The following is a 72,089-nucleotide window of genomic DNA, read 5'->3' on the forward strand; positions in this document are numbered from 1 at the left end:
TTTAATATACTCCAAAACGGGGCCCCAGATTTCGGACAGGGGCCCCAGACATGGCACAGGGGCCCCAGACATTGCACATTGCACAGGGGGCCCATACATCGCACAGGGGCCCCTGACATCACACAGGGGCCCCAGACATCACACATCGCACAGTGGCCCCAGACATTGCACAGGGGCCCCAGAAATTGCACAGGATTGAGTGATATACCCAAGAATGAGGCCCCAGACACGGCACAGGGGGTCCCAGACAGCATACGGGGCAGAGACAGCACACAGGGGTCCTGCGTGCTGTCTCTTCTCCTCCTTGCGTGCTGTCTCTTCCCCCTTTGCACGCTGTTTCTTCCCCCCTGTGCACTGTCTGGGGCCCCGTGCACTGTCTCTGCCCCGTGTGCTGCCTGGGGCCACTGTGCACTGCCAGGGGCCCCTGTATGCTGCCTGGGGCCCCTGTGCACTGCCTGGGGATTTGTGCACTGCTTGGGGCCCCTGTGGGCTGACTGGGGCCCTGCGCGCTGCCTGGGGCCCCGTGTGCTGCCTGGGGTCCCTTGTGCTGCTTGGGGCCCTGTGCGCTGCCTGGGACCCCCATGTGCTGCCTGGGGCCCCGTGTGCTGCCTGGGACCCCTTGTGCTGCCTGGGACCCCGTTCGCTGTCTCTGCCCCGTGTTCTGCCAGGGGCCCAGTTGCTGTCTCTGCCCCCCATGTGCTTCCTGGGGCCCCTGTGTGCTGCCTGGGTACCTGTGTATTGACTGGGGCACCGTGTGCTGCCTGGGGCCCTGTGTGCTGCCTGGGCCCCTGTTCACTGTCTCTGTCCCCCCCGTGTGCTGCCTGGGGCCCTGCTTGCTGCCTGGGGCTCCGTTATTGAGTATATCATTCAATGGTTCTCAAAAGACTGAAAAATCTGATCTACAGCAACTGGGGTATATTCTGACCCGTAGGGGTATAATCTGGCATAAGCCAAATTATACCCCGGGGTATAGTTTGGCCTAGGCCAGAATATACCCCAGGAATAATCTGGCCTAGGCCACTTTATCCATGGGTATATTCTGGGCGGGAGGTTAATCTGGCCTGTTACACTGGGGTTGGACACTGTGTGCCTCACTGCTGTTTTGGGGAAAACCACTCTTAAGATTGTCTACAAGTGTGTTTTGGTACTCCAGCATGTGCGCGTCCCTTTCCAGTGGTGGAAGCATCTAGCCAAATTTACTCTTGTACCTTAGATCTGAGTGGAAATCCAGTAGTCAGCACTATTCCTAAGAATATGGGCACCATGTTGAAGATAGTGCAGCAAGAAGGAGCTCATGTGTCGGGCGCTTCCATAAGGTCCAAGTCCACGGTGTGTGTTGGTGGCAGGAACGCTCAAGCTTGCTTCCTCCATCCCCTCCCGCCAACCACAGACAACAGAGAGAGGATCATTATCCTCTTAATTTCCTGACTATTGTACATCCATCACCCCTTCCTCTGAATTCTCCTCTATTTGTCCCTATGCTCCTGCACGTTCACTACCAGCTTGGCACCATGAGCCCCCTTGGATTGCTGTAAGCCACCTTCATTCCGTAAATTTGAAATATTGTTATCCATTCTACATCCTCCTCTGCTTCCAACTCTTCCCCTGAGACCACCACCTCCTCACGCAGTCTATTCAAAGTGTGCTCCAGCATGTAGAAGACCGGAATAGTAATGCTGATAACAGCATCATCAATGCTAATCATTAGAGATGAGCGAGCACTAAAATGCTTGGGTGCTCGTTGTTCGGGTCGAACAGATTGGAATACTCGGGTACTCGGCCAGAACAACGAGCCCAATGTAAGTCTATGGGAGACCTGAGCATTTTTGCCGCGATCCCCCCGGGGTCCTTTTAAGGTCTAAAAAAGTCTGAAAATGATGGAAACACTGCTCAAATGACACAGAAACATCATGGGGATCACCCTTGGAAACATTCCTGACTTCTAGTTCACAGTTTTAATCAATTTTTTCTGAGATTCATGCCATTTTTCCCACAGCATGGGTTTTGCTGTGAAATATGTCAAGGTACATCCTTTGCAGGTTAATGACTTGCCTGTAAGGCCAAATATTTAACCCCAGACCGAAAATTTCCTCCCCCACTTAGGCTTAGTTCAGACGCAGCGTTTTTGAAGCTTTTTTCAACTTTAACATTGCTTTCAACCACTACAAATGCATTCACTGGGAAATGTCATTGTAACATTTAACAACCCTAGCTGGCCATGTGGTGTGTGACACATAAGCAGACCCATCTTCTTTCATTTCGGAAGGAGGGACTCTTAAAGTCACAAAGTCTATTTTTAAAGTGGCATCAGGCGGCATTAATATTCTTAAAGGGCCATTATTAAACAGTGGGTCTCCACTTCCTGTTATTGCCTATGCAGTGAGTGGCTGGGCTGCCAAGAATTACGACGCACCCCAATACCCCTTTCACGAGAGGTACAGGAAGGCTTCCCGAAAAAATGTTGCATTGAATGCAAGGCTTGTCCTGCTATCAAGTCATATGCACCCCAATAAGCCTTTGAACCCAGGTACTGGATGGCCACAGGAAAATACACTTCACATTATTCAGTTGGTCCTGCCAAACCGTTTCCTTATGTATTAACAGCAAGGCCTGCCCTGCTACCAAGTCATATGCACCCCAATAGGCCTTTGAACCCAGGTACTCGATGGCCACAGGAAAATACACTTCACATTATACAGTTGGTCCTGCTATACTGTTTTCTTATGTATAAACAGCAAGGCCTGCCCTGCTACCAAGTCATATGCACCGCAATAGGCCTTTGAACCCAGGTACTGGATGGCCACAGAAAAATACACTTCACATTATTCATTTTGCACTCCCGTACTCCTTTGTTTTACACATTGGCAGCAAGGCCAGCGCTGCTGCATAGTCATATGCACCCCATTACGCCTTGTAACCCACATTTTTGACAGGCCCATGAAAATCCACTCATATTTTTTTAACCCCTTCATGACCTTGGGATTTTTCGTTTTTCCGTGTTCGTTTTTCACTCCCCTCCTTCCCAGAGCCATAACTTTTTTATTTTTCCGTCAATTTGGCCATGTGAGGGCTTATTTTTTGCGGGACGAGTTGTACTTTTGAAGGACTTCATTGGTTTTAGCATGTCGTGCACTAGAAAACGGGAAAAAATTCCAAGTGCGGTGAAATTGCAAAAAAAGTGCAGTCCCACACTTGTTTTTTGTTTGGCTTTTTTGCTAGGTTCACTAAATGCTAAAACTGACCTGCCATTATGATTCTCCAGGTCAGTACGAGTTCATAGACACCAAACATGACTAGGTTATTTTTTTACCTAAGTGGTGAAAAAAAATTCCAAACTTTGCTAAAAAAAAAAAAAGCGCCATATTCCGATACCCGTAGCGTCTCCATTTTTCATGATCTGGGGTCGGTTGAGGGCTTATTTTTTGCGTGCCGAGATGACGTTTTTAATGATAGCATTTCGGTGCAGATATGTTCTTTTGATCGCCCGTTATTGCATTTTAATGCAATGTCGTGGCGACCAAAAAACGTAATTCTGGCGTTTCAAATTTTTTTCCCGGTACGCTGTTTGGTGATCAGATTAATGCTTTTTTTTAGTTGATAGATCGGGCGATTCTGAGCGCGGCGATACCAAATATGCATAGATTTTATATTTTTTTTATTGATTTATTTTGATTGGGGCGAAAGGGGGGTGATTTAAACTTTTATATTTTTTTTATTTTTTTAACATTTTTTTCAACTTTTTTTTTTTTACTTTTGCCATGCTTCAATAACCTCCATGGGAGGCTAGAAGCAGGCACAACTCGATCGCCTCTGCTACATAGCAGTGATCTGTTGATCGCTGCTATGTAGCAGAAATGGAGGTGTGCTGTGAGCGCCGACCACAGGGTGGCGCTCACAGCCACCGGCGATCAGTAACCATAGAGGTCTCAAGGACCTCTATGGTTACAATGGAGACGCATCGCCGACCCCCGATCATGTGACAGGGGTCGGCGATGACGTCATTTCTGGCCGCCCGGCCGGAAGCGGTAGTTAAATGCCGCTGTCTGCGTTTGACAGCGGCATTTAACTAGTTAATAGGTGCGGGCAGATCGCGATTCTGCCCGCGCCTATTACGGGCACATGTCAGCTGTTCAAAACAGCTGACATGTCCCGGCTTTGATGCGGGCTCACCGCGGAGCCCTGCATCAAAGCAGGGGAGCTGACCTCGGACGGGATTCGGACGTACTATCCCGTCCGAGGTCAGAAAGAGGTTAATGGTATGATGGTTCCCTCTTTGCAGAATTATTTACAGGAGAATTTGGCAATTTTATTTGCCCTTTTTTTAACACTAAGGTTCAGATACGGCTTTAAATAAAGCTAATACTTGCCATCCAACGCAATTGTATTGCAAACTACAAAAGACAAGGATTAGTATGATTGAGTAGTGTGAGTACGTACACTTTTGTATATGTTAACATACACAGGTAATAAGTATAATAAATACATAATTAAATACATATAGTGATTACGTATCTATGAAGATTAACTGCATACAGTATACTTAGATCATCACCAAGAGGCTTTTAAACATCATCCGTCTGCAATATCAGAGAAGCAACACCAAGACAGAGAACCCCTGGGAGATTACCTACACTGCATGTAACTAATGGTGGAATGGCGTGCACTCTTACTCATTAGGGACAGGTGCAGGCTGAACTTGGATGTTATCCAATTGACCAGTAAATTCATAGAAAAACAGCCGCACACAAATACTTTGATTTTTTGATGCAAAAAAAGGAGAGTAGTTTATTGTATTCACCACAGAAGTATATAGGTGTGCTGAGGTAACACATCACCACAGGGACTCCTACAGCCCGGACCCGCAGCCCTGACTGGGACCGCTTCCCTTTCTCTTACCTCCTAGCGCTCCACGCATCACCAAGTGCTCTTTCTTTTTGGAGCCTTCTCAACATATTTACTTGTCCCGTCTCTGCGGGGTCCTTTGTTCATCACAATTTTCTCTACAATAAGTGAGGTTTGACAAAGGCCCAGTACGGGGCCGAAACGTTACCTCAGCACACCTATATACTTCTGTGGTGAATACAATAAACTACTCTCCTTTTTTTGCATCAAAAAATCAAAGTATTTGTGTGCGGCTGTTTTTCTATGAATTTACCTACACTGCATGGGCATCCCCAATTATGCAGGTATCAGCACATTGTACATGTACAGGTACCCCAGGTTTGGCATCTGTCTTAGTCACGTTTCTCTGGTCTTATTTAGTGATTTACACTATGTAGGAACTCTTTTCACCCAGACCTTCAAGTGGCCACTTTCCAAGGTTGGATGAAACTGAGATATCATGGAGTCATCAGACGAGGTGCCATAAACCCCTAGAAAATAAAAGCCACAAGGATTTAGATCAAACCACCACAAGCATAGTTTCAGTAAACCTTCATGTTTTACAATGACAAACAGCAAATATATAGAGGCTTAGAACTGTTTATGAAGTGAATAAACAAACATTTCTCAAGATTGTGTCACTATAAGCATTGTCTGTCACATCTGTAAATGTTTTACAAGAAATGTGATTGTCTGAATGCATTCGGTATACAGTATTTCAATATGGATTTCAAATCGCCATTGGTATATTCGCCATTTTGTACATTTGAAGCAGCCAAAGTTATGGCTCTCAAGGAGAGAAAGTAATATACTGGACAAAGAAATATTTTTAGTGAAATACTGAGCCAAACTAACAGCATTGCTTTATCAAATTTATATGAAGTGTATTGTGTCAAATATGAGCAATCAGACAACACAAAAAGGAGCTTTTTAAGTGATCTCTTTAAGGTACACAAATGTTATGAAGTCTTTGCCAACAAGGATGTGGTTTCCCCAATGGGGGGTACCTTTTTTAAAAATATACTATTGCCATTACAGCCACCCTTGCCCAAACTTCATCGGCCTATAACAGTACAAAGCACGTTCACCCTGGTTATCTAGTGGCAATTAAAGAAGAGACATTACAGGAGACAGAGTTAAGAAGTAGGCCCAATGTAGTGGTGTGAGTCTCTGAGACTTGTAATGCAGTGCACGAGCTGCCAAACAATTTCCCAATGGTGGTACCTTTTTTAAAAATAGAAAAAAAAGGTTTCACTCTATCGTGCCAAATCATGTCGAATATGAAATACATGAAATATGAGTAGCAAAATGGCTTTTTGAACATTAGGAAAAATTTGTGAGATGCTTTGCACAGAATTTGGTCAGTGTGAGCCCATCAACCATCTGAATGCTTGGGTGAATGTGGACACCTCTCTCAGCAAAGCCTACATATGGGTTGGCCGGAACCAAGTGTGATTAGATTAATTACATCTAATCACACTTGGTTCTGGCCAACCCATATGTAGGCTTTGCTGAAGAGGTGTCCACCTTCACCCAAGCATTCAGACTTTAGCCTTTGGTAAGTGTTCACATTTGGACAGGGAGGTCAGGGACCCATCAGATTAATGAGACCACCTTGACGATGGTTGATGGGCTCACACTATTTGGACAAATTCTGTGCAAAGCCTCTCACAAATTTTTCCTAATGTTCAATAAGCCATTTTGCTATTCATATTTCATGTATTTCATATTCGACATGCTTTGGAACGATAGAGTGCAACCTTTTTTTTATATTGTATATGGAGGTAGCTGCTCCTGGTATGCACCTATTCACACTAGTTTGGATGTTTGGATGTGCCAGTCGTTTTTCTGTCATTTCTATGTTAACTTACTGACTGAGCACTCCTCCCTTCACCATGTGGTTTTTAATTACATCTAATCACACTTGGTTCCGGCCAATCCATATGTAGGCTTTGGTGAGAGAGGTGTCCACATTCACCCAAGCATACAGACATTAGTCTTCGGTAAGTGTTCACATTTAGACAGGGAGGTCAGGGACCCATCAGATTAATGAGATCACCTTGACTATGGTTGATGGGCTCACACTATTTGGCCAAATTATGCGCAAAGCATCTCACAAATTTTTCCTAATGTTCAAAAAGCCATTTTGCTGCCCAATGTAGTGGGGTGGGTCTCTGAGACTTGTAATGCAGTGCACGAGCTGCCAAACAATTCCCCAAATGGAGGTACCTTTTTCAAAAATAGACTATTGCCATCGCAGCCCCCTTGCCCAAGCTTCACCGGCCTATAACAGTACATAGCACGTTCACCATGGTGATCTAGTGGCAATTAAAGAAGATACATTGCAGGACACAGAGTTAAGAAGTAGGCCCAATGTAATGTCATGCCCAATTACCCCAAAATGGGGTCCTTTTTTTTATTAAAAAAATAGTGCCATCACAGCCCCTGCGCCCCAAATTCACCATAAAGAGCACGTTCACCCTGGTCATCGAGTGTCAGTTAAAGGACACATTGCAGGAGACAGAGTTAAGAAGTAGGCCCAATGTAGGGGTGTGGGTCTCTAAGACTTGTATTGGAGTGGCTGGCCTGACAAGCATTTCCTCATAGGTGGTTAATTTTAAAAAAAAATTTCATGTGGATCCTAGACACCCTTTCCCAAAAATTGACTTTCTGTAGCAGCACGGAACACATGAACCCTGGTGATCTAGTAGTGGAAAATGAGGAGACATTGCAGAAGGCCTCATTAAAACCTAGGCCCAAAGTAAAGGATTGTGTCTCCTACACTTGTAATGCCCATACACTAAGTGCATGGGCTGACAAACATTTCCCCATGGGGGGGCAATTCTTTTTAAAAAATTGTTTACGGGCATCATAAACACCTTGCAAAACTGTAAAGTGGTTTCCTACACAGTTGCTGCTGGGAAGGTGCAGGTTTTTAGTAAGAATATGGTGGACAAATCGTTGGATGAAGTAATCAGGAAAAGGAGCATGTTGACAGGAATGGGAACATACATGATAAATAACAGCGGTGGCTATGGGAGGTATGAGATCCAGGATACAGCCTACAATGATTAGTCGTTTAGCCACCACCAAATACCAGAATGTGTTTCATGCCCGTCAGAAGATCGGTGTAACAGATGCGCGTGTTTGATTCGGCCTAAAAAATGCCTGTCAAAAATGTGTTGCCAAACCAAAGACACATGTTTCTGTCTAAAGGGCAAAGTGCAACATGTTCGTGAGATGCTGAATTATAGAAAGCAGATCAGTGTTGGAGGAAAACCAAGCAAACTGATGGATGCTTGTGAAAAACTAAGTTTAAATAAAGTGCACGAGGAGGGGGATAAGGTGGGTTATCTCCAGTCTAGAATAGTGGCGGCACAGAGAGACTCCACACATATAGTTGCTTTGAAGGGAAAGGATGGGTCGGAGCATACTGGTTGCGGGGCAATTTTGGAGGTGATGACGGAGTATTATTCGGATCTTTCTAAATCCCGGGTACAACCAACAATGGAGGAGGTGGATGGTTTTCTGGCAGAGGTTCAGCTTCCTAGACTTTCTACGGTTGATCAGGGACTTCTTGAAGAGCCGTTTAATTTGGAGGAGCTTGATGCCGCACTGGCCTATATGCCTAATGATAAAGCCCCAGGGGTGTATGGTATCCCAGGGGAGGTGTATATAAAATATAAAGAGGTATTGCTTCCTGCTTTGTTGGAGGTGTATGCTGCTGGTCTGGTGGAGGGGAGTTGCCACGGTCCATGCGTGAGGCAATAATTGTAGTGTTGCCAAAACAGGGTAAGGATCCGATGGATCCGGCTTCTTATCGCACAATCTCATTATTAACCATATATATCAAAATCTTGGCCAAAATGTTGGCTAATCGTCTTAACAAGGTGATAACGACACTAATACACTGGGACCAGTCCGGTTTTATGCCCAATACCTACAGCATGTAATCTTAGACGATTGTTTCTCAATATGCAGGTAAAGTAGGATAATATGGGTCAGAGGGATGTGGTGTCTTTAGATGCCGCTAGGCTTTTGATAGTGTGGAATGGCAGTATTTGTAGGCGGTTATGAAGGCTCTGGGTTTTGGCGAGAGATTTATTAGTTGGGTGCACTTGTTATATGCCTCTCCAAGAGCCAGGATACGGTTAAATGGGCTCTTGTCAGGGGATTTCCCTTTATATTGGGGAACACAGCAGGGGTGCCCCTTGTCTCCTCTCTTTTTTGCAATTGCTGTTGAGCCCTTGGCGACGGTGATGCAGAGGGATAGGGATATAAAGGGATTTAGATACGGAAACTATGAAGAAAAGATTGCCCTGTACGCGGACGACGTGTTACTGTTCTTGGAAGAGGCGAAGGAGTTTTTGGGGGCTGTTATGAACAGCAATAAAAAATATGGGGCTCTTTCTGGATTATCTATTAATTGGGATAAGTCTGTGTTGTTGCCCAGAGATGCGGCGGCTCCTCTGACACTAGACCCTGGGGTTTCCTTAAGGGTGCTACATGAGTTTAAATATCTGGGCATCGTGGTTTCAGGCAACATAGAGGACTATGTGTGGCTCAACCTGACTCCTTTGCTTGGGAAGTTCCAGCAGAAGATTGGGGCCTGGAAGAAGCTATTTCTGTCGGTTGCAGGAAGAGTAAATTTGATCAAAATGATACTTATGCCTCAGCTCCTCTACATTTTGCATAATACTCCAGTGTGGCTGCATCAGAGTAAATTTTATATGATCAATACTCTATTTAGGGACTTAATTTGGAAGGGTGGCAGGGGCGGACTGGGCCGGGTGGCAGGAATGCATCTGCCCCCCGGGCCAGTGCCTGAGCAGGTACACAGGGCCGCTGGAGGAGCAGCAGCGATTTTAATACATAGCGCACCGCATTCCTCCAGCCGGCCCTGTGTGCGCGAGTTGCCTGCTCTGACAAGTGCCGCGGCGGCCCGCACTAGTATGCGAGCACGGCCGCGGTCCTCGTTCCTGCGCGTGCTCCTCTGCTTCCCATGTCAGAGCGGGCAAGCAGGAGACCATGCGCGCACATGGTGATATTTGAAAAGTCGGCGCGCATAGCTGCCCTGACTGTGTCTGACGCTGGCCGGCCTGCACCAGCGTCAGAGAAGCCTGCTCACCAATGCCTGGGATCCTCTTCACCGCCGACGCTGGAAGGACCCGACCCACCTCAGTTCTTCATTCTCCCGACCTCCCCCCCAATCTCAGGGGCCTGGGTGAGTCCCAAGATGATTTTTTTATGTATATACAGCAGTATTGCCTATATAATGTGTATAGACTGCTATATATACATTATATAGGTGATACTACTGTATATAATCACTATACCACTATAATGCATGTATAGCAGTCTATATCTTATATAGGTGACACTGCTACTGATGCGTATATACCTTTTATAGGTGACACTGCGGTGTGTGTGTGTATGTATGTATATGTATGTATATATATATATATACACACATATATGTTCATGTATACACAGCAGTATCACCTATATAAGGTATATACACATCAGTAGCAGTGTCACCTATATAGGATATAGACTGCTATACATACATTATATAGGTGGTATAGTGATTATAGTGATTATATACAGCAGTATCACCTATATAATGTATATATAGCAGTCTATACACATTATATAGGCAATACTGCTACTGATGTGTATATAGGTGATACTTCTGTGTATATATGTCGTTATGTAGGTGATACTGGTGTGTGTGTGTGTGTGTGTGTGTGTGTGTGTGTGTGTATATATGTATATACACACACACGTACATATATACACAGCAGTAACACCTATACATAACGTATATACACATCAGTAGCAGTATTGCCTATATAATGAATATAGACTGCTGTATATATGATATATAGGTGATACTATCATTATATACAGCAGTAGCAGTATCACCTATATAACATGTATCCAACATTTGCAGTATCACCTGTATAATGTACAGACTAATGTATATATGTTATATAGGTGACACTGCTGTGTATAGTTGCACTATCTATCTGTGTCTAATCTATATATATAGTTGCCTAAGGGGTACTTCCGTCTTTCGGTCCTCAACTTCCGTAACAGAAATCCCGCGTCGCTGATTGGTCTCGCCAGCTGCCTGTCATGGCTGCCGCGACCAATCAGCGATGGGCACAGTCCGATTAGTCCCTCCCCTACTCCCCTGCAGTCACAGTGCCCGCCGCCCGCTCCATACTCCCCGCAGTCAGTGTGCCCGGCGCCCGCTCCATACTCCCCGCTCCATACTCCCCGCAGTCAGTGTGCCTGGCGCCCGCTCCATGCTCCCTGCGGTCAGTGTCCCTGGCGCCCGCTCCATACTCCCCGCAGTCAGTGTCCCCAGCGCTCCACTCCATACTCCCTGCAGTCAGTGTCCCCGGTGCCCGCTCCATACTCCCCGCAGTCAGTGTCCCCGGCGCCCGCTCCATACTCCCCGCAGTCAGTGTGCCTGGCGCCCGCTCCATACTCCCCGCAGTCAGTGTCCCCGGCGCTCGCTCCATACTCCCTGCTCCATGCTCCCCGCAGTCAGTGCCTGCTCCATAATCCCCTCCAGTCACCGTTCACATAGGGTTAATGCCAGCAGTAACGGACTGCGTTATGGCGCGGGTAACGCACTCCGTTACCGCCGTTAACCCTGTGTGACCAAGTTTTTACTATTGATTCTGCCTATACAGCATCAATAGTAAAAAGATATAATGTTAAAAATAATTAAAAAAAAAAACCTGCTATACTCACCTTCCGTCATTGGACGATGCACTCCAGCCGGCCGCCATCTTCCGTTCCCAGAGATGTATTGCGAACTTACCCAGAAGGCTTGGCGGTCTCACGAGACTGCTAAGTCATCTGGGTAATTTCGCAATGCATCCTGGGAACGGAAGATGGCGGCCGCATCACACAGCTTCGCTGGATCCCAGGGGTGATATATAACTATTTTTTATTTTAATTATTTTTTTTAACAGGGATATGGTGCACACACTGCTAAATACTGCGTGGGCAGTGTTATATACCTACGTGACTGGCCAATATACTACGTGACTGGCCAATATACTACGTGACTGGGCAATATACTACGTGGCTGGGCAATATAGTACGTGGCTGGGCAATATACTACGTTGCTGGGCAATATACTACGTGACTGGGCAATATACTACGTGACTGGGCAATATACTACTTGACTGGGCAATATACTACGTGGCTGGGCAATATACTACGTGGCTGGGCAATAAACTACGTTGCTGGGCAATATACTACGTTGCTGGGCAATATACTAAGTGACTGGCCCAATATACTACGTGACTGGGCAATATACTACGTGACTGGGCAATATACTACGTGGCTGGGCAATATACTACATGACTGGGCAATATACTACGTGGACATGCATATTCTAGAATACCCAATGCATTAGAATCGGGCCACCATCTAGTATATATATATATATATTATATATGTATATATATATATAATATATATATATGTATATATATTAATCTGTTTCATCTATATAATGTGTGTACAGCAGTCACAGTATCACATACACTATGTAGGTGATACTACAACTATACACATCAGTCGCAGTATCGACTATGTATTGTATATATGGAGTACTGTGTCCAGTTTTGGGCACCGGTGCTCAGGAAGGATATAATGGAACTAGAGAGAGTACAAAGGAGGGCAACAAAATTAATAAAGGGGATGGGAGAACTACAATACCCAGATAGATTAGCGAAATTAGGATTATTTAGTCTAGAAAAAAGACGACTGAGGGGCGATCTAATAACCATGTATAAGTATATAAGGGGACAATACAAATATCTCGCTGAGGATCTGTTTATACCAAGGAAGGTGACGGGCACAAGGGGGCATTCTTTGCGTCTGGAGGAGAGAAGGTTTTTCCACCAACATAGAAGAGGATTCTTTACTGTTAGGGCAGTGAGAATCTGGAATTGCTTGCCTGAGGAGGTGGTGATGGCGAACTTAGTCGAGGGGTTCAAGAGAGGCCTGGATGTCTTCCTGGAGCAGAACAATATTGTATCATACAATTATTAGGTTCTGTAGAAGGACGTAGATCTGGGTATTTATTATGATGGAATATAGGCTGAACTGGATGGACAAATGTCTTTTTTCGGCCTTACTAACTATGTTACTATGTTACTATATACAGTAGTTTCAATGTGATATATGTTCAGCAGTCGCAGTGTCTCCTATGTGATGTATGCATCATAATATAGTATAATGCTGTCTTAATTACCGTATATTGTAGAGATGTTTATATAGTGTAGAGATGTTTATATAGTATGGCGCTATGTATATATTGTGGAATTCACACTATATATACACTGCTGCCACATCTCTACACTATATAATATATGCACCGCTCTATATTCCTTAACATGGTATATAATATGCCGCTGTGTATACAATATATTGTAGTATACCATATATACTCGTGTATAAGCCGAGTTTTTCAGCATATTTTTTTGTGCTGAAAACACCCCCTTGGCTTATACACAAATCATTGTCCCAGAAAGACGGAGAAGGAGCAGCGGGTGACAGAGGCAGGAGCCGGCGGCTGTGGCTAAAGCCTGTGCCGCTGCTAATGAGAAATGAATATTCCCTGCACTGGCAGTGAATATTCATTTCTCTTATAGCGTTGACAGCCACAGCCGCCGGCTTCCAGCACACATCCTACTTACCTTCCCTGCGCACCCTCGCTGCATCTCGTTTCGGCGCTAGCAGCTCTTCAGGACGACCGATCACGTGTCTTCCGCTCATTAAGGTAATGAGTATTCACCCCTCTCCACTCCCATAGGTGTGGGTAAATATTCATTACCTTAATGAGCGGGGGACATGTGATCGCCCGGCCACAGGAGCTGCTGGCAGCGGAACGAGATGCTGCGAGGCCATGCAAGGCAGGTAAGTATTATGTGGTTTTTTATTTTTTTTTTAGGAACCATCCATACATGAACAGGGATAAGGAGCCATGCATACAAGGACGGGGATAAGGAGCCATGCAGACAAGGATGGGGATAAGGAGCCATGCACACAAAGACGGGGATGAGGAGCCATGCAGACAAGGATGGGGATAAGGAGCCATGCATACAGGGACAGGGGAGCCATGCATACAAGGACAGGATGTGGAGACAATGCATACCCGGCTTTTACTCGACTCAATACGTTTTCACAGTTTTTTTGTGGCAAAATTAGGTGCCTCGTCATATACTTGGGTCGACTTATACTCAAGTATATACGGTATATTGTGGAGCTGTGTATACTTCTAATGTCCTGCAGAAATGGTGTAATTCTCAGTATCTATTCTTATGTATGTGTGTATCTGTCTATCTATCACTCCGATTAATTGTGAGAAAAGTAGCGGACCCTTTATTGGCCCATGTGGCAACGTTTCGGATCCATAACTGAACATTTCTCTGATATGGAAGTGAAATGTTGCCACATTGACTAATAAAGAGTATAAAAAGTGGTACAATCTTCTTCTCACTTGCTGTCCGTGTGCAGTCGTGTTTTTTTTTTCTCAGCAGATGTTGCAGTCTGATACACGGCGAGTCAGACCATTGAGGAGATGGAGAAATTAATTTCTCCGTCTCCTCCACACCTGTGCTGCGAGAGCATTGGAGCACGGACACTCTGATCACGCTCACAGCAGAGCATGAGCCGAGTATCATTGGCATATCACATCCGATGCCATATGCTAGTGTGATTCCACCCTAATGAGCACCGGTATTAAGCCCACGTTCACATGGTCAGTATTTGTTCAGTATTTTCATCAGTATTTGTAAGCCAAAAGCGGGAGTGGAACAATCCAGAGGAAAAGTATAATAGAAACACGTCACCACTTCTGTATTTATCATCCACTCCTGGTTTTGGCTACAAATATTGAGGTCAAATACTGACCAAATACTGCTAGTGTGAATGTGGCCTTATTCTGTATCTATACACTGCACAGTACCACTCCTCATTATAGAGTGGGGCTGTGTGTGTGTGTGTGTCATGATACAGTGGGGCTGTGCCTGTCATTATACAGTGGGACTGTGTGTATCAATATATATATTGACATATATATATACTGTTACTATAGTCGAGGGGTTCAAGAGAGGCCTGGATGTCTTCCTGGAGCAGAACAATATTGTATCATACAATTATTAGGTTCTGTAGAAGGACGTAGATCTGGGTATTTATTATGATGGAATATAGGCTGAACTGGATGGACAAATGTCTTTTTTCGGCCTTACTAACTATGTTACTATGTTACTATATACAGTAGTTTCAATGTGATATATGTTCAGCAGTCGCAGTGTCTCCTATGTGATGTATGCATCATAATATAGTATAATGCTGTCTTAATTACCGTATATTGTAGAGATGTTTATATAGTGTAGAGATGTTTATATAGTATGGCGCTATGTATATATTGTGGAATTCACACTATATATACACTGCTGCCACATCTCTACACTATATAATATATGCACCGCTCTATATTCCTTAACATGGTATATAATATGCCGCTGTGTATACAATATATTGTAGTATACCATATATACTCGTGTATAAGCCGAGTTTTTCAGCATATTTTTTTGTGCTGAAAACACCCCCTTGGCTTATACACAAATCATTGTCCCAGAAAGACGGAGAAGGAGCAGCGGGTGACAGAGGCAGGAGCCGGCGGCTGTGGCTAAAGCCTGTGCCGCTGCTAATGAGAAATGAATATTCCCTGCACTGGCAGTGAATATTCATTTCTCTTATAGCGTTGACAGCCACAGCCGCCGGCTTCCAGCACACATCCTACTTACCTTCCCTGCGCACCCTCGCTGCATCTCGTTTCGGCGCTAGCAGCTCTTCAGGACGACCGATCACGTGTCTTCCGCTCATTAAGGTAATGAGTATTCACCCCTCTCCACTCCCATAGGTGTGGGTAAATATTCTGTAGAAGGACGTAGATCTGGGTATTTATTATGATGGAATATAGGCTGAACTGGATGGACAAATGTCTTTTTTCGGCCTTACTAACTATGTTACTATGTTACTATGTTATATATATATATATATATATATATATATTATCTCTATTGCATGCTTGCGGTGACCAGACCACCTGTTCCCGGCGCCAGAGAATCCTCATAGCGCACAGTGTGCACGATATGAGGATTCACACATAGTGACTGTAGACATGTAGCTTAAGATCCGACAACCCCTTTAAGGATGGGCCGCTACTCATGGGCCACTGCTTGTGCTTGCCCCCCAGGCTAAAATTTGCCAGTCAGCCCCTGAAGGGTGGCCTGGCACGCATCAAATTGGAACATCTGCAAAGGGCAAAGGATGAGGGTGGTCTGGTGGTTCCCAATCTATGGATTTACTATATAGCATTTCAATGCCAGCATATGGTAGGTTGGGGAGAACCAGAACAGAGCGCTTCAGCATGGATAATCATTGAACACGGGGTAGGGAAAGGCCCATTGTTAACCAGTCTGGAAGCAGGCAGATTCAGAATTAACCCCAAACAATTCCCAACAATAGCTATGATATGGAAAGTCTGGCAGAAAATTGGAGGGGAGTATTGGAATTTACGAGATATACGCCGATTTATTTTGATCCTAAGTTGGCAGAGGTCATGAGATTGCGGGGGTTCGGTCACTGGAGGAGCATTGGCATTTGGTTCATGTCTCAGTTGCTTGATGGGGATGTTATTAAAACATTCAAAACACTTAGGACTGAGTTTCCTTTGTCCCAAAGATGTTCTTTCAATATTTGCAGTTGAAACACGCCCTAAATTGTCAAAAGGAGGGGTCGTGTGTGATTCTGCAGTCAGATAGCTTGTTGAATCTTATTGGGCCTTGGAGGAGTACGAGGGGGTTCATTTTCTTGATGTACAGGGGTCTGATGGATACCTTTTTATTGAAACATCCGTTAAGGATAAAGGAAAAATAGATGGCGGACGTGGGTCCTTTGTCGGAGTCCCAGTGGGAGTCTATACTTCAATACATCCCCAGGGTGTCCTTGAGTGAGGCTAAGAGGGTGTCGGAGTTATACCTGGTGTATCGGGTGTAGAGGACCCCGGCATGGATGAGGAAGGCAGGACTGAGAGGTGACTCAAAATGCCCAAGGTGCGGTGAGGAGGATGCAGATTTGATACATATGATGTGGTCATGCACCATTTTGGGTGAAGGTGCTTAACTTGATTCAACTTGATTCAAGAGGAGACGGGTAAATGTGGTACGTAACCCGCTGACTTGACTTCTGGGTTGTATGGATAATATTGCTACGGTTGAATGTGGAAGGTTGATTATTGCAAGATTGTTGTATGCTGCGAGAAAGCTTATTGCGATGCACTGGTTGGATGAAAAACCGCCAGGGAAAAAGGAATTTATTAATAAAATCAATTGTATTGTCCTTATGGAAAGGAATATCTACATCAAGAGAGGTCAGATTACAAAATTTGAAAATATGTGGGGCGGATGGATGGATTACCCAGGCGTGGTGTTTGCTGAGTTATTACAGAGTAGAATGGGGGTTGTTTAGTTGCTTCTGGAGGGACTTTTACATGTACTGTTGGACAATTTTCAAGAGGTGATGTTGTCAGTTGGCTGTATTGGAATGGATAAGGGACAGGGGAGAGGGAGGGTTGGTTATGGGGTAAGGGTCCTGTTTTCGTAAAATGAAAATGTATTAATCGGTTTTGTATTAGTGGTACCTGTCTGGAAAATGTGTCAGACTGTGTTACTGCGTGTCATATGCTTTAATACAAAATTATTTGATTTAAAAAAAGAGGAGTGCACGTCCATAACTATAAACACTCCCGTGGCACAAGCTTCTTCATCTTCACGCATACATATTACCAATAATATCCAAATGTCACAGTCGAAAATTATTTGTTCTAGAGTAACGAACACTGCTAAAGGAATGCCACTAAACGTAGATAACCACGACCCTGGGAAACACCAGATTTCCTCTTTACAAGATATGGACGATGATAGTATTGATGACGACTTTGAAATTTACCACATCAACACCAAGAAGTTGAAGATCACAGCTGCAAAAAATTTGCAAAAAAGGTTTTGAATGTTTGGAAAATCATTTTCTCTTGTGCAAACTTTCCCTCTTACTAAAGTGGTACCGAATGATGCATACACAGCTCTCATGTCTATTTAGCGTGAGATGGTTGAAAGATAGTAACATAGTTACATAGTAACATAGTAACATAGTTAGTAAGGCCGAAAAAAGACATTTGTCCATCCAGTTCAGCCTATATTCCATCATAATAAATCCCCAGATCTACGTCCTTCTACAGAACCTAATAATTGTATGATACAACCAGGCCTCTCTTGAACCCCTCGACTGAGTTCGCCATCACCAGCTCCTCAGGCAAGCAATTCCAGATTCTCACTGCCCTAACAGTAAAGAATCCTCTTCTATGTTGGTGGAAAAGCCTTCTCTCCTCCAGACGCAAAGAATGCCCCCTTGTTCCCGTCACCTTCCTTGGTATAAACAGATCCTTAGCGAGATATTTGTATTGTCCCCTTATATACTTATACATGGTTATTAGATCGCCCCTCAGTCGTCTTTTTTCTAGACCAAATAATCCTAATTTCGCTAATCTATCTGGGTATTGTAGTTCTCCCATCCCCCTTATTAATTTTGTTGCCCTCCTTTGTACTCTCTCTAGTTCCATTATATCCTTCCTGAGCACTGGTGCCCAAAACTGGACACAGTACTCCATGTGCAGTCTAACTAGGGATTTGTACAGAGGCAGTGTAATGCTCTCATCATGTGTATCCAGACCTCTTTTAATGCACCCCATGATCCTGTTTGCCTTGGCAGCTGCTGCCTGGCACTGGCTGCTCCAGGTAAGTTTATCATTAACTAGGATCCCCAAGTTCTTCTCCCTGTCAGATTTACCCAGTGGTTTCCCGTTCAGTGTGTAATGGTGATATTGATTCCTTCTTCCCATGTGTATAACCTTACATTTATCATTGTTAAACCTCATCTGCCACCTTTCAGCCCAAGTTTCCAACTTATCCAGATCTATCTGTAGCAGAATACTATCTTCTCTTGTATTAACTGCTTTACATAGTTTTGTATCATCTGCAAATATCGATATTTTACTGTGTAAACCTTCTACCAGATCATTAATGAATATGTTGAAGAGAACAGGTCCCAATACCGACCCCTGCGGTACCCCACTGGTCACAGCAACCCAGTTAGAGACTGTACCATTTATAACCACCCTCTGCTTTCTATCATTAAGCCAGTTACTAACCCATTTACACACATTTTCCCCCAGACCAAGCATTCTCATTTTGTGTACCAACCTCTCGTGCGGCACGGTATCAAACGCTTTGGAAAAATCGAGATATACCACGTCCAATGACTCAGCGTGGTCTAGCCTATAGCTTACCTCTTCATAAAAACTGATTAGATTGGTTTGACAGGAGCGATTTCTCATAAACCCATGCTGATATGGAGTTAAACTGTTATTCTCATTGAGATAATCCAGAATAACATCCCTCAGAAACCCTTCAAATATTTTACCAACAATAGAGGTTAGACTTACTAGCCTATAATTTCCAGGTTCACTTTTAGAGCCCTTTTTGAATATTGGCACCACATTTGCTATGCGTCAATCCTGCGGAACAGACCCCGTCGCTATAGAGTCCCTAAAAATAAGAAATAATGGTTTATCTATTACATTACTTAGTTCTCTTAGTACTCGTGGGTATATGCCATCCGGACCCGGAGATTTATCTATTTTAATCTTATTTAGCCGGTTTCGCACCTCTTCTTGGGTTAGATTGGTGACCCTTAATATAGGGTTTTCATTGTTTCTTGGGATTTCACCTAGCATTTCATTTTCCACCGTGAATACCGTGGAGAAGAAGGTGTTTAATATGTTAGCTTTTTCCTTGTCATCTACAACCATTCTTGATGTATTCTGTTTCGTCTATGTCCACTTTTTGAAAGGAAGCACAAAAGAAGGATAAAATAGTGGCAAGACGTGTGATTTTGGTCAGTAAGGAGGTAATGTCAGGTACAGATAGGTAGATCTGCATGTCATCGGCGTACTGATGATATTGCAAACCGTGCCATTGCATCAGCTGTCCCAGGCCAAAGGTGTAGATGGAGAAGAGTAGGAATCCTAGAACTGAGCCTTGGGGAACACTGAAAGACCATGGTCGAGGTTAGGAGGTGGTTGTTTTTTAAATACTCTGCCGATAACCCCCAAAAGGCCATTTGCACCAACGGCCATGCCCACATACGCAGGGGTAGCAAAACTCCCATCCTAACCACCACAAGCATGATCAGGCACATGGCAGCAAAGCACCCGACTTTGTTGGTTGAACACAAGGCTCCATGAACAGTGTCTGCAGGTGTTACCACTGCTTCTGCTTGCATGAGGTGCATGCAAAGATGCCTCATGCCCTGCATCTGCAGTTGCACACAAACTCAGCTAGCACCATCAACAAGCACGTCCACGTCCTTGTTCCAGCGCAGCATTCAGTTGTCCATACCCCAGTATTTGGAACGCAAGAGGAAATAAGCAGCCAATGCCAGAGTACAAAATTCACACATTTCTTGTCTGCTTGCGCTCGAAATGTTGCATTTTAGGCCCGTGGGAGACAGAAGCTTTCCGCAACCTGATGGCTGTGACCATCACATGGTACTCGTTACCCAGCTGCTACAATTTATCCCAGTCTGCCGCCACGACATTATACAAGCAAGCACATATCCCACAACATTACACGGGCCCTCTATAATGCTGTTACTTGATCAAGTGCATGTGGGCAGGGATGTTACATCTCTCTGACGGCACACTGGGTTAGCATAGAGGAAGCCATGAACCAGTCGGACATTGGGAGACCATGTTGCAGTTGTATGGAGACAGGTTGTGGAAGGCTTTGTCTGTCATAGTTAGGGTTTTGAACAGTACAGGTCCTGGCAGAGAGGAGAGGCTGGGGAATAACAGAGGGACAGTTGGATTACTCGGGCATCAGACTTTAGGATGGATTGGAGTGGTGCAAGAGTGCTAGAGGGGAGGCCAGAGAGTAGAAGGTTGCAATAGTGGAGGCGGGAGATCATGAGGGCATGCACAAACATTTTTGCAGTTTCTTGGAATGTATGGATCCTGGAAATGTTTTTGAGTTGTAGTGGGCAGGAGGAAGCAAGGGCTTGGAAATGTATCTTGAAAGAGAGGGCAGAGTTGAGGATCACCCCGAGGCCCCAAACATCCGGGACTATTTGTACCGGTGTGCTGTCCCGGCATTACACAGGCACATGTCCCACAACATTACCTGTGCCCTCTACAATGCTGTTATTGGGAAAGTCCACCTAACCACAGACACGTGGACAAGTGCTTGTGGTCAGGGATGGTACATCTCATTAACGGCACACTGGGTTAACATAGTAGAAGCTGGGACACAGTCTGACCTTGGGATGGTGCATGTCCTTCCAACCCCAAATATCGCTGGCCCTATGTCAATCTGGGTTGCCACGACAGTCTACAGCTCCTGCACCTCCTCCTCCTTCGCATCCTCTTCGGCCTCCATCTCCGAAAGTAACACATCAGTCACAAGCTGCAAGCACTGCAGCACAGCCTCAGGCAAGCAGCAACAGGCTGTGCTGAAGCTAATATGGTTAGGTGACAAACCGCACAATGATGAAGAGTTGTGGACAGCTCTGAAAGAGCAGGCAGATCTGTGCCTGACACCACTGAACCTACAGCCAGGAATGGTCGTGTGTGACAATGGCTGGAACCTGGTGGCTGCTCTGTGTCGAGGCGAGCTCCCACACGTGCCATTCCTGACTCATGTGCTTAACCTCATTGTTCAACGTTTCCTGAAAAGCGACACGGAGGTGCCAGATCTACAAGGAATAGTACGCGGCTCGGCGTAACCATTTTAGAAAGTCAGCTATAGCTTCATCTGCCCTTGCCATGCTTCTGCAGCGCTAGCAGCTTTTGGCTCACCGACTGATGTGTGATGTCCTCCTCATGCATTGGAACTCTGCACTGCATATTTTGAAAAGAATTTGTGAGCAGAAGAGGGCAGTTGTTGACTACCAGCATCAACAAGGCCATTGGTATTCAGTTCTGACTTCACAGATAAGATCTCAGGAGTGGACATAGATGTCAGACATATGTACCATTCTCCAAAACTTAGAGGAATTCACCAAGATGATGAGCGGCAATGACGCCATAATTAACATCTCCATCCTGCTTCTCTGTGTTCTAATGTTAATATTTATAGTTATTTATATAGCGTCAACATATGTACAGTTTGAAACACAACAGTCCTAAGTAACAACGATAACAAAAATACAGTAATTAAACAGAAATAAAACAACCCTGCTCATGACAGCTTACAATCTACACTAAGTAACAACGAGAACAATAATTAAACCTCAAAAAAAATTCCTGCTCGTGACAACTTACAATCTGCAATGAGGTGGGGGAGATAAAAACTACAGGGGAATGTATTTACAAGGATGTATTTACAATGATATTACTGAGGTTTGTCAAAAGTTGTAGAGGCCTGAGGACAAGGAGGAGGAGGAGAGCATGGTCAGTTGTCCTCTTGGTGATGACGCTACAAGGAGAACTTTATTTCTGTTATTTCAGGGGCAGACAGGTATACTACAATGTTGGAGGACCATAGGGCCCTTCTTGCTGAATTATTTAAAAAATTCCCATCTGAAAACGCTGGCAGAAGAGGTCACAGTTCGTTGGCAAAGCAAGGAGTACAGGTGAGAGAGACACAACTCCAATCCAGCAGAGGTAGTGGAACACTGACAAAATTCAGGGAGAGTTTTCTCACAACCTCCTATCACACTGGCCCTGAGGCATGGGGGACTCTCACAAGGAGTGCTTTGTTTTGGAAAATGCTGAGGGAGTACCTTGCTGACCATACCAACGTCCTCTGTCATTCCTCTGTGCCCTTTAATCATTGTTTTGCAAAGCTGAACACGGAGCAGGAACTGTGTCTCTCTACTACGAACGTGCACTGTACTCACGGTGATGGAGAGCACGGTGCCTTGCTCTCTGGCGGTCACTCTGACCATGGCTCCTCGCTTTCTGGCAGTAACGCTTTTATTGGCGGGAGCACACACCTTCGTAATACAGAGACAGAGTACAACACCGCAAAAGCGTTCACACTCTGCTCCTCAGACTTTCTATGTGTGTAGTGACTGCCTCTAGGCAGAAGATCACGATGGTGGTAGCAGTAGTTGGAGCATTTAACACAGTCATGAAGCAGCCATAGCAACTTGAAAGAGAAGTATTTTCAACGAGATACCACACTGTTCAATATGTGACTGACCTGTATTTGTTAATTTTGTAAACTAAAATAGTGTACCGAAGTAGGGTAACAGACAGCAAATAAAGCTGAATCTAGGCCTGAATTTCCACATTTAGAAGGCCACAAATACAGTGGGGCAAAAAGGCATTTAGTCAGTCAGCAATAGTGCAAGTTCCACCACTTAAAAAGATGAGAGGCGTCTGTAATTTACATCATAGGTAGACCTCAACTATGGGAGACAAACTGAGAAAAAAAATCCAGAAAATCACATTGTCTGTTTTTTTAACAATTTATTTGCATATTATGGTGGAAAATAAGTATTTGGTCAGAAACAAAATTTCATCTCAATACTTTGTAATATATCCTTTGTTGGTAATGACAGAGGTCAAACGTTTTCTGTAAGTCTTCACAAGGTTGCCACACACTGTTGTTGGTATGTTGGCCCATTCCTCCATGCAGATCTCCTCTAGAGCAGTGATGTTTTTGGCTTTTCGCTTGGCAACACGGACTTTCAACTCCCTCCAAAGGTTTTCTATAGGGTTGAGATCTGGAGACTGGCTAGGCCACTCCAGGACCTTGAAATGCTTCTTACGAAGCCACTCCTTCGTTGCCCTGGCGGTGTGCTTTGGATCATTGTCATGTTGAAAGACCCAGCCACGTTTCATCTTCAATGCCCTTGCTGATGGAAGGAGGTTTGCACTCAAAATCTCACGATACATGGCCCCATTCATTCTTTCATGTACCCGGATCAGTCGTCCTGGCCCCTTTGCAGAGAAACAGCCCCAAAGCATGATGTTTCCACCACCATGCTTTACAGTAGGTATGGTGTTTGATGGATGCAACTCAGTATTCTTTTTCCTCCAAACACGACAAGTTGTGTTTCTACCAAACAGTTCCAGTTTGGTTTCATCAGACCATAGGACATTCTCCCAAAACTCCTCTGGATCATCCAAATGCTCTCTAGCAAACTTCAGACGGGCCCGGACATGTACTGGCTTAAGCAGTGGGACACGTCTGGCACTGCAGGATCTGAGTCCATGGTGGCGTAGTGTGTTACTTATGGTAGGGCTTGTTACATTGGTCCCAGCTCTCTGCAGTTCATTCACTAGGTCCCCCCGCGTGGTTCTGGGATTTTTGCTCACCGTTCTTGTGATCATTCTGACCCCACGGGGTGGGATTTTGCATGGAGCCCCAGATCGAGGGAGATTATCAGTGGTCTTTTATGTCTTCCATTTTCTAATTATTGCTCCCACTGTTGATTTCTTCACTCCAAGCTGGTTGGCTATTGCCGATTCAGTCTTCCCAGCCTGGTGCAGGGCTACAATTTTGTTTCTGGTGTCCTTTGACAGCTCTTCGGTCTTCACCATAGTGGAGTTTGGAGTCAGACTGTTTGAGGGTGTGCACAGGTGTCTTTTTATACTGATAACAAGTTTAAACAGGTGCCATTACTACAGGTAATGAGTGGAGGAAAGAGGAGACTCTTAAAGAAGAAGTTACAGGTCTGTGAGAGCCAGAAATCTTGATTGTTTGTTTCTGACCAAATACTTATTTTCCACCATAATATGCAAATAAATTGTTAAAAAAAACAGACAATGTGATTTTCTGGATTTTTTTTTCTCAGTTTGTCTCCCATAGTTGAGGTCTACCTATGATGTAAATTACAGACGCCTCTCATCTTTTTAAGTGGTGGAATTTGCACTATTGCTGACTGACTAAATACTTTTTTGCCCCACTGTACATCAGACGTCTGACAGCGATAACACACTAGCAAATATGTGGCCTTTTTATATTTTTTTAAGCTAAATAGTGCTGTATATAATTAGAGTAATAGACAGCAAAAAAAGTGGTCCACCGGCATACAATGACCAAACTTGGAGCACGCAGATATATGAGGGTTGTCACTGAAATACTACACTGGCAAATATGTAGCCTTTTTATATTTTTTTAAGCTAAATAGTGCTGTATAGAATTATAGTAACAGACAGCAAAAAAAGGGGTCCACCGGCCCACAATGACCAAACTTGGAGCACGCAGATATATGAGGGCTGTCACGGAAATACCACACTGGCAAATATGTGGCCTTTTTATATTTTTTTAAGCTAAATAGTGCTGTATAGAATTAGAGTAACAGACAGAAAAAAAAGGGGTCCACTGCCCTACAATGACCAAACTTGGAGCACGCAGATATATGAGGGCTGTCACGGAAATACCACACTGTCAAAAATGTGGCCTGTTTTTGTTTTTTTTTAAATGCAAAAGAGTACTGTATAGAATTAGTGTATCAGACAGCAAAAAAAGGGGTCCACCGACCTACAATGACCAAACTTGGAGCACGTATATACTGTATGTGTCCTGGGGGCAGGCCAATTGGTTCTCAGTAGGCTTGAGCAAAACGGATCGGACAAATTCAAAAGTCGCCGACTTTTGGCAAAGTCGGGTTTCATGAAACCCGACCCTAGTGTGGGATCGGCCATGCGGTCGGCGATCTTCGCGCCAAAGTGATGACATAGGTCCTAGGGGCGTGGACGCCTATCGCCATCTTGTCACTTGTGCGCTGTAGCGATTTGCAATGTGTAACACCAGCTTTTTTGTTCAGGGACGGAGGAGAGAGAGAGAGAGAGAGAGAGAGAAGAAAAAAAAAGGTTAGATTTTCCATTGACTTTGCATTGGGTTTCGTGTTTCGGTCGATCCCCGACTTTTCGCCATAATCGGCCGATTTCACTCGACTCGACTTTTGAGATAGTCGGGTTTCGCGAAACCCGACTCGACCCTAAAAAAGTAAAAGTCGCTCAACCCTAGTTCTCACCATGCTCAGATTAAAAAAATGGATCTGGTTGCCGAATCCGGCTTTTTCCGGATCCGGTACATTACGGCGTCCATAGACATGCATTGTAGAAAAAAGACGGAATCGCCGGATCCGGCCTTTCTGGCCTTTTCGCCGCAGACAAAAAACGTTACTGTAGACATTTTTTCCAGACGCTGGACTCGAAATTTTCGCCGAATCTGGAAAAAAATGGAAGGAACGGTGGGCCATGTGGCGCAATCCGGCACTAATACAAATCTATGGGGAAAAACCGGATACGGCTTTTAATTTTGCCGGTTACGATTTTTCTAAAAATAGCTGTAATAGGCCGGAATTAAAAAACCTGATGTGTGAAAGTAGCCTTAACATTGTGGGGCACAGTGACTTCTGGCCAGGCAGCCCTGTGAGCTGACGGACGCCCAGGCGCTGAGTGACTTAAACCAGGAAGCTACACTACTCTTATGCTAGCTGCTAAGATGCCCCCCCCCTCTAGTGGCCAACTAGGGACACTACTCCCCTACCACTAAACTGGGCCCGGGGACTTACTTTCCCTAAAAACAGTGAGCAATTGTGCAAAACATGTAACAGTGACATGAAACATAGATAGAGCAATATACGGCAGATATAGCAATGCTCTTGTACATGGTGGTAATACACTTTATGTGTAGCAGTACCACCATGTACAAACACATTAATAATATACATTTGCATTCTTAAAGGGGTTGGGGAGAAAAGGGAACATCATGCATTTCACATCCCCTACATTTCCCCCTTCTTTAAACATGGTTGTTCCCAACCATTGCAAAACTTTAATATAAATGTAGAAACAACATTTTAAACAATAGAAAGGACTCATACGAGTCATGTTCATTATATCTTCAAAGAGGAGACGGCCCCCTTCCTTTAAACATGGTACTCCTGTAAAGGAAACATAATTCACTGGAGAGTCCATAGGTTCTAAACATGGTACCCAGCTCGTAGTCCTCTGGGTCAGGCAGATGAACAACAGAACAAGCACAGGTCCTTATAACCTCTTCCGGTCACAAAACTTCCTTCCCACTGGGGAAAAACAGTAGGGCATTTCTTTTTGATCCGGACGGATGCGGAACAGTCAATTTAGTATATGGTGCAAAGGCACCACAAATGTAACAGTTCAGTCTCTTCAACGGCATGTGCCTCGCGCAGCTCCAATAACATCAGGTTCCCTTTCCTGGTCCCGGGACAGGGGTAACTGCAGCCGCAGCAGTCACAGGTTGCCTCGGAGAGGCAGGGGTGGCAGAGGTGACAAGAACTTCATGGGTACTCGACAGTGCCAAGCTCGAATCCGCGTGTCGTGCTATCTCCTCTGAGATACATAGGGCCACTGCCACTGCAAAATAGCCCTGAGGGCAATGCTCTTTGTAGAAGGAGACCCAGTACAATTCTTCCAGGGTTCTCCAGAATTTAACAGAGGCCGCATTCGCATAGATTTTGGTTTTGGACCCGATCTCACGAATAAAGCCGTAGCCGCGGCCCGACTCCACATATGTTAGCTGGCCATAGATACGGTGACCAGCCATAGCACCACCTCCTGGCTGGTGCAACTTGGCCCACACTTCTTTCCTCTTTTTCTGCTCCACAATATTAGCGATCCAGGCAAGCTGATCGGGGGAAAGATCATTGATGTGAAAGGGACATACGGCTCCCTGGCACGCCTGGGTGTTTGCGACGTGCCTCTCCTCTAACACCTGACAAACTGTCATACGCCCCAGGACCTCTGTTGTGAATTCTGTGGTCGAGCTCCCTCCTGTGGTCATGAGTGGTACTTCGGCTGGTTCTGTCTATGAGCTTCCGCTGGTGGATGTGAGTGGGGCTGCGGCTTCTGAGTTTCCTTCCTCAGGTGACGAGGTTAAGTCGTTAGGTGCTGCTCTATTTAACTCCACCTAGTTCTTTGTTCCTGGCCTCCAGTCAATGTTCCAGTATTGGTCTTACTATCTCCTGGATCGTCTTGTGGCCTGTCTGCCCTGCATAAGCTAAGTTCTGCTTGTGTTACTTTTGTTTGCTATTTTTTCTGTCCAGCTTGCTATATTGGTTTTTCTTGCTTGCTGGAAGCTCTGGGACGCAGAGGGAGCACCTCCGTGCCGTTAGTCGGTACGGAGGGTCTTTTTGCCCCCTCTGCATGGTTGTTTGTAGGTTTTTGTGCTGACCGCAAAGCTATCTTTACTATCCTCGGTCTATTCAGTAAGTCGGGCCTCACTTTGCTAAAACCTATTTCATCTCTGTGTTTGTATTTTCATCTTTACTCACGCCCTCTGCGTGGTTGTTTGTAGGTTTTTGTGCTGACCGCAAAGCTATCTTTCCTATCCTCGGTCTATTCAGTATGTCGGGCCTCACTTTGCTAAAATCTATTTCATCTCTGTGTTTGTATTTTCATCTTTACTCACAGTCATTATATGTGGGGGGCTGCCTTTTCCTTTGGGGAATTTCTCTGAGGCAAGGTAGGCTTATTTTTCTATCTTCAGGGCTAGCTAGTTTCTCAGGCTGTGCCCGAGGCGCCTAGGTCTGGTCAGGAGCGCTCCACGGCTACCTCTAGTGTGGTGTGATAGGATTAGGGATTGCGGTCAGCAGAGTTCCCACGTCTCAGAGCTTGTCCTATGTTATTAGTAACTATCAGGTCACTTTGTGTGCTCTTAACCACCAGGTCCATTGTGCTTCTGAATCACCAGTTCATAACAGACCTCCAACTCCTCTCTCACAGGTCGGTCAGTCACGGCAGGGGGTAACGATTTGGGCCGGGCTCCAGGAGCGGACGGAGGGGACAGAGTCTCGCTATCTTGGGGCATGGGTCGAGGCTCACTCACCGCCTCGAGTCGGCATCTCCAGTTCATGTCCTCTCCACGTCCACTGCATCCTTCCACGGAGGTGGTGCGGACTGATCTCTCTGGTGGTAGTTCTGACTCCGGCCTTGCTTCCGGTTCAGGGTTCTATGGAGTTATCGCTGGTTCAGGTCTCCTGTTGTGAATTCTGTGGCTGAATTCACTCCTGTGGTCACAAGTGGTACTGCAGCTTCTGAGCTTCCTCCCTCAGGTGTTCTGGTGAGCTCGTTGGCTGCTTTGTTATTTAACTCCGCCTGATTCTGTCTTCCTTGCTCCTTGTCAATGTTCCAGTGTTGGATCTGAGCTTCTGGATCTTTCCTGTGGCCTGCTGCTCTGCTTAGATAAGTGCTTCTTTGCTTTTGTTGCTACTTTTTCTGTCCAGCTTGTCTATTCGTTTTGCTGGAAGCTCTGAGACGCAAAGGGTGTACCGCCGTGCCGTTAGTTCGGCACGGTGGGTCTTTTTGCCCCCTTTGCGTGGTTTTTTGCTTTAGGGTTTTTTGTAGACTGCAAAGTTCTCTTTGCTATCCTCGCTCTATCTAGAATATCGGGCCTCACTTTGCTGAATCTATTTCATCCCTACGTTTGTCTTTTCATCTTGCTAACAGTCATTATATGTGGGGGGCTGCCTTTTCCTTTGGGGTATTTCTCTGAGGCAAGTCAGGCTTGTTTTTCTATCTTAGGCTAGTCAGCTCCTCAGGCTGTGCCGAGTTGCATAGGTAGTGTCAGGCGCAATCCTCAGCTGCCTTTAGTTGTGTTTAGGATAGGTTCAGGTATTGCGGTCTACAGAGATTCCACGTCTCAGAGCTCGTTCTATTGTTTTTGGGTTATTGTCAGATCACTGTATGTGCTCGGATTGCTGGCACACTGTGTCACTGGATTGCCTTCATAACATTACAAGGAGCCAACCTAATGATTCTCAATAGAGGGAAAAAAGAAGTTCTGACATCATTTTTTTTTCTCAGCTCTGTGTTCAGTCTTTTTTTTCCCCTAGACATTTGGGTGTTTCAGGACACAGGTGTGGACATGGATATTCAGGGTCTGTGCTCTTCAATGGATAATCTCGTTACAAATGTACAAAGGATTCAAGATACTATTGATCAGAAATCTATGTTAGAACCAAGAATTCCTATTCCTGATTTGTTTTTTGGTGATAGAACTAAGTTTCTTAATTTCAAAAATAATTGTAAGCTATTTCTGGCCTTGAAACCTCATTCTTCTGGTAATCCTATTCAACAGGTTTTGATTATTATTTCTTTTTTGCTCGGCGACCCTCAGGACTGGGCATTTTCTCTTGCGCCAGGAGACCCTGCATTGAGTAATGTCAATGCGTTTTTCCTGGCGCTCGGATTACTTTACGATGAGCCTAATTCAGTGGATCAGGCTGAGAAAAATTTGCTGGCTTTGTGCCAGGGTCAGGATGATATAGAAGTATATTGTCAGAAATTTAGGAAGTGGTCAGTACTCACTCTGTGGAATGAATCTGCGCTGGCAGCTTTGTTCAGAAAGGGTCTCTCTGAGGCTCTTAATGATGTCATGGTGGGTTTTCCTATGCCTGCTGGTTTGAATGAGTCTATGTCTTTGGCCGTTCAGATCGGTCGACGCTTGCGCGAGCGTAAATCTGTGCACCATTTGGCGGTATTGTCTAAGATTAAACCTGAGCCTATGCAGTGCGATAGGACTATGACCAGAGTTGAACGGCAAGAACACAGACGTCTGAATGGTCTGTGTTTCTACTGTGGTGATTCCACTCATGCTATTTCTGATTGTCCTAAGCGCACTAAGCGGTTCGATAGGTCTGCCGTCATTGGTACTGTACAATCCAAATTCCTTCTGTCCATTACCTTGATATGCTCTTTGTCATCGTATTCTGTCATGGTGTTTGTGGATTCAGGCGCTGCCCTGAATCTGATGGATTTGGATTATGCTAAACGTTGTGGGTTTTTCTTGGAGCCTTTGCGGTGTCCTATTCCGTTGAGAGGAATTGATGCTACACCTTTGGCCAAGAATAAACCTCAGTACTGGACCCAGCTGACCATGTGCATGGCTCCTGCACATCAGGAAGTTATTCGCTTTCTGGTGCTACATAATCTGCATGATGTGGTCGTGTTGGGGTTGCCATGGTTGCAAACCCATAATCCAGTATTGGATTGGAACTCTATGTCGGTATCCAGCTGGGGTTGTCAGGGGGTACATGGTGATGTTCCATTTTTGTCTATTTCGTCATCCACTCCTTCTGAGGTCCCAGAGTTCTTGTCTGATTATCAGGATGTATTTGAAGAGCCCAAGTCCGATGCCCTACCTCCGCATAGGGATTGTGATTGTGCTATCAATTTGATTCCTGGTAGTAAATTCCCTAAAGTTTGATTATTTAATTTATCCGTGCCTGAACACGCCGCTATGCGCAGTTATGTGAAGGAATCCCTGGAGAAGGGACATATTCGCCCATCGTCATCACCACTGGGAGCACGGTTCTTTTTTGTAGCCAAGAAGGATGGTTCGCTGAGACCGTGTATTGATTACCGCCTTCTTAATAAGATCACTGTTAAATTTCAGTATCCCTTGCCATTGTTATCTGACTTGTTTGCTCGGATTAAGGGGGCTAGTTGGTTCACTAAGATAGATCTTCGTGGTGCGTATAATCTGGTGAGAATCAGGCAAGGAGATGAATGGAAAACTGCATTTAATACGCCCGAGGGTCATTTTGAGTATCTAGTGATGCCGTTCGGACTTGCCAATGCTCCATCTGTGTTTCAGTCTTTTATGCATGACATCTTCCGTGAGTATCTGGATAAATTCCTGATTGCTTATTTGGATGACATTTTGATCTTCTCAGATGATTGGGACTCTCATGTGAAGCAGGTCAGAATGGTTTTCCAGGTCCTGCGTGCTAATTCTTTGTTTGTGAAGGGATCAAAGTGTCTCTTCGGTGTGCAGAAAGTTTCATTTTTGGGGTTCATCTTTTCCCCTTCTACTATCGAGATGGATCCGGTTAAGGTCCAAGCCATCCAGGATTGGACTCAGCCGACATCTCTGAAAAGTCTGCAAAAATTCCTGGGCTTTGCTAATTTTTATCGTCGCTTCATCTGTAATTTTTCTAGCATTGCCAAACCGTTGACCGATTTGACCAAGAAGGGTGCTGATTTGGTTAATTGGTCTTCTGCTGCTGTGAAAGCTTTTCAGGAGTTGAAGCATCGTTTTTGTTCTGCCCCTGTGTTGTGTCAACCAGATGTTTCTCTTCCGTTCCAGGTCGAGGTTGATGCTTCTGAAATTGGAGCAGGGGCGGTTTTGTCACAGAGAGCTTCTGGTTGCTCAGTGTTGAAACCATGTGCTTTCTTTTCCAGGAAGTTTTCGGCTGCTGAGCGTAATTATGATGTGGGCAACCGAGAGTTGCTGGCCATGAAGTGGGCATTCGAGGAATGGCGTCATTGGCTTGAAGGAGCTAAGCATCGCGTTGTGGTATTGACTGATCATAAGAACCTTACTTATCTCGAGTCTGCCAAGCGCTTGAATCCTAGACAGGCCCGTTGGTCGTTATATTTTGCCCGCTTCGATTTTGTGATTTCGTACCTTCCGGGCTCTAAAAATGTGAAGGCGGATGCTCTGTCTAGGAGTTTTGTGCCCGACTCTCCGGGTTCATCTGAGCCGGCGAGTATCCTCAAGGAAGGAGTCATTGTGTCTGCCATCTCCCCTGATTTGCGGCGAGTGTTGCAAAAATTTCAGGCGAATAAACCTGATCGTTGTCCGGCGGAGAAACTGTTCGTCCCTGATAGGTGGACTAGTAAAGTTATCTCTGAACTTCATTGTTCGGTGTTGGCTGGTCATCCTGGAATCTTTGGTACCAGAGACTTAGTGGCTAGATCCTTCTGGTGGCCATCTCTGTCACGGGATGTACGTACTTTTGTGCAGTCCTGTGGGATTTGTGCTAGGGCTAAGCCCTGCTGTTCACGTGCCAGTGGGTTGCTTTTGCCCTTGCCGGTCCCAAAGAGGCCTTGGACACATATTTCGATGGATTTCATTTCTGACCTTCCCGTTTCTCAAAAGATGTCAGTCATTTAGGTGGTCTGTGATCGCTTTTCTAAAATGGTCCATCTGGTGCCCTTGGTTAAATTGCCTTCCTCCTCTGATTTGGTGCCTTTGTTCTTCCAGCATGTGGTTCGTTTGCATGGCATTCCTGAGAATATTGTTTCTGACAGAGGTTCCCAGTTTGTGTCAAGGTTTTGGCGAGCCTTTTGTGGTAGGATGGGCATTGACCTATCTTTTTCCTCGGCTTTCCATCCTCAGACTAATGGCCAGACCGAACGAACCAATCAGACCTTGGAAACATATCTGAGATTTTTTGTTTCTGCAGACCAGGATGATTGGGTGTCCTTTTTGCCGTTGGCTGAGTTCGCCCTTAATAATCGGGCCAGCTCGGCTACCTTGGTCTCTCCATTTTTCTGCAATTCTGGGTTCCATCCTCGTTTCTCTTCAGGACAGGTTGAGTCTTCGGACTGTCCTGGTGTGGATTCTGTGGTGGACAGGTTGCAGCAGATCTGGACTCAGGTAGTGGACAATTTGACCTTGTCCCAGGAGAAGGCTCAACTTTTCGCTAATCGCAGACGCCGTGTGGGTCCCCGACTTCGTGTTGGGGATGTGGTTTGGTTATCTTCTCGTCATATTCCTATGAAGGTTTCCTCTCCTAAATTTAAACCTCGTTTTATTGGTCCGTATAGGATTTCTGAGATTCTCAATCCTGTGTCTTTTCGTCTGACCCTCCCAGACTCCTTTTCCATACATAATGTATTCCATAGGTCGTTGTTGCGGAGATACGTGGCACCTATGGTTCCATCTGTTGAGCCTCCTGCCCCGGTTTTGGTGGAGGGGGAATTGGAGTATATTGTGGAGAAAATTTTGGATTCTCGTGTTTCTAGACGGAAACTCCAGTATCTGGTTAAATGGAAGGGTTATGCTCAGGAAGATAATTCCTGGGTTTTTGCCTCTGATGTCCATGCTCCAGATCTTGTTCGTGCCTTTCATGTAGCTCATCCTGGTCGGCCTGGGGGCTCTGGTGAGGGTTCGGTGACCCCTCCTCAAGGGGGGGGTACTGTTGTGAATTCTGTGGCTGAATTCACTCCTGTGGTCACAAGTGGTACTGCAGCTTCTGAGCTTCCTCCCTCAGGTGTTCTGGTGAGCTCGTTGGCTGCTTTGTTATTTAACTCCGCCTGATTCTGTCTTCCTTGCTCCTTGTCAATGTTCCAGTGTTGGATCTGAGCTTCTGGATCTTTCCTGTGGCCTGCTGCTCTGCTTAGATAAGTGCTTCTTTGCTTTTGTTGCTACTTTTTCTGTCCAGCTTGTCTATTCGTTTTGCTGGAAGCTCTGAGACGCAAAGGGTGTACCGCCGTGCCGTTAGTTCGGCACGGTGGGTCTTTTTGCCCCCTTTGCGTGGTTTTTTGCTTTAGGGTTTTTTGTAGACTGCAAAGTTCTCTTTGCTATCCTCGCTCTATCTAGAATATCGGGCCTCACTTTGCTGAATCTATTTCATCCCTACGTTTGTCTTTTCATCTTGCTAACAGTCATTATATGTGGGGGGCTGCCTTTTCCTTTGGGGTATTTCTCTGAGGCAAGTCAGGCTTGTTTTTCTATCTTAGGCTAGTCAGCTCCTCAGGCTGTGCCGAGTTGCATAGGTAGTGTCAGGCGCAATCCTCAGCTGCCTTTAGTTGTGTTTAGGATAGGTTCAGGTATTGCGGTCTACAGAGATTCCACGTCTCAGAGCTCGTTCTATTGTTTTTGGGTTATTGTCAGATCACTGTATGTGCTCGGATTGCTGGCACACTGTGTCACTGGATTGCCTTCATAACAGTCTCCGTTGAGTTAACAACTTTCGTTCCGGGCGACGAGGTTCCTCCTCCTGGCACCACAATGCTGGCTTGGCAAGATATTCTGGCTCCAGTGAATGTGAAGAGGACTGCTCCGTTTGCGAGGTCTCTGGCCTGCATGATGATGTGGACTTTGTTGACTGCCGACTCTGCACTGAAGAACTCTCCAGACGCTGGTAAGTTGGGTGCTCTGCGATTTCTTCCCACTCTCCGGCGGGCTAGGTTCTTACGTCCTCCTGCCACCACCTCCTTCCAACATGGCTTTGGCCGCAACAGCTGCATACAAGATCCCCTTCTAGGCCCCACCCATTCCAAGGTGGGGTCGCTTCCAGTCGCTCCTCCCATTCCTTTTCAAGTCGCTCAGTAGGCGTGGGGAAAGGTTTCTTCGTGCCATTTCTGTGCGGTCAGGCCCACGAAGGGTGCAGGCACAGTAGTAGTTGTTCTTTTTGGCGCCACTCACCGCCATCTTGGTCGTCATCTTTGTTATGTCAGTCCTTGGTGGATTTACGGTCATATTCAGGTTTTCATCCACCTCTCGTGTCTCCCCTTTTCCTCATAGTTTGTAAGCTTGCGAGCAGGGCCCTCACTCCTCCTGTTATCTGTATTGAACTATATTTCTGTTATGCTGTAATGTCTATTGTCTGTACAATTCCCGTCTATAATTTGTAAAGCGCTGCGGAATATGTTGGCGCTATATAAATAAAAATTATTATTATTATTATTATCCCTAGGGCATCCGTTCCTCCTGAAGTTGCAGCGTTAGTCACATCTATCACAATCTTTCTTTCTTCTCTGTGTCGGCTTCACCGCCATATGGGGCAGTGAGATCCTGCTGACTACGCCAAGTGAAGGCAGGGGGAGCCAGGGCAGTAGTCAAGGCTGATAGTAATCCTTGAATCATTTCCTGGTCCCTTCCCAATAAAAGTTCACATTTCTTTGCTGTGTTACCTCTGTGCTGGCTCTCTGCGCCATCTGGACTTGCGGTACGGGGATGTATTCCTCACATATGGTTCCGCAATAAAGGATACACATAGGATAAAGGAGACACACTCCGGCTTAACTTCAGTAACAACTTGTTAACTCAGCACAGTCCTTTCAAATACAAGCACTTCAGGTATCGCATTCAGTACCTTCTCTTCTGTCCATGTTCTGTCCTTTCCTTCTCTATGCTCAGCCCCGGGTCGGACCGAATTTTCTGGTCCTGCAGAATCTATTCCTTCTGGAATTCTTGCCTCACATGGGGCAGTCCTATACCGCTTCGCCTTGGTTCTAAGTACTGCTGCCCAGGCAAAGACCTGCCACATCTTGCCTGCGCTACCCGGCTGAACAAACTTCTTTCTCTATAAGGACAGATTCCTTTCAGTTGCATCTGCAGGACTGCCATACTTCTTTCTCCTAGAGGAACTCTTCAATTTGCTGTTCTATGCAGGGCCCCTTCCTTAACGTTGTGGGGCACAGCGACTTCTGGCCAGGCAGCCCTGTGAGCTACACGTGTGCCTAGGCCCTGACTGATTTAAACCAGGAAGCTACACTACTCTTATGCTAGCTGTTTTTTAAGATGTCCCCCTCTAGTGGCCAACTAAGGACACTACTCCCCTACCAATAAACTGGGCCCAGGGACTTACTTTCCCTAACAACAGTGAGCAATTGTGCAAGACATGTAACAGTGACATGAAACATAAATAGAGCAATATACGGCAGGTATTGCAATGCTCTTGTACACGATGGTAATACACTTTATGTGTAGCGGTACCACCGTGTACGAACACATTAATAATATACATTTGCATTCTTAAAGGGGTTGGGGAGAAAAGGGAACATCATGCATTTCACATCCCCTACACCGGCAGGAAGTACTCCCACAGTGTTGACGGTGGATATAGTATGTACAGTACGGACAGTAGAGCAGGAGGGGAGGTATATGTTTGTTTTGACAGGCCATTAGAGGCCCATTTAAAGCAAGAGACAAAAGAAAAAAGGGGAAGGATGAGTATGTTAACATTTTTTCATTGTTGCCTTTGAAAAAGTTTAATTTAGACCATGTGAAGTCAAACAAGAGTAAGATGGATGAAGAGGAATGGCAGAGGTATTGTTTGATTCTTCAAACTTTCACCAATTGGTTGCAGGTTTTCACCATCCTAGCTAGTATAATTGAGGAGAAGGTGCATGTTCAGGCCTTTTTTGTTATCTGGATGGAATAAGTGAAGCTTATCGCACATATGGGGGTGTGGGTTGGCTATGATATGATGAGCAATTTAGACAGGGAAAAGCGGTCAGGCCTTCTTTGCGTTGAGAGCATATAGAAATTAGCTTATGGATATGGTTGACGACAGCGCCGAGAGCTGGATCACAGTTATTTCCTGTGGTTGCCGGAGGTGCCACTAACACAGGGTCATCTTCGGCAAATACCCGGAAAGGACTGTGTTACAATTTTAATGAAAGAAAATATATTTTTGGGACATCATGCTGGTTTAAGCAAGAGTGTTCAAGATGTGGGGGATCCCATAGTTATTCCACGTGTTTAAAGAAAGGAAAAGCAAAGCTTGGAGAAACTGCAAGTAAAAGGAATGATGCCGATGAGAGTAGATGGAACCGCATCTAAATAGGTATTTTGATAGAGAAATTGCGGTTTTCTTGAGGTACAGGTTTCATTTTGGTTTTAAAATCCCCTCTGTTGTTCAGCATATTTCCTCTCCAGTATCAAATTTGAAATTCGCTATAGTTTGTCCGGTTGTTGTTTTTGAGAAGTTAACAAATGAAGTGGAATTAGGAGGAGTGGCGGGGCCCTTTTTGGATTGCCCATTACCTCAGTTGAGGATTTCTCTGTTAGGTTTGGTACCAAAGAAGGAGCCCAATAAGTTCCGCTTGGTTCATCACTAGCCATACTCAGAAGGGTCATCTGTGATTGATGGGATTAACCTGGAGATTATTTCGGTGTCATATGCTTATTTTGATAAGGTGATTGAATGGATCAAGCGGTTTGGAAAAGGGGCTTTGTTGGCCAAAACTGACATTAAAGCCGCGTTTCGTTCGCCTGGAGAGTTTTTCTTGTTGGGCTGCTGTTGGGACGGAAAACGTTGAGTTGACTGTTGTTTGCCCATGGTGTGTTCTATCTCACATGCATATTTTGAAAAGTTTTGTTCGTTTCTAGAATGAGTGGTGAAACAGGAGTCGGGCTTGTAATCAGTCATGCATTATTTGGATTACTTGACACTGGTATTGTCGAAGTCTCCTGTGGGGATAACAATTACAAATCGCACCCCTTGACCCTACCACCCCTTCATTACTAGCCCTTAAAAATAAACAGTGACAACAAACTTCTTTGGATAATTATGGCCATAGCAGCCTTTATTAAAACAAGCATACAATAAAACATTAAAGTATAAATAGCATTCACACGCTGGGAGGAGTCCTTGAAGCTCCCCAAATCTGGTGTTTACCAAATATAAAGTAAACATAAAATGTTTTACCAGCAATTACTCCCAGCCATTACCCCAATGGCTCGGGAGCTCCATACCCACAAGGGTTCCAATGGTCGCTTGAACTTCCTGGGGATCCGACAACCCTTTCCGAAACTCCCCTCCACATTTCACCAGATCCAAAACCATATTAAATTCCAAAAGGAGGAAACCATATCCCAATCGATCCCCCAAACCACTTTTTCACCAACTTCAAGGACCCCCAACTGCTACAATGAGGGCCTTTGAACACCTCAAAGGCCCGAGACACCCCCCCCACACACACACACCAAAATGCTACGGCCCTTTCGATACAATCTTGTAAGCCAAGTGCCCAGAGGTCACTACCCACTGCGTTCAAATTAACCCCATCCGCCAACTAAAAATCATCCTCACCAATTCAAAATGCCTTACTGAAACACCCCCATTCCTAGATAGAAAACCAGACACTGCCCTTCATTCTGGCTTTATTAATCATCTCCACCGAGCTTGCATTCCACCGTTTACGTGGCACGATCTCAGACCACACCATGATGATCCCTGAATACGACATCCAAAGCTGTAGCAAATTGTACTTTATGTCCTTCGCCGATTCCCTGAATGGCCGAACCTCAAGATCATTACCGCGTATGTTTAAAACCAAAATATCAGGAGCCCTGTCCAACCTAGCACTGTTATGAACCTCCTGAAAAACCCTGTTCCAACCCATCCCCCTAACACTGAGCCACCTGATCACCGCCGTACTCCTGGAAAAACCGAGCTGTCCACCTTCCTTCCTCTCGTCAGCTTGCAATGCTCCCCAATGGATGTACGAATGGCCGAAAATCAACACAAGCAACGGATTGGAACCTGAAACAAAATACAAGGCTTTGAAGAGCCCACCTGCACAACAAATAACATTTAAATGAAAAACCTTCAGCCATTAAATTCCGCAACTACCCCCTTAGGCCGCTGCACAGCTTCAGCCCCAAGCCCACAGATCGCTGCCTCCGTCGCTGCCCCAATATGAAAAGAATGAGCCGCAAAGAAAAATTCATCCAAACCCCAAAAATGCAAACCCTTTCTGAATATCTTCGTAAACTGGTACCTAGACAAGAAAGACCCGTCTACGTGACACAACTGGATCGCCCCCATGGGGCCGTGATGTACTCGGTACCGGGTCCTGCGGTTCACAGGGGGATGTCACGGTGGCTGACCCGGTCCGTGGCCCTGGGACATCCGTGTAAAAGGGAAAGGTCTTTAAAGGGATAAAGTTTGTGTTCGTGAAGGCCACCTGTGGTATTCGGTCAGGGTGACCGACGCTGCTTAAGGGGTCCGCTGGGGTGATGTTATGGCAGCTAGATGGTATACCTTCCCACAGATGAAGTATATCCCCAGGGCTTCCCGGTGTGTAGATGGTGGATGGTGAGAGGCGCAGAGAAGAACGAGGACACAAGGTTGCAGTCTCTTTACCTTTACTGAAGACTACAGCATCCCCAGTCCAGGGCACCAGATCACAGGGCAGTTAGAGTCTGGCCGGTTTGGAGGCAAGTTCAGAGTCCCCTTATCCAGGTGGAAATCACTAGCTTTCCTTTGCGCTGTGGTGGTGTAGTCCCTTACTGCCTATGGCTTCACATAAGTGTCTCACAGATGTGGTGTTTCATTCTCTCTGTCCCCCATATGGGATAGGACAATACCCGCATGACTGGTGACTTGAGCCTGTTTATAGGGTCTCTTAGATAACCCGGCTCTGTAGATGTCACCGTGCCTCCTGGGTGTAAGTGCGGACAGGTAACCTGCAATTAGCTGTCCTGCTGGTCTCTGAAATAAGGCGTAGAGGTCCTTACACCCTCGTATTCCAGCTACCGGGATGTTGCGCCTCAGAAAGGGACAGCTTGAGCGGGGCTGGTCCCATTCTGGTATGCTCTCCTTTGCTTCGACCTCCTTCACGCTCGCTGCAATACAGTTCTGCCTTTCAATGTCTCTTTCTGGGAGCTGCAGCTCTGAGTGCATGCACAGCTCCTCGGACCCTCTGTCCACCTCAGACCCAGGTCTGGAACATTCTAACCTTCCCTACAGACTACCAGTTATATATATATATATATATATATATATATATGTATAGGGAGTGACCTAATAAGTAGGAGCAGAAGCTCCCCCTGGTGGTCTGGAGTGTGAAATGTGTTGCATGTTTGTGATACCTGGATGCAGTTATCTTTCTTTGCACTCTCCCCGAGAGGAAAGCAATACCACTGCGATGACCAGGACCCTGGGGCGCCGCACTACCCCCCGTTAAATCCTGTGATCCCGGACTGGGAAAAGAAAACCACAGTTACAGGTTAGCAAAAGACATACAAATTTTTGAAATGCTATAAAACAAATGAATATAAACTGATGCTTCCCTTTATGGGAGGTGAGGACTCTTGAACGTTACGTAACAAAACATATTTACATTGTGTGCACACTTTTTGTGAATAGAACAATATAACTATGAACTAGCTATGAAACACAAGTACCCACTACGGGTATACTATCTGCTAAGTGCAAAATCAAGCATTTACTTTATTCGAGTCACAGTGCAAAGTTTCAACCAACCCCCATGGGTCTACTATACTTGCTCCTTCAATTTTATTCAAAGTGCATTATCATATATTTCAACTTTATTATTATTATTTACCATGTTAACTCTGTAATGTATTAACTCTCTAATATACTGACTAACTAGCATAATAAACCAACTCTAGGTAACATTCCCTTTAAGGGTTCAAATAATATTCAAGTCCTTTTTCTTTGGTACTGAGGTAGTGCAAACAATACTCTAGTCAATTGTTAACTTCAAAACAGCAGCAATAATAATTTCACGAAGCAGTCTCTTCAAAAGCTTCTTTCTTGTAAAACCAGTAGAAGGCACCCTTAAGAAGGCTCAAACTATTTACAAATAAAGTTTGTGAGCCACTCACTGTCCTTGACTCAAATGTTCTCAAAACAACAGGCAACTTATAAACAAACGATCCCTTTAAGATGGGATCCCTTTAAGTGAAAACCCTGGTAGGGTTTATAAACTTGGAACAGTAGCAAAAAGAGTTGAATAACTATATACAGTCATTTTCAGATTTGTTTTGCTCTCTTATAGCAGTTTGCAGGGCACCAGCCGGTATCGAACACTTCCTGGCCTGGGAAGGTGGGTATCCGGATCTTCTTCTGGTTCCAAGTAAACATCATGGGTTTGTCTCTCATGTATGGTCAAGTCATTAGCTGCTATCAAAGTTTGTGTAGCTTGAGTACGGATGTCAGCGATGGCATTTGCCACAGCGGTAGTTTCAGTGGTGGTGATTATGCACACAGTAGTAGTAGTGTTGGTTTGAAGGGTTGTTGGAGCTGTAACTGGAGGAATAGTGGTGGCATCGACTTTGACACTAGGTGGCGCTGTAGTGGGTGCGCGTTTCCTAAGATTTCGAAGGCACGAGCCCTTTTCATCCTTGTGTCGGGTGTAGGTCACATGATCCCCTCGGCATAGATCCCGTTCAGGATGTCCCTCCTGGAGATAAGATTCTACATCATTGCGGGTGACATAGACCTTTGTCGGCAGCCGAGATTCCTGAATGAAACCCCAACCCCTTTTAGGGTAGAAGGCCACTACTACACCCCATCTCACTGAAAGATTGTCCTGTGTTGTACGTCGGGCTTCATGTTCCTTTCTCTCTTTCCATTGTAATATCAGGCATTGTTTATATTCCTTCCAGGTGAGGACTCCAATATAGGACCCTCCCGATTGGGCCTCCCCAGTGGACCCGCTCGACCCGGCTCACGGAGCGTCCCATGGGAAAATCACCCCCTCAGAGCTCACGTCGACCAGTATGCCCACGGACGCTAGGAGCAGGATTAGCATCTCGTCGGTGGTGTTGGGAGTCACTGGAGCAGGAGCAAAGTCTGGGGTCTGGTCATAGTCTGGGAAAGGGACTGTCACTGGAGTGGGATCGGTCACCGGGGCAGGTTCATTTTCTATACCTGCGTCTGATGTGGTTCCACCGATGTCGGTCCCCTTCACTGATGAGGATGCTGGAGTCAGCTGCTGCCCAGACTGCGACTCTTCCAGTGAGATCTTCCTGCACATGGCCAACTTCCATTTCTTCACTGCGGTCAGCTCTGTGTCCCAGAACTGGCGGCTCAGCTCTTCCACCTGCGGCTCCAGGAAGTCCGGATCCTCCAGCAGCAGTGAGTTCGGGTCCTCCTCCGGTGACTTGGGAGGGTCCCAGGTCACTCCGCCGTCGTTCAGGTACCCGCTGGTCACCATCTCTTCTTCCGGATCTGTGGCAACACGCGCACGCTGCTCCTCCATTTCTTGGGGGTGGGGCTTCTTCTTCTTGTTCCTGGCATCGCAAATCAGGAGGCGGACCTCCCTGGCTGATGGGCACGTCCTCATCACATAGCACCAGTCGGAGGGGGCGTTCATCACTTTTGGTGCTGCTTTGGTAGCCTCCTCCCATGGTGGTACACCCTTCTTCTCCAGCGTTCCTCGTGGCGCTGTAATGGTGGCAGATTTGGCTGCAATTTTTGGCGGCAAATCACGGTTCCTTAGTCATACAGTCTTGCAGCACAAATCACGGTTAGGCACAGTCCTAGCACAGTCCTTAGGTGCACATGACCTGATTTTCAGGCTTTAGTAGATCCTGTTCGTTACGCCAAAATTGGATCGCTCCCATGGGGTCGTGGGGTACTCGGTAGCGGGTCCTGCGGTTCACAGGGAGATGTCGCGGTGGCTGACCCGGTCCGTGGCCCTGGGACATCCGTGTAAAAGGGAAAAGTCTTTAAAGGGATAAAGTTTGTGTTCGTGAAGTCCACCTGTGGTATTCAGTCAGGGTGACCGACGCTGCTTAAGGGGTCTGCTGGGGTGATGTTATGGCAGCTAGATGGTATACCTTCCCACAGGTGAAGTATATCACCAGGGCTTCCCGATGTGTAGAAGGTGGATGGTGAGAGGCGCAGAGAAGAACGAGGACACAAGGTTGCAGTCTCTTAACCTTTACTGAAGACTTCAGCATCCACAGTCCAGGGCACCAGATCACAGGGCAGTTAGAGTCCGTCCGGTTTGGAGGCAAGTCCAGAGTCCCCTTATCCAGGTGGAAATCAGTAGCCTTCCTTTGCGCTGTGGTGGTGTAGTCCCTTACTGCCTATAGCTTCACATAAGGGTCTCACAGATGTTGTGTTTCGTTCTCTCTGACCCCCATATAGGATAGGACAATACCCGTATGACTGGTGACTTGAGCCTGTTTATAAGGTCTCTTAGATAACCCGACTCTGTAGATGTCACCGTGCCTCCTGGGTGTAACCTGCAACTAGCTGTCCTGCTGGTCTCTGAAATAAGGCGTAGAGGTCCTTACTCCCTCGGTATTCCGGCTACTGGAATGTTGCGCCTCAGAAGGGGACAGCTTGAGTGGGGCTGGTCCCCTTCTGGTATTCTCTCCTTTGCTTCGACTTCCTTCACGCTCGCTGCAATACAGTTCTGCCTTTCAATGTCTCTTTCTGGGAGCTGCAGCTCTGAGGGCATGCACAGATCCTTGGACCCTCTGTCCACCTCAGACTCAGGTCTGGAACATTCTAACCTTCCCTACAGACTACCAGTTATGTATATATGGGGAGTGACCTAATAAATAGGAGCAGGAGCTCCCCCTGGTGGTCTGGAGTGTGAAATGTGTTGCATGTTTGTGATACCTGGATGCAGTTATCTTTCTTTGCCTCCAAGCGTAGCATCACTCTCCCCGAGTGGAAAGCAATAACACTGCAACGACCAGGACCCTGGGGCGCCGCACAACAAAGGAACCTCCTGACTGGGCTGAAAAGCACTAAACAGCTGCAATCGCCTCACTGGACACATAAAAGAATCCTTTACTGGTCCCAAAACTACACACTTACCCTTGTCCTCCTGATCTGTCTTTGACCTTCACAACCAAAACTCTAAGCCATTCGATGTAACTACCACATCATTAGCCATGAGCCCTCCGATCCTAGTTTTGTAAGGCAATACCAGTTCCCCAACTCTCAAAGCCCCCAAAAAACGCAAGGGAAAAAGCCAACCTAAAAAGACAAACTTTAAAATCCAAACTGCATAACGATCCCAACACCCCCCAGTCTATCTAACAAACCAAAAGAAACAGGATTCCTACTGTCCCCCTGACTATCACTCCTCAGCAACCACTTTACTGCCTGCTTCACCAGAAATTATTTAGCCAAATCCTGCTGGCCCAGCAATTTAAAACCAAAGGCCAGGGCTTCAATAATCCACGATACCTTCGCCGATGACCATCTTTCTGCCACTCCGCAACTCAACCACAAAAGCAATACTCCAACCTGATCTTCCACTGCCAGTTGACCAGTGCTCGCTGCCAACAAACCCTCAAACCTCCTATGATTATCATACCACCGGGTAAGCCACCCAGGTCTTGGGAGCCAATGAAGACCTAACCAGTGACTCCGCGGCCCGGAGACCACACTCCAAAGGTCCGCCGAGCACTCCAGCCCCTCAACCTCAACCTTTGGAGCCAACAACTGAAAATGGTCCCACTGTGAATGAGAAAGAGAATCAGCAATGGGATTCTAAACAACCTGTGAGACGCCGTCACATGTGAATTCATTGACAAGCACGTGAAAACTCGAATGACTGGGGGTGATGATGCAGTAAGACTATTAATTGCACACACCACCCCCATGTTGTCTGTTATGATCCGGTGACCTTGGAGCCACATGGAACTTTCTCTGGAGTTGGTGTAAACTATACTGACCACAAATCCTGAACTTATCACCGCAACTAGAAGTAGCCGTGGGGTGTGCCTAACAAATCCTAGACACCTCGACACAGCCGGAGGACTAAATACCCCTATAGATGGAAATAGGAATTCTACCTTGCCTCAGAGCAGAACCCCAAAGGATAGGCAGCCCCCCACAAATATTGACTGTGAGTAGAAGAGGAAAAGACACGCAGGCAGGAAACAGGATTTAGCAAAAGAGGCCACTCTAGCTAAAATAGGAAAGGATAGGACAGAATACTAAGCGGTCAGTATTAAAATCCTTCCAAAAATATCCACAGCAGAAAATACAAAAAACTCCACCATCTAACTAAAGATGTAGAGCGTATATCTGCAACTCCAGAGAATCCAACAAGACTGAGAAAACACTGACACAGTCTAAGCTGGACAAGAGAAAACAAATGAATAGCACAGAATATAAGCACACAGCACGTGTGCCACAGAAACAAAAAACAGACACTTATCTTTGCTGAATTGGCAGCAAGGCAGGAGGAACCAGACAAAAATCACCTCCCAGAACCATGGACAACTGGAAAGGACTAATGAATCCTGCACACCTAAATACCCCAGTCAGAACTGCAATTAGCAGAAACACCTGACCTGGACTGAAACTCAGGGACAACTGCATTACCACCTACAACCACTGGAGGGAACTCAAAAGCAGAATTCACAACAGTACCCCCCCCCCTTGAGGAGGGGTCACCGAACCCTCACCAGGGCCCCCAGGACGATCAGGACGAGCCAGATGAAAGGCACGGACCAAATCAGCAGCATGGACATCAGAGGCAAAAACCCAAGAATTATCCTCCTGGCCATAACCCTTCCATTTGACAAGGTACTGAAGCCTCCGCCTCGAAAAACGAGAATCCAAAATCTTCTCAACCACATACTCCAACTCCCCATCAACCAACACAGGGGCCGGAGGATCAACAGAGGGAACAACGGGCACCACATATCTCCGCAATAAAGATCTATGGAAGACATTATGGATAGCAAAAGAAGCCGGAAGCGCCAATTGAAAAGACACCGGATTAATAATTTCAGAAATCCTATAAGGACCAATAAACCGAGGCTTAAACTTAGGGGAAGAAACCTTCATAGGAACATGACGGGAAGACAACCAGACCAGATCCCCAACCCGAAGCCGGGAACCAACACACCGACGACGGTTAGCAAAACGTTGAGCCTCCTCCTGAGACAACACCAAATTGTCCACCACAGAATCCACACCAGGACAGTCAGAAGGCTCAACCTGCCCAGAAGAAAAACGAGGATGAAAACCAAAATTACAAAAGAAAGGTGAAACCAAAGTAGCCGAACTAGCCCGATTATTAAGGGCAAACTCGGCCAATGGCAAGAAGGCCACCCAATCATCCTGATCAGCAGACACAAAGCATCTCAAATAAGTCTCCAAAGTCTGATTAGTTCGCTAGGTCTGGCCATTTGCCTGAGGATGAAATGCAGAAGAAAAAGACAAATCAATGCCCAGCCTAGCACAAAAGGCCAGCCAAAACCTAGAAACAAACTGGGAACCTCTGTCGGTCACAATATTCTCCGGAATACCATGCAGACGAACCACATGCTGAAAAAACAACGGAACCAAATCTGAAGAAGAAGGCAATTTAGGCAAAGGCACCAAATGAACCATCTTACAGAACCGGTCACAAACAACACAGATAACAGACATCTTCTGGGAAACCGGAAGATCAGAAATAAAATCCATAGAAATATGCGTCCAGGGGCTCTCAGGGACTGGCAATGGCAAAAGCAACCCACTAGCATGGGAACAACAAGGCTTGGCCCGCGCACAAGTCCCACAGGACTGCACAAAAGAACGCACATCACGTGACAAAGAAGGCCACCAAAAGGACCTACCAACCAAATCTCTGGTACCAAAATTACCAGGATGACCAGTCAACACAGAACAGTGAACCTCAGAAATCACTCTACTAGTCCATCTGTTATAATCTGGTGGTTTAGGAACAACATGAGACAAGCTCTGAAGGAGGTGGTATCTGTACTGAACGCAGACCCTGAACCTAGCAGCGCAACTAGAAATAGCCATGGGGGGTACCTGACGCTCCCTATACCCCTCGGCACAGCCTAAGATCTAACTTCCCCTAAAGATGGAAACAGGAAACCTATCTTGCCTCAGAGAAAATCCCCAAAGGAAAGATAGCCCCCCACAAATATTGACGGTGAGAGGAGGGGAAAATAACATACGCAGAGATGAAATCAGATTTTAGCATAGGAGGCCAGTCTAGCTTGATAGATAGGACAGGGAAGGATACTGTGCGGTCAGTATAAAAACTACAAAACAATCCACACAGAGTTTACAAAATCTCCACACCTGACTAAAGGTGTGGAGGGTAAATCTGCTTCCCAGAGCTTCCAGCTAACAGAAAAAATCCATAATGACAAGCTGGACAAAAATAGAATGCACAGAACAATAAGTCCACAACATGTGGACTGAAATGAGCAAAGCCAGAACTTATCATAGCAGAACTGGTCAGGAAACCAGGAGAATCCAAGCAGAGATGTGAATCCAGCAGAAAACATTGACAAGTGGCATAGGCTGAAGACTAGAGCCAGGTTAAATAGCAGAGCCAGGAGAGACGATTAGTGTAAGCAGCTGCTAAAGCTAAACCCAAGGAGCAGCAGTTCCACTCAAAACCACCAGAGGGAGCCCAAGGGCAGAATTCACAAAAGTGCCATTTACAACCACCGGAGGGAGCCCAAGAACGGAATTCACAACATCCATCTGTCAGGAACAAACAGTTTCCCCACTGGACAGCGGTCAGGTCTGTCAGCCTGAAATTCCTGAAGAACCCGTCGTAAATCAGGGGAATTGGCAGAAAGGACCACCCTTTCTTTCAGAATGCCGACCGGTTCAAGGACCTCAGGAGAATCAGGCAAAAAACTCCTAGAGAGGGTATCAGCCTTAATATTCTTAGAACCCGGAAGATACGAAACTACGAAATCAAAACGGGAAAAAAACAAGGACCATCGAGCCTGTCTAGGATTCAGCCGTTTGGCCGACTCGAGGTAAATCAGATTCTTATGATCGGTCAAGACCACAATACGGTGCTTAGCTCCCTCAAGCCAATGTCGCCACTCCTCAAACGCCCACTTCATAGCCAACAACTCCCGATTGCCGACATCATAATTGCGTTCAGCAGGCAAAAACTTACGGGAAAAGAAGGCACACGGTTTCATCAAGGAACCAACAGGATCCCTCTGAGACAAAACGGCCCCTGCCCCAATCTCAGAAGCGTCAATCTCAACCTGAAACGGAAGAGAAACATCCGGTTGGCGCAACACCGGAGCAGAAGTAAATCGGCGTTTAAGCTCCTGAAAGGCAGCGAGAGCCGCAGAGGACCAATTCGCCACATCAGCGCCTTTCTTCGTCAAATCGGTCAAGGGTTTAACCACGCTAGAGAAGTTAGCAATGAAACGGCGATAAAAATTTGCAAAACCCCAAAATTTCTGAAGGCTCTTCACGGATGTGGATTGAATCCAATCATGAATGGCCTGAACCTTAACCGGATCCATCTCCATAGATGAGGGAGAAAAAATGAAGCCCAAAAAAGAAACTTTCTGCACCCCAAAGAGACACTTAGACCCCTTCACAAACAAAGCATTGTCCCGAAGGATCTGAAATACCATCCTGACCTGTTGCATGTGAGAATCCCAATCATTGGAAAAAATCAAAATATCGTCCAAATATACAATCAAGAATTTATCAAGATAAGTCCGGAAGATATCATGCATGAAGGACTGAAAAACAGATGGAACATTAGAGAGCCCGAATGGCATCACAAGATATTCAAAATGACCTTCGGGCGTATTAAACGCAGTTTTCCATTCATCACCCTGCTTAATACGAACAAGATTATATGCCCCCCGAAGGTCAATCTTAGTAAACCATCTAGCCCCCTTAATCCTAGCAAACAAATCAGAAAGCAAAGGTAAAGGGTATTGAAACTTGACCGTGATCTTATTCAAGGGGCGATAATCAATACAGGGTCTCAAGGAGCCATCCTTCTTAGCAACAAAAAAAATCCCGCTCCCAGCTGTGAAGAAGATGGCCGAATATGCCCTTTCGCCAAAGACTCCTTAATATAATTCCGCATGGCGGTATGTTCAGGCACAGGCAGGTTGAAAAGTCGGCCCTTAGGAAACTTACAGCCTGGAATCAAGTCAATAGCACAATCACAGTCCCTGTGCGGTGGAAGGGAACTGGACTTGGGCTCATCGAATACATCCTGAAAATCAGACAAAAACTTAGGAATTTCAGAAGAGGAAGAAGAGAAGTTTGACATCAAAGGAACATCATTATGAATCCCCTGACAACCCCAACTAGTCACAGACATAGACTTCCAGTCCAACACAGGATTATGTACCTGCAACCACGGATAACCCAGCACAATAACATCATGCAAATTATGCAACACCAGAAATCGACAATCTTCCTGATGGGCTGGTGCCATGCGCATGGTCACCTGTGGCCAAAACTGGGGCTTATTTTTTGCCAAGGGTGTAGCATCAATGCCCCTTAAAGGAATAGGGTTCTGCAAAGGCTGCAAGGGAAAACCAGAACGCCTGGCAAACTCAAAGTCCATTAAGTTCAAGGCGGCGCCTGAATCCACAAACGCCATGACAGAAAATGATGACAATGAGCAGATCAAGGACACAGATAACAGAAATTTAGGTTGTACAGTACTGATGGTAAATGAACTGGCGATCCTCTTTGTCCGCCTAGGGCAGACAGAAATGACATGAGAAGCGTCGCCACAATAATAACACAACCTATTCTGACGTCTGAAACCTTGTCGTTCCGTTCTAGACAGAATCCTATCACACTGCATTGGCTCAGGAATTTGCTCTGAGGACAACGCCACAGCGTGCACAGTTCTGCGCTCCCGCAAGCGCCGATCAATCTGAATGGCCAGAGACATAGAATCACTCAGACCGAAAGGCGTGGGAAACCCCACCATAATATCTTTAACGGATTCAGAAAGACCCTTTCTGAAAATTGCCGCCAAAGCATCATCATTCCATTTAGTCAACACAGACCATTTTCTAAATTTCTGACAATACAATTCTGCCGCCTCTTGACCCTGAGACAGGGCCAACAAGGTCTTCTCCGCTTGATCCACAGAATTAGGTTCATCATATAATAAACCTAAAGCCTGAAAAAAGGAGTCTACATTAAGCAAAGCCGGATTCCCAGATTCCAGGGAAAATGCCCAATCCTGTGGATCGCCACGCAGCAGGGAGATGATGATTTTAACCTGCTGAATGGAATCACCGGAGGATCGAGGTCTCAGAGCAAAAAACTGTTTACAGTTGTTTTTAAAACTCAAAAATTTAGACCTGTCACCAAAAAACAAATCAGGAGTAGGAATCTTCGCCTCTAAAACAGGAGTCTGAACAATATAATCAGAAATACCCTGTACCCTAGCAACAAGCTGGTCCACACGAGAAGCTAATTCCTGAATATCCATGCTAGCACAAGACTCCTCAGCCACCCAGAGAATAAGAGGGAAGAGAAGACAAAACAGAGTGCAGAAAAAAAAATGGCTCAACACCTTTCTTCCCTTCTTCTGAGATGTGTTTAACTCATTATTGGCCAGTTGTACTGTTATGATCCGGTGACCTTGGAGCCGCATGGATCTTTCTCTGAGTTGGTGGAAACTGTACTGACTGCAAATCCTGAACTTAACACTGCAACTAGAAGTAGCCGTGGGGTATGCCTAACAAATCCTAGACACCTCGACACAGCCGGAGGACTAAATACCCCTATAGATGGAAATAGGAATTCTACCTTGCCTCAGAGCAGAACCCCAAAGGATAGGCTGCCCCCCACAAATATTGACTGTGAGTAGTAGAGAAAAAGACACACGCAGGCAGGAAACAGGATTTAGCAAAAGAGGCCACTCTAGCTAAAATAGGAAAGGATAGGACAGAATACTAAGCGGTCAGTGTTAAAACCCTTCCAAAAATATCCACAGCAGAAAATACAAAAAATTCCACCATCTAACTAAAGATGTGGAGCGTATATCTGCAACTCCAGAGAATCCAACAAGACTGAGAAAACACTGACACAATCTAAGCTGGACAAGAGAAAACAAATGAATAGCACAGAATTATTAAGCACACAGCATGTGTGCCACAGAAACAAGAACCAGACGCTTATCTTTGCTGAATTGGCAGCAAGGCAGGAGGAACCAGACAAAGATCCAAAACCTCCCAGAACCATGGACAACTGGCAAGGACTAATGAATCCTGCACACCTAAATACCCCAGTCAGAACTGCAATCAGCAGATACAACTGGCCAGGACTGCAACTCAGGGACAACTGCATTACCACCTACAACCACTGGAGGGAACCCAAAAGCAGAATTCACAACACAAGTCCCCATAAATCTCTGCCGACCAAAGATTCTTAAGAACCTGGGGAATAACCGGAGGAGCGGGAATCAAAAAACCGTCCTCAAAACCTGACAAAAACAATTCCGCTTTATCTCTGTCTGGATACCTATTTAGATAAGGTACTATCTTTTCCAGCTTCACCAGCATCTCCCCCTTGAGTATTGCTGCCTCCTGGTTTGGGCTTGACTTTCTTAAAACATCTAGCGACTCCATGCGAGGAGCCACTGCAATGCAAGCAGAGGTGTTTGAACTTACAGTTGGCTCCATACTTCAATACTTACACTGGCTTTCATTAAACTGCCAGCATAAACCCAATTTCAGCACCCTCGACTGACCCGCTTGTCCCAGAGACCCTTGTGTGCTGGACTGACGCTCCCTGCCCCCCCGTGAAAGGAATGGCTGAACCTAGTAGGTGCCATGACCCACAACCAAATGCACATATTCTTTTGATCCCACCGAATCGCAGGGCTTATTGTTTTCCTCTGCCAGAATTGCTCATCGTACCGAAGCCATGCCTGTCCCCCATAAGTCCTATGGGCCTCACCAATGGAGTCCATATAGCAAAATAGGGGAGAGCAATTCTCTGGCCCCTATTCTCCTATAACGCTTGCCAAAATGGCGAAAGCGTGTAGCTAATTGACAAACGTTTGGGGGATCAGACACCACCTGCACTTCTTCTCCTCCTCCTTCTTACTTTTATCTAAATTGAATTTTTCTAGCGGAACCATAGAAAAAATCTCGACATATTCGTCCTTCCAGATCTTTTCCCTAACTTCCCTTTTAAGATGAGCCCCCAACGGACCCTCTAAGCACACATACGCCCTGTCATCCAAATGAATCCTACACTCCTTTTCTTTCTCTGTCTGCACTGACATCAGAAAGCCTACCCTACATCTATAACACCCTACTCGACAAAACGCACCCACCAACCTGAGGAACAACCCACGCCACTAAATGCCCAGGCGCTACAGCTCCCCCTTCCAACCGGGTGAATAGCCGAATCTAACGGAACTCCAATATCCTAATTTTGTGAGATGCACCTGTGTAAGCAATGAAGGTTTCCATTCAATAGCTGCAGCTAAAGAATTTAATACACAATACTCAGTATGGGAAAGCTGGAAAAAATTATAACTTTTTATTATATATAAGAATTGAGATGAATTATATGATCTTATCTAGATATTATAGGATCATCTTCACTATTTGTTTCTGGTGATTTCAGAGATTTGAAGATGCTGATGGCACCAAGTTAGGCTAGTTTCACTTTTGCGGTAGAATCCGCAGCTTTTATGCTGCAATCTTAAACGCATGATAAACCGCATGCAAACGCGTGCAAATGCGGCGTTTTTTGATGGATAGGCTAATGCATGCTGTCAAAAAGCGCAAAGTTTATATGCTTTTTTATGCGTTTTGCATGCATTTGTGTTTTACAGGAGAAAAATCTAGATAAACAGACACCGCCAATGGGACAACAGTGGGCATGTGTTATGGGATATCTTTATATAGACCCTTGGTCAGCTGAAATCTTCACAGTTTGGTACTGTATCCGGTGTCATGATGGACCTTCGCATGGAGAGCTTTTATTTCAACCTGGATTTAAGTATAAAGCTGTTTCTTGCCAATGCGTTTGCTTGGGAGCAACAAAGAAATCGAGAAAGACAGAAGAACGTGGCATCGGCGTTATTGGAGACACCCCATTATTGAACATCGGGAGAGCAGTGGAGACTACCACACGCTATATGGCGAGCTTAATGCTAACCCGGACAAATTCCCGGAATATACCAGGATGTCTCAAGAGAGTTTTCAGGATTTGCTTGGTCATGTCCAAGGAGCCATCCGGAGACAGGACACCCAGCTCCGTAGAGCTATTCCTGCAGAAGAACGTCTCCTGGTCACACTAAGGTACATAATAATTCTAAACAAATGCCTGTCATAATTATTATTGTTCTGCCATGTATTCATTCTATTTTTCTTTATGTGTCTAGCAAAACCCCATCATAAATAGAATTGTTCGTAATTAAAAAAAAAATAAAATTTATTTCAGATTCCTGGCTACCGAAGAGACCCTATCATTGCTCCACTTTCACTACCTGCTTGGAATTTCCACCTTGTCTGGCATAGTTGCGGACACCTGCCGGGCTTTGTGGAATGTACTCCGGGATGAATTTATCCCCATACCCAACGCGGACATGTGGATGGAAATTGCCGACAAATTCTGGAGAGTGTAATTTCCCCAACTGTTTGGGAGCAGTGGATGGAAACCACATACGGATTACCAAACCCGCCAGATCTGGATCGGAGTACTTTAACTACAAGAAATATTTTTCTATAGTGCTGATGGCAATAGCAGATGCAGACTGTCGCTTTATCGCCGTGGACATTGGAGCTTTAGGCCATGGCAATGACTCCCAGACTTTCAAGAACTCGGATATGGGCCGACGTTTGTATGGCAAAGATTTTAATTTCCCCCTGCCACGACCTCTCCCCAACACTCAAGGCCCACCGATGCCATTTATTATGGTTGGGGATGAGGCCCACATGTGGGACCAATTTGCTGCCTATTTTGTTTCTGACATCGGACGTGTGGCATGGCAATATAATATTATGTAAAATGTACTGTTGGGTTTGGGTATGTACCAGTTATTTTTAAAATGTTACTAATATTTGTTGTTAATAAACAACGTGTTTTGATACCTGCACCGAGTCTCCTATGTCTTTCCTCTAAAAACCACTTATGATGTTAGTGGTATGGTAGTTGATGTCATTACATCCTGAATCTCTTCTGCATTTTATCTCTTGAACGCAGACTGAGGAGAAGATGTAGGTATAATACAAAGCAGATCTCTACTCACCAGGTCATGTGTCAGAAATAATGACTTCATGATGCACAAAACCCAGCCTCATGAATTCACTATTTCTTACACCTGTCCAGATGAGTATAGATATGCCTTGAATGACCTCCATTTACTCTTCAGTTTGTGTTAAATAGATTACGTAGACTGAAGAGAAAATGGAGGTTATACAAGGCAGTTCTATACTCACCAGGTCAGGTGTCAGAAATAATGAGTTCAACATGATGGCTTTTGTGCATCATGAACTCACTATTTCTGACACATGACCAATTGAGTAGAGATCTGCTTTGTATTACCTCCATTGTCTCGTCAGTCTGCATCACATACATTAAGCATACTGAAGAGATTGTGGAGAAAATGCAAGTAATGTTAGTTTTTGCCAACTTTTTGTGGCAAAAACACAAAGTGTACAGCGCAGTGTGTTTATTCGGCGCATGATGTGTGTTGACGGTGGCGAAATACTCAAATAGCCAAACAGTATTGGGGCAAAAAACATTGACATTTATTTTAAAAAAAATTAACTTCAGCGGCTTGGAGTAGAGTGACGGAATTGGGGGGTATGTAACTTTGAGGCCTGGCTGGCTGAAGACGACGCAATTAAATTATTGGTGTCAGGGAGTTCAGGGATGGTGCTAGAGTCATGGGACGGCAGAGACACACTGGAAGGGCGAGACAAACCTGACATCACAGACACATTGGGAGGTGAGGGGGAGGGATGGTGGTAGTCTGCTGTTTTTTTCTTTTTCCCTTTTTGGGATCGGCGCTGCAGTCTGGGGAGCCTCGGTGTTAGGACTGGCGGAACGCACCTAGAATAAGATGTAATATTAATAGATGCGTTCGCAGTCCGGGGTCCACCGTGCAGGTGAAAACCTGCTGCTAGTAAATGGCAGCGTAATATGGCGGTGGAAGCGAACCCAGTTAAGCCACTGGTCCGCAATACCGCACCTAGGAGTGCAAGCAAGGAGTCAGCGAACTCAACCCCAAGACTCAGGATTGAAGTCCGATCAGACTACTAGCACTCAACACCGCAACTGGGTGTGTTAAGTAACAGTAATAATTAGAGCACCGAAGTGCGAACTGTGCAGAGCTGGCAGACACCACTAAGAACCCAGACGTGGGTCAGGAGGAGCACTACTGGCGCGTGGCGCCGCACTGGCGGTCACAGCAATAAACGCTGATACGTGTGTGACACGTTGAGTGGTTAGTCGGGCGCTAGATAGCAGCCATACACCATACGCGAACAGTCATACAATAGGGTAGGGGTATTTAATGAACGACTTTCACTCACAACAAACACACGTATACAATTGTACACTAGCGCATGGCCGTGCAGAAGCGGGAACTCGACCCCTAACACTCGGTGTGCGTATTTCTTGCGGCCCTGTGATGGTGGCCGACCTGTCATGGTCCGTGTGCTACTGCTGCATGGGAGTCGATATCCGTGGTACATGCGGACGGGCACCATTCCCACACTGACTCCTATTAACATAAGTTTTACCTGCTTTTTGGGGGGTTACATACCAGTATGTTCTCCTGAGGAACCAACCAATTGGGGAAACGCGTCGAGAAATGTACATGCTGGCTTTTTCTTGATTTGAACTAATTATGGAGTAAAATATCTTCTATGATTTAATAAGGGGTATTGACCCTGAATTGATTGTATAAATTAAGTAACAATCTCTCTTGTTTATCTTTGTTTACTATTAATCATTGGATATATACCTGGAGTTCTTAAGCCCAATTTTTTAAGATTATGGGATTGATTTTGTAACATATATCCCCTGTTTTTGGAGCAATATGTACTGTATGTGGATATCTAATACTGCATAAAGCGTGATGTGTGGTACATTTATTGCAATACCATTTGAAGCTGAATATAATTTGCTCCATTTTGATACATGCTATATATGGGAATATGTGCAATATATACTGTATCTGCCTATGTAAAACTTTCTATATATGCTATTGGGGTCCGTTTATTTATTTCCCTCTCTGATATATTGCACGTGCCATCTATAATATAACGCTGGGAGCGTCACTCTGTCCAAAGCCTTTATAGACTGCGCAGGCGCAAGCGCCGGCGCAGTCTGGGCCTCACAGAGTGACGCTCCCGGGAGATCGCGGTATGCGTTCATACTGAACGCACACCGCGATCTCCCAACAGAGAAGCAGGGACCGCCAGGAGGGTGAGTATCGGCCATATTCACCTGTCCTGCGTTCCACCGCTGAGCGCCGCCATCTTCCCAGTCTTCGGCTTGTGACCTTCAGTTCAGAGGGCGCGATGACGCGCTTAATGCGGAACGGAACGGGACAGACAGGTGAGTATAGTAAGTGCTGGGGGGCCTGAGCTGGCGGCGATACCGGCACCTGACCCCCACAGTGCGCCGGTGTACCCGCCTGCTCAGGCCCCCGGATGGGTGCAGCACATGACAGGATGGGGTCGCAGGATGGGTGCAGCACATACCAGGATGGGGATGCAGGATGGGGACGCAGGATGGGTGCAGCACATACCAGGATGGGGACGCAGGATGGGTGCAGCACATGACAGGATGGGGACGCAGGATGGTTGCAGCACATACCAGGATGGGGACGCAGGATGGAGACGCAGGATGGTTGCAGCACCTTCCAGGATGGGGACGCAGGATGGGGACGCAGGATGGTTGCAGCACATACCAGGATGGGGACGCAGGATGGGGACGCAGGATGGTTGCAGCACATACCAGGATGGGGACGCTGGATGGAGACGCAGGATGGTTGCAGCACACACCAGGTTGGGGACGCAGGATGGTTGCAGCACATACCAGGATGGGGACGCAGGATGGTTGCAGCACATACCAGGATGGGGACGCAGGATGGTTGCAGCACATACCAGGATGGGGACGCTGGATGGAGACGCAGGATGGTTGCAGCACATACCAGGATGGGGACGCAGGATGGGGACGCAGAATGGGTGCAGCACATACCAGGATGGGGACGCAGGATGGGTGCAGCACATAACAGGATGGGGACGCAGGATGGGTGCAGCACATACCAGGATGGGGACGCAGGATGGGGACGCAGGATGGGTGCAGCACATACCAGGATGGGGACGAAGGATGGGTGCAGCACATGACAGGATGGGGATGCAGGATGGGTGCAGCACATGACAGGATGGGGACGCAGGATGGGTGCAGCACATGACAGGATGGGGACGCAGGATGGGTGCAGCACATACCAGGATGGGGACGCAGGATGGGTGCAGCACATGATAGGATGGGGACGCAGGATGGGTGCAGCACATGACAGGATGGGGACGCAGGATGGGTGCAGCACATACCAGGATGGGGATGCAGGATGGGGACGCAGGATGGGTGCAGCACATACCAGGATGGGGACGCAGGATGGGTGCAGCACATGACAGGATGGGGACGCAGGATGGTTGCAGCACATACCAGGATGGGGACGCAGGATGGAGACGCAGGATGGTTGCAGCACCTTCCAGGATGGGGACGCAGGATGGGGACGCAGGATGGTTGCAGCACATACCAGGATGGGGACGCAGGATGGGGACGCAGGATGGTTGCAGCACATACCAGGATGGGGACGCTGGATGGAGACGCAGGATGGTTGCAGCACACACCAGGTTGGGGACGCAGGATGGTTGCAGCACATACCAGGATGGGGACGCAGGATGGTTGCAGCACATACCAGGATGGGGACGCAGGATGGTTGCAGCACATACCAGGATGGGGACGCTGGATGGAGACGCAGGATGGTTGCAGCACATACCAGGATGGGGACGCAGGATGGGGACGCAGAATGGGTGCAGCACATACCAGGATGGGGACGCAGGATGGGTGCAGCACATAACAGGATGGGGACGCAGGATGGGTGCAGCACATACCAGGATGGGGACGCAGGATGGGGACGCAGGATGGGTGCAGCACATACCAGGATGGGGACGAAGGATGGGTGCAGCACATGACAGGATGGGGATGCAGGATGGGTGCAGCACATGACAGGATGGGGACGCAGGATGGGTGCAGCACATGACAGGATGGGGACGCAGGATGGGTGCAGCACATGACAGGATGGGGACGCAGGATGGGTGCAGCACATACCAGGATGGGGACGCAGGATGGGTGCAGCACATGACAGGATGGGGGTGCAGGATGGGTGCAGCACATGACAGGATGTGGACGCAGGATGGGTGCAGCACATGACAGGATGGGGACGCAGGATGGGTGCAGCACATGACAGGATGGGGACGCAGGATGGGTGCAACACATGACAGGATGGGGGCGCAGGATGGGTGCAGCACGTGACAGGATGGGGGCGTAGGATGGGTGCAGCACGTGACAGGATGGGGACGCAGGATGGGTGCAGCACATGACAGGATGGGGATGCAGGATGGGGACGCAGGATGGGTGCAGCACATACCAGGATGGGGACGCAGGATGGGTGCAGCACATGACAGGATGGGGACGCAGGATGGGTGCAGCACATACCAGGATGGGGACGCAGGATGGGTGCAGCACATACCAGGATGGGGACGCAGGATGGGGACGCAGGATGGTTGCAGCACATGACAGGATGGGGACGCAGGATGGGTGCAGCCCATACCAGGATGGGGACGCAGGATGGGGACGCAGGATGGTTGCAGCACATACCAGGATGGGGACGCTGGATGGAGACGCAGGATGGTTGCAGCACACACCAGGTTGGGGACGCAGGATGATTGCAGCACATACCAGGATGGGGACGCAGGATGGTTGCAGCACATACCAGGATGGGGACGCAGGATGGTTGCAGCACATACCAGGATGGGGACGCTGGATGGAGACGCAGGATGGTTGCAGCACATACCAGGATGGGGACGCAGGATGGGGACGCAGAATGGGTGCAGCACATACCAGGATGGGGACGCAGGATGGGTGCAGCACATAACAGGATGGGGACGCAGGATGGGTGCAGCACATACCAGGATGGGGACGCAGGATGGGGACGCAGGATGGGTGCAGCACATACCAGGATGGGGACGCAGGATGGGTGCAGCACATGACAGGATGGGGATGCAGGATGGGTGCAGCACATGACAGGATGGGGACGCAGGATGGGTGCAGCACATGACAGGATGGGGACGCAGGATGGGTGCAGCACATACCAGGATGGGGACGCAGGATGGGTGCAGCACATGATAGGATGGGGATGCAGGATGGGTGCAGCACATGACAGGATGGGGACGCAGGATGGGTGCAGCACCTACCAGGATGGGGAAGCAGGATGGGTGCAGCACATGATAGGATGGGGACGCAGGATGGGTGCAGCACATGACAGGATGGGGACGCAGGATGGGTGCAGCACATGACAGGATGGGGACGCAGTATGGGTGCAGCACATGACAGGATGGGGACGCAGGATGGGTGCAGCACATGACAGGATGGGGACGCAGGATGGGTGCAGCACATACCAGGATGGGGACGCAGGATGGGTGCAGCACATGACAGGATGGGGGTGCAGGATGGGTGCAGCACATGACAGGATGTGGACGCAGGATGGGTGCAGCACATGACAGGATGGGGACGCAGGATGGGTGCAGCACATGACAGGATGGGGACGCAGGATGGGTGCAACACATGACAGGATGGGGGCGCAGGATGGGTGCAGCACGTGACAGGATGGGGGCGTAGGATGGGTGCAGCACGTGACAGGATGGGGACGCAGGATGGGTGCAGCACATGACAGGATGGGGATGCAGGATGGGGACGCAGGATGGGTGCAGCACATACCAGGATGGGGACGCAGGATGGGTGCAGCACATTACAGGATGGGGACGCAGGATGGGTGCAGCACATACCAGGATGGGGACGCAGGATGGGTGCAGCACATGACAGGATGGGGACGCAGGATGGGTGCAGCACATGACAGGATGGGGACGCAGGATGGGTGCAGCACATGACAGGATGGGGACGCAGGATGGGGACGCAGGATGGGTGCAGCACATACCAGGATGGGGACGCAGGATGGGTGCAGCACATGACAGGATGGGGGCGCAGGATGGGTGCAGCACATGACAGGATGGGGACGCAGGATGGGTGCAGCACATGACAGGATGGGGACGCAGGATGGGTGCAGCACATGACAGGATGGGGCGCAGGATGGGTGCAGCACATGACAGGATGGGGACGCAGGATGGGTGCAGCACATGACAGGATGGGGATGCAGGATGCGTGCAGCACATGACAGGATGGGGACGCAGGATGGAGCAGCACATGACAGGATGGGGACGCAGGATGGGTGCAGCACATGACAGGATGGGGACGCAGGATGGAGCAGCACATACCAGGATGGAGACCATATAAATGCTCGCCACCCAGGCGTAGAACGGGTTCAATAGCTAGTATGGTATATCAGAGATAAGCTATTGGATCTATCTTACTACATATGGTACAATAGTGTGCTTTTTCACCCTATCTTATTAAGGTCATTTAGGGAAAGGAGGGAGAGCCGTCGGTGAGCGGGGGGGGCCATTGCGCAGGTTGAGTGTGCCAACCTCCACTGTTAGGAAGGGATTCTATAGTGAATTAATAGGGTGGAATTCTTTCCCCTTCCTTTAAATTGTTTGAACAGACTCATATCATATGTGGTAATGGGAATTTAGATAAAATATTATGTCAATTTTTATACTAGTACTATATTAAAAGTTATATTTTAATTTGGTACTATTCGGTGAACAAGACATTAACATAAGGAATATAAAGAAAACAACAGAGACAGAAGACAGGCAAGAATATTTAAAATCAAGAAAAAAAAGGAGTCAAGAAGAAGAAGGTAAAAGCAAAGTAATGAAATTAACAGTCAAGAATAGTACAGTCAGGATACAATAAAAAAGTACTATCAGTCAGGTATACTTACACGCCGCCTTGCCACACAAACATGTCCATGCTGCTCCTGCTCGGCCTCTGCTGCAGTTGAAGAACTGTCTTGAAAAAGAAAAATGTGTCACATGTGAAGATGTGACAGAGAATACTTACCAATCTGAAGAGGTGAGTATTCACTTCACTTTCATTTCCACCTTGTTCCGGCCCAAGACGTTGCTCCTCAGAAGAAGACGATGACATTCTGATGCATGCAGCAAGAAAAATAGACAGAAATTATTAGGACATATAGAGAGAGAGAAAAAAGAAAATACAGACATTGGCTTTGATACTCACATTGTCCAAAGTGTAGATTCCTCTTTCCAGCGTCTGATCTTCTTCCCAGTCTGCAAAGTTGTGGAATGCAAATGCCCACTCCATCCTTTTATAAGTTTGCATGTGGGGGGTGGCTTATCAGTGTCTAGACAGCTTTACTGTGGAAAACCGCATGCATTCACAACCGCAAACAAACACGTGTGCTTGTGAACACATGCGTTCTCATAGACAGAAATTAGTTTTTTTGCTGCATTACTTCCGCTAACAACCGCATATGTTTCTAGGCGGCAAATTCACACCTCTGAAATTACAACATGTAGCGTTTACCGCACCAAGCTGCAGACAACGAAACAACACATGCGTCGTCAAACGTGGCAAAAAGCATCCAATCGCAGGCACCTGAGTCCATAATGTTAAAGACAGGAAAAGATGATGCACGCAGAAATATGCGGCATAAACGCTGCGGACAACCGCAAATGTGAAACCAGCCTTACACATCTGGTGGTCCTGTAGAACTGTGGAAAGCAATTTTTTACCTTTTTAACTCTCTTTTCAATACAACATTCTATAATGCTTCTGATGCTCAAGAAAGGTATTTTCCGAATATTGTTGATAGCAACCAGATGAGTTGTCCCCGGGTGTTGGGGGTCTCCTGTGCTACTCTCAAGATCAGAATGGTTGGAGTTAATTAATTTTTTAATAACTATGGAAGAAATGGTGGTTTTAGATAGCTTGGTCTACCCTGACCCATAAAAAAATACTTAATGATGGTTTTCCCTGGGTATCCATCAGAAACACTCCAGAATTAAATTTTTAGCTCTCTGGATCAGAATAAGTAATGAAGATCTCCTCAAAATGTCTCCGCTCCCTTTTCTATTTCTCTCTTTATTCCCATTAGTTTTTTATGACACCCCACTTTGCTAAGGTCACTATATTATATTGTGAGTGTGTGTGGAGGATGCTGTTGTGGCAAACTGTGTGGGAAAATTTACTGCGGGTGTGTTATACTGTAAGTCAGGTGGCATTTTTTTGGAGGCAAAATACTGTTTGGGGGCCATGAAAGGTGTATTGTATGGGTGAAAACACTAAGAGGTTGCAGTAGGGGCACTATTTCTGTACACCTTCTGCAATACATATCCTTCTTCCTGTCTTTAGAATTTGGGAGGTATCCCCTTCTGAGACTTCACCATGATCCTGAGTATTTTTTTAAGGGGGAGGGATGCGAACATTTGCTATGGTGCCCAGTTATTTTTATACACACCCCTGTATATTACTGATTTTTTGCACATAGTTTTGTGACTGTACTGTACAACTGAAATAAATACATCATATTGTGGGTATGGGTTATATGGAATTAAGGCGTAAGGAGGTATGGGAGGTTAAGATTATTGTTTGGAGGGCAAGGGTCAGCCTTTCCATAGTCATGACCTCTGCGGCCACGATTATAATGCCCCTGCTGCTATATATGCAACAGAGAAAACAAGGATTATAGCAAAACTGCACCAAACAGTCCAGTAAGTGATACATCCCTGGAATCAGGCTCTCTGTCCCTACATTATACTGCTCTCAGATAACATAGCAAAAAGCTGCTGACAGATTCCCTTTAAGATTTTGCATTGTGATTAGTAGAATCCTATGTGTCTTGGTCATGGATGATCAAACGCACGTTCCAATTGTTACTACACAGTACACATGTTCATAGCTCTGAAAAACCAAACACAATCAGCCATACCTGTTTAAAGTGAATAGTAATGACCATGTGGGAGCGACTGCTGCTTGAATTCATGCCCGTTGATGCTGTTGTTCTTGTTTTTTTCCCTTGTTCCATTAACTTTTCAATTTGTGCATAGCTTTCACAGGGTACAAGTTTCAGACCATCAACATAAAATCCCTGCTGCTGGTCTTCTCGTACCCTCAGACCCCCAGATTTTTTGCTTTCAGACAGTAGATCTGAGACCTAAGTAAAAACAATCAAGTTCTGTTAGGAATCTTTCAGTTTGATAGAACTCATTACTCTTTTAAATACCGTATATTCCCCCTAAAGGTAAAAAATTATATTGGGTGCAAAATAAAACACAAAACAAATTTAAATATTAAGCAAAGATAACAAGATAACACAAGTAAACACACAATGTGTTTTTTAAATTAAGGTCTTTATAATTAAGGGAAAAAGAAATCCAAACCTACAGGGCCCTGTGTGATAAAAGGATAGCCCCTTAAACCTAATAACTGGTTGGGCCACCTTTGCATCAACAACTGCAACAAAGCATTTGCGATAACTGGCAACATTTTGGCCCAATTCTCTTTGCAAAATTGTTGTAATTCAGCCACACTGGAGGGTTTCAGAGCATGCATCACCTTTTTATGGTCATGACACAGCATCTCTATTGGATTAAGGTCAGGACTTTGACTAGGCCACTCCAAAGTATAAATTTTGTCTTTCTTAAGCCATTCAGAGATGGAGTTGTTGGTGTGTTTTGGATCATTCTCTTGCTGCATAACCCAAGTATCTTTCAGCTTGAGGTAACAAACAGATGGACGGACATTCCCCTTCAGGATTTTTTGGTAGGCAGCAGAATTCATGTTTCCATTTACCACAACAAGTCTTCCAGGTCCTGAAGCAGCAAAACAGCCCCAGACCATCACACTACCACCACCATATTTCATTGTTGGTCTGATGTTCCTTTTCTGAAAAACTGTGTTACTTCTATGCCAGATGTAATGCTATATACACCTTACAAAAAGTTCAACTTTTGTCTTGTCAGTCCACAGATTTTATTTTCCCAAAATTCTTGGGTATTATTGAGATGTTTTCTGGCAAATCTGTGAGGAGCGTTAATGTTCTTATTGCTTAGCAGTGTTTTTTGTCTTGGAACTCTGGCATGAAGGCCATTTTTGCCCAGTCTCTTTCTTATGATGGAGTCATAAACACTGACCTTAACTGATGCAATCGAGGCCAGCAGTTCTTTGGAAGTTGCTCTGGAGTCTTTTGTAACCTCTTGCATGAGTCATCACTGCGCTCTTGGGGTAATTTTAGTTGGCTGATCACTCCTAGGAAGGTTCACCACTGTTCCATGTGGATAATGACTCTCACTGTGTTTCACTGGAGTCCCAAAGCTTTTGAAAATGACTTTATAACCAATTCCAGACTGATAGATCTCAATTATTTCTTCTCATTTGTTCCAGAATTTCTTTGGATCGTAGCATGATGTCTAGCTTTTGAGGATCTTTTGGTATATGTCACAGGTCCTATTTAAGTGATTTCTTGATGTGGCGGTAATCAGGCCTTGGTGTGGCTAGGGAATCTGAACTCTACTTCCTAAAGATGTGATAAACCCTAGTTAATTTATGTTTTAAGGGGTGGGACAGCAATTACCTTTTCACACAGGGCACTGTAGGTTTGGATTTCTTTTTCCCTTGTTAGTAAAATCCTTTATTTAAAAAGTGCATTTTGTGTTTACTTATGAATAAACATGCAAAAGAATAGGAAATCAGGAAGGGGCAAATACATTTTCATGCAACTGTACATATATATACAATGTTGTTCAAAAAAACTGTATACCCACTTCAATAGTGGTTACTTATGCCCTTTTAAAAAATGTTAATTGAATAATGACAGCAATATGTAGAATTACTCTGTTCCTAAAGATGTATGTAGTCACATGATTGTGTAGGGGGGTAGAAGAAGACGCCAATTCAAGAGAAGATAGTGTGAACAGTAATGAATATTTTTGTTTTTATGGTTACATGTTTTTATAAAGTTTTGCATTTTATACCTATGGCCGATTTGTGTCTCAGTTTCCCTGCAGGTTCTACCTCAAGGCAGTTCATGGGGATTGGAGAGGTCTGTCCACTAAGGGAACCATTACAAGGCACAGAGACTTGGTTTGCATCACTCAGGGTAGTATATAGTTAACAGTTTGTAATAAGCCACACATGGTCAGGGGGAGATCAGATAAGAAGGGGAAGCACTTAAGGTACCGTCACACATAGCGACGCTGCAGTGATACCGACAACGATCCGGATCGCTGCAGCGTCGCTGTTTGGTCGCTGGAGAGCTGTCACACAGACAGCTCTCCAGCGACCAACGATCCCGAGGTCCCCGGTAACCAGGGTAAACATCGGGTAACTAAGCGCAGGGCCGCGTTTAGTAACCCGATGTTTACCCTGGTTACCATCCTAAAAAGTAAAAAAACAAACGCTACATACTTACCTTCCGCTGTCTGTCCTCGGTGCTCTGCTTCTCTGGTCTGGCTGTGAGCGCCGGGCAGCCAGAAAGCAGAGCGGTGACGTCACCGCTCTGCTTTCCGGCTGACTGACGCTCACAGCCAGAGCAGGAGGAGTGCAGAGCACAGCGCTGGAGGACAGAGAGCGGTAGGTAAGTATGTAGTGTTTGTTTTTTTACTTTTAGGATGGTAACCAGGGTAAACATCGGGTTACTAAGCGCGGCCCTGCGCTTAGTTACCCGATGTTTACCCTGGTTACCAGCAAAAAAAAACGCTGAATCGGTGTCACACACGTCGATTCAGCGATGTCTACGGGGAGTCCAGCGACGAAATAAAGTTCTGGACTTTCTTCCCCGACCAGCGATCTCCCAGCAGGGGCCTGATCGCTGCTGCCTGTCACACTGGACGATATCGCTAGCGAGGACGCTGCAACGTCACGGATCGCTAGCGATATCGTCTAGTGTGACAGTACCTTTACTGCTTCTAATCAGTCTAGGAGAGAGTTCTGTCACGTTCAGAGGAAGTGCTAGATAGTGACAGTGTTTGACAGGTTCCAAGGCAGTGATGTATCAGCAGTGAAAAGGTCCTGTAAGTGCCAAGTCTCAAAACAGTATGAGGATGAGGACACATCTGAAGTCTCATGCAGATCCTGGGACAGTCTTTCTTTTCAATGGTCTTTTTATTGAAAGTATTATAGGTACAGAAGCAAGAAAAACAGAATAGAATGCAACAGATTATCATTACCTTACAAGCAGCAAAATATGTTTTAATCCGAGCACAACATCACAGGGTTGTACTACAGGATGGAATAAGAAACAGTATTTTGACTAACCTCACAAGTCAATAGCATTAATATGCTACAGTTTCATGTAGGAGTTTGAATACTTGAATTGCTGCTACTATAATGTCATCAATCTGACTAAAAACTTACCTAACTTAATTTGGTTAGGTGAACAATAAAATAAAGTCACTTGAAAGGAAAAAGGAGTTGAGAGAATATAGATAGGAGGAGGGTATCTAAATAAGTGGGAAGAAAGAGGAGGGGGGAAGCACGAGTTGTTACGTGTTACGGAATCCCACAGCACCCAGAATATGTTGAGTTATATGTATGTAGAATAGGTTCCATGTGAGATGCATCAGCCCACAGGCTGCGCCCCTGGGCAGAGGGGATAAGATATCCCCCTTCTGTCCTCCCCCCACCTTTGTAATTCCCACAGTAAATATCAGCAGGCTCCGGCCCCCTGCGGTTATTGTAATGTATGTCTGGCCTGCTGCTTTTCTATTGGTCTGCCCTCTGTATCTGTGTGATATATTCTGTGTCCTGTGAATAAAGTGTTGTCAGACTGGAAATACGTGGAGAAGCAGTGAGATTTTATATGCGCCCATGTAACCAAGCAGTTCCAGCCAGCGTCCTTCATTCAGACTCCTGCCAAAGCAAAGTGGACCTCCTGAAACACGGGGTGGTACTGAATGAGGTACCCCAGCATGGTTTTCCCCGTTACACAAGTATTTTCAGAATCTTATTGTTGTAATTTAATTATGCTACTCTAAGGCTTGGTTCCCATTGCGTTAATGGGAAAGCGCTAACGGACAGCGTTGCACGGCGAAATTAACACCGTGCAAAACGTCCGTTAGCGCGCCCATTCACAGCAATGGGAACGCGCAGCACTAGCGCGTGCCATGTTCGGCACGCGCTAGCGACGCGCCGGTGCTTCCTGGCGCGCCGCGGACGCTGCTCGCAGCGTCCGAGGCGCGCCTGCGGTCCGTTCCCCGCTCTCGCAGATCGGGGATCTGCGAGAGCGGGGACGTTACCGCGACTCCGGGACGCGGCCACATTAAAAACATTGCGTTAGCGCAACCCGCTAGCGCTAGCGCTAAACGGGTTGCACTAACGCAATGTGACCCTAGCCTAAGCCTGCTTGTGTGTATAAATAGTTCTAAAGTTGGTCCATGGACGCCAGGTGTTATGATCTGGTGGCCTAGAAGCAGCATGTGACGTACTCTGGAGAAGGTGGTACCTGTACTGACCGCAGACCCTGAACTTAGCACCGCAATTAGAAGTAGCCGTGGGATGTACCTAACACTCCCTAGACACCTCGACACAGCCTAAGGACTAACTTCCCCTAAAGAAAGAAACAGGAAACCATCTTGCCTCAGAGAAAATCCCCAAAGGATAGACAGCCCCCCACAAATATTGACTGTGAGAGGAGAGGGAAATGACATACGCAGACTGAACTCAGGATTTAGCAAAGGAGGCCTTTCTAGCTAAAAAGAAAGAATAGGACAGAGTACTATGCGGTCAGTATTAAAACACTAGAAAATATCCACCACAGAAAATGCAAATCTCCACATCTGACTAAAGACATGGAGGGTATATCTGCATATCCAGAGATACAGCTTGGCTGCAAAAAATCCTTACACAGACAAAGCTGGACAAGAAAAAATATGAAAATGCACAGAACTATAAGGCCCACAGCATGTGGACAGCAATAACAAAGCCAGAACTTATCTTTGATGAAAAGAACAGCAAAACAGGAGAGACCAGTCAGGGATGTGAATCCTCCAAAAACAATGGACAACTGGCAAAGACTAAAGGATCAAGCAAGACTAAATAGCCCTAGTCCAAATTGCAATAAGTGGACACACCTGATAAATGTTGCGATCCAAAGACAGCAGCACTACCACTCATAACCACCGGAGGGAGCCGAAGAGCAGAATTCACAACAGCCAGGTTTCTTTGCCATTTGAGTACAATTCACTGATGCCACAATTCCAGCTACCTGGTAGAACAAGTCTACCTTCTCATATACTTGGTGGGTGGAAGGTACAGTCGTCGATTTCCAAAACCTAGGTATTAATAATTTTGCTGCCGTCAAAATTTGTTGCACTAGTTGAGAGGTGCGTTTTTGTTCAGGCCAAACCGCAAAGTTCAATAACACTGTTTCAGGTGTCAGGTTAATTGTTCTGTTTAGTACAGTATGGATAAAAATTTCTACCTGACGCCAAAATTGAAGAAGAATAGGGCACGACCACTACAACATATGAAGATATGTGCCATTAATGTCCCCACACCTCCAACAATTAGTTGAAGCGCCAGCCCACCAGCAGTGACTTTGCTTCAGTGTAATGTACCATCTAGAAATGATTTTAAAAGAATTCTCCTGCGCTCTGACACTTTGCATGGGCCCATGTGAGTGTTTGTAGATGTGAGATATTTGAGATGGAGTAAACTTGTAGCCCAACTCATTTTCCCAATGCATAACGAAAGCCCTTTTAGACAACAATCTGCGGTATTTAATATTTGGTAAATGGTAGAAATTATTTTCTTGGATCTAAGAACTGTTGCGCATAAGGTTTCAAATTTAGTCAGGGGTCTCGTAAGATCGGTCAATTGGAGGTGATATTTCAATGCTTCCCTGAAAGAACCATATTGGACAAAGTTCAAGCTTGAGAGTCCAGGTATCCCTTGTAGCTCCAATAGCGAAGGGAGTGTCCCACTCATCAAGAGTCAGTCAAAAGGTACATTTGCCAGATGACACAAATCTCCAAGAATGTTGCCCTGAGCACAGAAAGAGTGAGGTAGAATGTCTGAGAGTTTAAGTAAGGGGGACAGGGGAGGTGCTAGGACTCCAACAGTCTCTAACCATACCCTCATCGTGGCTTTGGTGTGTGCATTGTGTAGAGGAATAACTGATTTTGTTTGGGAACATGTTAGGAAGATGGATTGGAGAGGACAAGGCGCAAGGGCCTCCTCCACTTCAACCCACTGTTTATCACGAGATCCTCGCAATATAGCTATTATCCTAGAAAGCATTGCAACCTGATAATACCTCACTATATCTGGTGCTCCCATTCCTCCACTGGATTTGGGCAGATTCAATGTCCCATAAGATAGGAGAGGTTTCTGCCTCCGCCAAATATATCTACAGAACAGAGAATTAATTCTGGAAAGAAAGGATTTTGGGATAGATATGCCTGGGACAGTCTTAAGCCTAGGGCCCAGAAAAGGTATGGGGTGCCATGTCTCTGTTTTCCCTGTGAGAAAGATGCCGGCCAAGTCTCAGCGAAAGGGAAAGATGATGGGTAGCAGGGAAGCTGTTATGCCGGATGTAAGGTCCCTGGTGCCAACAGGTGTTGAGGTGGGGGCAGGTCGGGTAGAACGGAGTAAAAAATTGTACACCTGACAAAGGGAACATTATCCGGAGGGGATTCTGTCTCACTCTGTGTGCCTCAACTACATGTATCCGAATTTCACAGTAAAATTGAACCTGTTGAACCGGACCTAAGGTCTCCTGTCATGTGTGCAACAGAATCTGGTCCCAAGTGTAGGGAGGTAACAAGGGAGTACAGAAAGAATTCCACAGCACATAACACTAATGTCACATTTCTGTTTAGAAAAGGGGTTTCAGGGCAAACAGAACTCAGTTCTGGCCCACAGCAACTTCCCTGTAACCCCCTTCAATTGCTACTGTACATCTACCATATGTGGCTGTCAGAAGAGTCAATGAAATTGTAATGTCATGCAGAGAAATCCTCGAGGACAATATAAAGAAGATTGCTCGTGTAGTAGGTTGCCAAAATCAGAAGTGTATGTATGGATCTTCATGGTGACTACTTAGAGCACCTAATGTGATAACAGAAGTCAAACATGACTTACAGCTAACCTTTGCCTATATGCTGTAAATCTAATAATAAAGCTTTAATACAAATATTTTTCAGGTTGAAGTGTGTATACATTTTTGGGCATTAATTCCAAATTGCCTAAGGCAACAAAAAAAATCTAAAGACCATAAAATATAACCTTTATTTTGCTACTTAAGAAATATATGCACATATACCTAACAAAGGTATATGTGCATAAGGAGCACATTTAGCCTCTATTCCCTGATGACACCAGGTTTCTGGTGAAACATGTCGGGGATATTTTAGGATAATTTTAATTTACATTGGTCTTATGTGCGGGATACTCTGAAGGGAAATAGGTAGCGGCCGCACCATGAAATTCCTATAAACCACAACACAGGGTAAAGCCTAAAGGTACCGTCACACATAACGATATCGTTAACGATATCGTTGCTTTTTGTGACGTAGCAACGATTTCGTTAACGAAGTCGTTATGCGTGACAGCGACCAACGATCAGGCCCCTGCTGGGAGATCGTTGGTCGCTGGGGAATGATCAGGACTTCATTTTGTCACTGGATCACCCGCTGACATCGCTGAATTGGCGAGTGTGACGCCGATTCAGCGAAGTCTTCACTGGTAACCAGGGTAAACATCGGGTTACTAAGCGCAGGGCCGCGCTTAGTAACCCGATGTTTACCCTGGTTACCATTGTAAAAGTTAAAAAAAACACTACATACTTACATTCCTGTCACGTCCTTCAGCGTCAGCTTCCCTGCGTCCCCAAGTGTCAGCGCCGGCCGGCCGTAAAGCAGGGCACAGCGGTGACGTCACCGCTCTGCTTTCCGGCCAGAGCTTACACAGTGCAGGGAAGCTGACGCTGGGGGACGCGACAGGAATGTAAGTATGTAGTGTTTTTTTTTTAACTTTTACAATGGTAACCAGGGTAAACATCGGGTTACTAAGCGCGGCCCTGCGCTTAGTAACCCAATGTTTACCCTGGTTACCCGGGGACTACGGCATTGTTGGTCGCTGGAGAGCTGTCTGTGTGACAGCTCTGCAGCGACCACACAACGACTTACCAACGATCTCGGCCAGGTCGTATCGCTGGTCGTGATCGTTGGTAAATCGTTAAGTGTAACGGTACCTTAAGAATGAGGACATAAGCACTGGGATTATGATCAGTAAGAAATAATATTTCTGATCTGCTCCTTATGCACATAGATCTTTGTTAGGATTTTAAACAAATTATTTCTTAAGTAGCAAAATAAAGGTTATATTTTATGGTCTTTTTATGTTGTTTTTTTTTTGTTGCCTTAGGCCATTTGGAATTAATGTTATTTACCCTACGCTGACCTTGTGGACAGCACGTTTTGTGTTGAATACATTTTTTGGGCTACCCTATACATTTATATTTATTGTTTCTTTTTTTTACAGTTGTTCTTGAAAATTTGTGAACTCTTCAGAACTTTCTATGTTTCTGCATAAAATGGACCTAAAACTACATTCGATTTTACAAGTCTTAAACATTGATAAAGGGAATCAAATCAAAGAAAAGAGTAAAAATATTAGACTGTCGTTTTTTAATCCAATATCACATGTCTGTTTGGAAAAGTATGTTAACCTTTAGGATTAGCAGATAATTTATAAGTTAAATTCAATTCTGGAGTTTTCAATCAATGGGATTACAATAAGGTGTGGGTGATCTATTTTGTGTAAAGAGTAAGGATATATCTGTGGAAGTGTGTGAACAGTGAAAGCTGGCCACTCAACATGGCCTACGGTGAAAGCTGGCCACTCAACATGGCCTACGG

This window comes from Ranitomeya imitator, chromosome 5, assembly GCF_032444005.1.
Source record: "Ranitomeya imitator isolate aRanImi1 chromosome 5, aRanImi1.pri, whole genome shotgun sequence".
Taxonomy (NCBI): Eukaryota; Metazoa; Chordata; class Amphibia; order Anura; family Dendrobatidae; genus Ranitomeya; species Ranitomeya imitator.